Source organism: Diadema antillarum, unplaced genomic scaffold (assembly GCF_040938485.1).
Source record: "Diadema antillarum isolate AM-2024a unplaced genomic scaffold, OU_Dant_1.0 seq00002084_RagTag, whole genome shotgun sequence".
Lineage (NCBI taxonomy): Eukaryota > Metazoa > Echinodermata > Echinoidea > Diadematoida > Diadematidae > Diadema > Diadema antillarum.
The window spans coordinates 80933-153021 of NW_027272730.1; the positions used below are offsets into that span (position 1 = coordinate 80933).

The window sequence follows — 72089 nt, forward strand, 5'->3', positions numbered from 1 at the left end:
TTCATTGTTTGTATAAAATTGCATGCGCATTGCGTACTATATCCATGCACATGAAAAGTGATTTTAGATCAGCAGCAATTTTTTTTTTTGTACATGTATTATTTTTATACCCCCACCCACACATAGTGTGTATGGGGGTATTAAAGGTGCATAGTCCTGGTAGTGTAGAGGGCGCTGTTGATGATACTGCCGATCACTGTTAGCATTGATACGAAGATTACCGAAGTTGAGCTGTCATCAAGAGTAAAGCGCATAGGTGTTGCTATTAAGTAACGTTGCCTTCGTTGTCTTCTCTGCGCATCGCGCAGTCTGTAATAATGCGAGGGTGCGTGCATGTGCTTCTTATTATGACATTACAAAAGAAGTTTGCTAAAGCTGTCATCCCCCTCAGCCGAATCATGAGCCGAACTGTGATCGGACCACTGACTACAGTGAATCGGACTTCTTCAGACTCGGGCAAGTGGGCCACAGCGTAAGCGCTAAAGAGGAGTCGATAGCGTTGTCCGGCGTCACCGTCTCTAAAGGAGACTTGCGCCGTGCGCCCGCGTACACATTAGACTAAAACACCGGGACCTGAGGTCGGTTGGCCGGTCGGTCGGTCCGTCGGTCCATCCATTGCAAAATCTTGTGGATCAAACACCTCACTCATTTTTTGAGCAATTGACCCCAAATTTGGCATGTGTGACCGCTATCAAAGGTAGATGTGCAAGACACCTTTTTCGTTAGTATTACATTATGCATTGGCTGGGCATGGCAACGGCATATTTTGTAAAGAAAGCACTGTGGACCCTTGGTTGCCATTGCTTGATGGTTTATTTCTGCCCGCAGGCAATGCTTGAATGTAACTCACATAGTATACACAAATTGTCATGTTTGACAATAAACGCTAACAATATGTTTGAACACATAAGTTGGACTAAACAATATGCTCACTAAACAATGTTTGAGCACTAAACCATATGCTCATTGCTCACTCAATAATATGCTGTAATGATCAACATTTTATCTTTGGCTCACTGCTGATGACACGGCCAGTTAGATTTAAAACATCATCTATGGACGGGCATTTCAAGCTCAGCACTAATGTAACCATTTTGCACTTCTCATCAATGTTATCAAAACTACCATTAAAGGTAGAGCTTAAACCAGTTGGAGCATTTGAATAAATGAATAATTGTTGACACCATAGTAAAACGTATTTGTCTCGGTTTTGGGTTGTGTAGTCACTTGCTGGGCGATCGTACCTCGTCCCAGCACGCAATTACGCCAACGGGATGGTGCTAGCTTTTATTCTTTATGAAGTATAGGGGCCCAGAGAAGTTTAATGCCACCTTCATAACCTCGCACGATATTGCCGCTTACTGGCCAGCCCAGGTACCACCCAAAGTGCTCATGCAAATGAGCAAGCTGTCCAATCCGGCCCAACCTCCCACCATAATGCAAGCTGACGGGCTAGCCTAGGCACCCCACAAAGCAGAACACACACTGCTCAAGTAAATGAGCAAGCTGCCCAATCCAGCCCAACCTCCCTCCATAATGAAACTTAATGGGCTAGCCCAGCACCACAAGAGACAGAACAAACGACCAAACAGACAAACGCACGACATAACGACAAAAAATGCTCATGGAAATGAGCGGCTGCCCAATCCGGCCCAACCTCCCACCATTACATCAGCCAGCGGGCTAGCCCGGGTGCCCCATAAATGTGCTCATGGCAATGAGCAAGCTGCCCAATCCAGCCCAACCTCCCACCATAACGAAAGCTGACGGCTAGCCCGGGTACCACCAAGATGGACTGGCCATGGTACAACATAATACATTGTGACTTCGAACAAACCAACTGCCCCAACTTCTCACCCTGTATTAGAATATTGGCTGGCCATAGTGGCCTAATACAAGTAGCCGAAACATGAGCGAGTAGCACCATCCTGCCCGAAAACTTGGGCCCTGGCACTCAAGTGTAATGCACCTCTTTGCCAGTTGCTTAGGGTGGGATTTCACGGAGCACGCGAACGATTTGCGAAGGACGCGAATGACAAAATCCAACATTCGGAAAAGTTTTTCTCCGAATGTTTTCCGACAATGAAGCCGAAAACTATTCTTGCGCAATTTGTGCGAAGTTTCCACGACGTATGTGCGAATGTCGTGTGTATCATTGCTAAAGTACAGCATGTTACGTACACGAAGAACACGCGACGGAAATGCGAACACCGAAAAATTTTCAATAATCATGGGAGAAAATGTACCCAAGGAGAGGTGGAAGCTGTCTTGAGTTGAATTTTTTTCTTTCCTCTATTTCTCTTTTCTTTTTCTCTCATTTTTCTATTGTGTGCTTGCCTATCTTTTTTTCCTAGGACGTATCTCCCTAGTAAAGCATATGATCTTTTTTTTTTTTTTTTACAGTTCCTCCAACACATAATCTCTACACTTCAAATAAAATTGTACATACTTTAGATTAATTCTAACTGTATTCTGCGATTTTTTTTTTGTATATCAAACATTTCTTTCTCTTTGCTAGTCTTTAATTTCTTTTGTTACTATAGTTGTTAATAATTGTTTGATGTTTAGGTGTATGCTACGATTTTTATTTGTAGAAAACGTATAGGTCATACATCCCCCAAACGTGCGCTAAACGTTCGCGAGAATGTCTCAAAAGGTACGCGAACAGTTTGCGATTACGTCGTAAAATGATCGGAAAAACTTCGCAGATTTCGCGTAACATTCGCGAGACATTCTCCAAAGTTTCGGAGTCTGTTTGGGGTTTCACGAACATTTTGCGAACATCGCGCGTGTCTTGCGAAGGTCTTGCGCATATGACGAGGCTTTAAAGACACTTTCGAGAACAATTCACGAGCAAATCACGACCAAGTGTGCGGAAAAGGTTCGCAGAAAATTTCAAACTTTTTTGAAATTCTCGCCGAAGTAAAAACGACATTCGCGAACAATTGACGACGCTTCCGAACCCTCACGTTCGTTTGGCGATCTTTTGCAGACCAAAATGCGAATGCTGGATTTTGCCATTCGCGTCCTTCGCAAATCGTTCGCGTGCTCCGTGAAATCCCACCCTTACTAAGACACATCATATGATTTGCTTTATGCTGACATTATTATTCAACACATATTGCATAAGAATGCTCTCTATGCTTCCCAATGGGTTGGGTGGGGGGGGACTTAACACGTTGTTGCCTGGGGCAAAGTGCATCGAACAATGGCGGTACGCAGGCTAACGTGGCCCGGTTGCTATAGTAACTTTGCCGGGGGCCGAGCATATCATTAAAAATTGCCAATTTGGCGTATAAACGCCTTACAAATTGAATGAAACTGGAGGGATCCCCCTTGCCTCTCCCAAAATTTACTGATCAGCCTATTATGATCAGGTAATTTTGTAAAGAAAGCACTGTGGACCCTTGGTTGCCATTGCTTGATGGTTTATTTCTGCCCGCAGGCAATGCTTGAATGTAACTCACATAGTATACACAAATTGTCATGTTTGACAATAAACGCTAACAATATGTTTGAACACATAAGTTGGACTAAACAATATGCTCACTAAACAATGTTTGAGCACTAAACCATATGCTCATTGCTCACTCAATAATATGCTGTAATGATCAACATTTTATCTTTGGCTCACTGCTGATGACACGGCCAGTTAGATTTAAAACATCATCTATGGACGGGCATTTCAAGCTCAGCACTAATGTAACCATTTTGCACTTCTCATCAATGTTATCAAAACTACCATTAAAGGTAGAGCTTAAACCAGTTGGAGCATTTGAATAAATGAATAATTGTTGACACCATAGTAAAACGTATTTGTCTCGGTTTTGGGTTGTGTAGTCACTTGCTGGGCGATCGTACCTCGTCCCAGCACGCAATTACGCCAACGGCCGGGATGGTGCTAGCTTTTATTCTTTATGAAGTACAGGGGCCCAGAGAAGTTTAATGCCACCTTCCACCCAATTTTTTTTTTTTTTTTTTTTTTGCCTTCCTTAATGGGGCAGCTTTCCTTTATATTTAAATACCTTAACATCGTTACTATAATAAAGTATACAAATAATATATTAAAACCAACCATTGATTCCTAAACAATACGTTGAGGAGCACCAGTCTCTCTCTGGGCCACCATGCATTCAGTTTGTCCATTATTAAAGCCAAAATATAGTTCTGTTTTGAAAGGGTGAATTTTTTCTCCTCCTTTCTAAACTAAATGATCCACATTCCAAGTAAGTGTCCAGAACCAAAAAATAAAATTAAACACTTATAGTGACTTTAAATAACAGGGTTTGAATAATCACTAAATGGCCCCTAGAGGGAGCTCTGTATATCATCCTTTAGAAAGAATCTCGAGGTCCCCCCGAGATATTACATTTTATGAACCTTAAATAATCACATATTCACCGGACTATAAGAACTCACAAAAACTCTATACACTAGAACCAATTAGGGATTTTGTTTTTTTAAAAAAGTCCCTAAACTATGCTTTGGCTGTAAGTTATTCTACGAATAAAAATTGGGCTGAAAATTGCCACTGGTGGAACAGCGGTGATAGGGGCGAAAAAACCAGCAAGTTGCAATGGCGTTTATAGCTAATATTGTGTGTGTGTACTACGCTGGAAAAAATTCCCCTATGGCCCACTATACTGCGCTTGTGCGACCGAGTTTCCACTCCACCACTATGCCCCCAGTGGCAATGTCCCCAGGAAGGTTATCCTTTATCGGGTGTTTGATGTTCATGTAACAACGCCTTAAATATACAAACAGTGTATATAAAATTACGATATGATATGATGTAAATACAGTGGAAACTCGATATAACGAGATGGTCGGGACCGAGTCATTTTCCTCGTTATAGCCGATATCTCGTTATATCAGTAGGCATAAAAGAAGGCATAAAATAATGACATTAATTTGCACATGTGGGACTACCCATCATATTTCAATCAATACTGAAAACTTGATATTGTGTGTGAGGAATTACTCACCTTTATGGGTAAGAAGATGTTTTTTTGCCAAGGAAATCCAATATGAAGAATGTGTTTCTTATTAATTGTAGATGTTTGAATTTGTGAATTTATATAGCTTGCGATTGTATCAAGATCGTCTGTGGATTGGTATGTGGTTATCGTATGGGTTTGTGTTGTGTGGAAAGCTTGAATATGGTCTGCACAATGCTGTGTGTGTATGTGACACATTCTGTATGTACATTATGACTGCGTGTGTGTGAAGACGGGGAATTCCCTAAGTAGAAGGCCAATCACAGCATCAGATTGCCTCACACCTGCTAAACGTCATGATGATGTCATGTATGCATATGGCCGTCCCACCACTAGCTGCATGTATCAGTGTGCGTGCACACACACACTTCACACGTACAACATGCAGTGCTAGCTGGAGTGCATTGAAGAAAATGATTATGTGTGTACAAGACAGTTTTTTGGCGCATCAAGCTTTACACTCTCGGAAGATGATAGCACATACAGGCGAAGTAAAGCTTTACCGAAGGCATTTTGCTTTACCTCGCTATAGCAGGTTTGATTTACTATGTTTTTTCTTTGTTTGGAAGTCACAAAATTTATCTCGTTATAGCAGTTATTTCGTTATAGCCGATCTCGCTATAAGAGTAACATTTTACATAGACTTGTGTGGAAGGAAATTTGGGACCGAGAAAATTTCCTCGTTATAACCAATAATCTCGTTTGTAGCAGTGCTCGTTTATACCGAGTTTCCCCTGTATATCATGCATGCTTCAAGGCTGTATTGCCATGTAATTGTGGCATGACCGACTGTCCCAGGCGGCCCTGGCCCCTCTATTTGTGTATCATTCTCATAAGCAACTGCGTACTGAACGAGGGGGGGGGGGGCAGCGGTGTACCTTTGGTCTATCCCAGTCTGACTTTATTATTGGAATAGTGCTTTCTGGATTGCCAGGGCAAGGTCCGCAATTAGGATGTCTGATCCCTGGTCCGACAGGGTGGACGCCATCCCTGATAAACATTTGGTGATTGCTCCTGGCAATATTGTGCATGATGATTGAGGCGTTACCCATGCGCTTTGTCTGTCGTCTTGCGTAGTTGTTAAGCGATATGCGCACGCCTTCCAATGCATCTTGGTTAGTATGACCTGTTGGTCGCTTCCCATGGTAGACCAGGCGAGGGAGGATGGAAGACCACATGATAAGAGCTTGTGGCATCCTGGCTCTGAGTGTGCTGAGGGCTGTTCTGATTGCTGCCCTGCAGCTACATGCATCCATTTGGCCAATGTTGTTGGTTCCCAAGTGAAGCACCACTATTGATGGGGGAGCAGAATACCTCAGCCCGTTGTTCACCATCCTTTCCACATCCTTAAGTCTTGCGCCCCCTTGGCCATGCCACTGGATGGTGTATGGTGTGCCTAGCTGGAGCTGGCGTGTTGCTGCGGCCCTCTCCTTGGCTCTGCGCACGATGCTGTCACCCATTATCCAGATGTTAGGGTGCCCTGAAATGACAAAATAAGACAGCCGGCAGTATCTTGTGCTACACATAACATAATTGTTGTGTAATAGAGGGCCTATCTGTATATAAGTGCATATCATATCCCCAATGAATTATGCTACTGCTAAAGAGAGGATTATTATAATGATCTCATATTATGTGATTGACACCATCACTATTTAGCCTCTTATGGCTTATTACTGCTTTTTCTTCTTTTATTTTCTCTTCTTTGTTTGTTTGTTTTTTTTTTTCTTCTTCTTTTTTGCTTTGTTTGTTTGTTTGTTTTTTGTTTGTTTGTTTTTTTCTTTGTTGTTTTGTTTTGTTTGTTTGTTTGTTTTTGTTGTTGTTTTTTCTTTTTCTTTTCTTTTTTTTTTTTTGTTTTTTTTTTGTTTTTTTTTTTTTTGGTTTTTTTGTTCAACAGAATCCATTTTTCTTTTCTTTTCTTTCCTTCTCTTTTCTTTTGCTATTATTCTGGGCCTTGATCTCCTTAAAAGGAGTTGCTGCCAAATTTACCTTATGTACCTCCTGTACACATCAGTGCACCATCTCCCCATGGCCATAATTTGTTCCCCTGGTACCCCTTCCATGGCGGCTGTGGTTGCAGCTCCTATTCGAAATGAATGGGTGCCATAATGGCTTGGGTTTGCACCTATGCATGCCAACACTTTTCGCAAAACTGCACTGAATTGGTACCTGGTGAGTGGGGAACCACTTGTGTGGCAGAACAGTGGCCCTTTCATGGGGGGCCTCAGCTGTAAAAAGGCTGTCATGTTCGACACTGGGCATATCTCCTTGTTTTCATTTTCTCCTATTCTCAATGTGGTTGCTTGCCCATATTGGTCTGTTTTGGATTGTCTGATGCGTATTAACATGAATTGTCCTGGGGTTTGGGTTATCTGAATGTCATCTCTGATTAGTGCTTTGTCTGTAATCTCATGTTTCTGCTGGGCTGTGAACTCCCCCACGCGTAGGAACCCAAAGAAGGCTAGGAGAAATGCGGCCCTGAACATTATTGCTTCATACTGGGATTTGCACACCAGTCGTACTATGGGGATCATCCTTTTGAGTAGATCCTGTGTGATAGGCCTTCTATCATCTCCCTTCTTTTTGTCTCTCCTGCTCCCTTCCTGTAGTTTCTTTATTACAAAATGATCAGTGGGGTCTGCCCAGCCATGCATTTTATGCATGTATGACAGGGCTGCTACGTGAAGTGAGATGGTTGATGTCGCTTTACCTCTAATGGAGAGGAAAGCTATGAAGGAGATGATTTGTGTTGTAGGTGCTGGCCATGACAGGTCCAGGTGGTGATCTCTACGGAATTCCTGGAATGCGTTAACTGCCCTTTGGTATGCCCGGTGTGACCCTTCTGCCAATGCCTGTCCAAGCAGTCTGTGGGCTTCTTGAGCTAAATCTGCCATATCCCTGCTGGAACTGGAGTAGGGGTGTACCGCTGCCATTGGGGCCAGTTTCCTGAAGCGATCGACCTGGGATCGTGAGAGGGAGTCAGCAATGCCATTATCCTGGGTGGGGACATGGACTGCTTTGATTGAGATGTTTTTTACTAGGCATGTTACTACCAACTTTCTCAGAAGTGCCATTATTTGTGGGCATGGGGATGTTTGCTTATTGACCGCGTGTTTAACCGCCATGTTGTCTGTGTGTAACAGTATCCTTCTGTCTCTGAGTTCCTCTCCCCATACCATCATTGCAATCACGATGGGGATCATTTCTTTCCATGCTATGGATGTGGTCCTAATTATGTTCTGCGATGGCCATTTCCCATTGAACCATTTGCCATTGAGGTAGCCACCGTAGCCTATCTCCCCGCTTGCATCTGTGTAGAGGTCTATGTCCTCATCTGTCACCCATTCTTCTTGTGGGATAACAGACACCCCATTGTAACCTTCTAGAAATTCTAACCAAACTCCCAGGTCCTCATTTGCCCCTTCTGAAAGGACCACTTGCTTATCTCCTCTGGTCTGTCCTTTAGTCATATCTATTAGCCTCCGGAGAAAGACCCTGCCAGGGCGTACTGCCCTGCATATGAAGTTCAGCATGCCAACTATGGACTGAATTTCCTTAACTGTAGCCAATTTGGCTGACCGAGTCTTGTTGATTTTGCGTGTAATTACCTGGATCTTCTCCAGGGGAACCCGTACTTGCATTTTCACCGAATCTAGTTCTAGGCCCAGGAACGTCAGACATGTGGTGGGCCCTTCTGATTTCCCTTTCGCTAATGGGACTCCCAAATCGGTACAAACATCCCGCAGGGCCTGAATCATTTTGTAGCAGGGCACTCTTCCCTTCTGGGTTGAGCCTACACACAAAAAGTCATCAACATAATGAATGATGTTCTCACATTGGCTTTGCCTCCTTGCACAGTATTCAAGGAATGTGGAGAAGGTTTCAAAGTATGCTGGTGCACAGCGGACCCCCATTGGTAGACACTTATCAACATAATATTTCCCTTCGAATTTGACACCTAGTAGTTCAAAGTCGTCTGGGTGTATGGGTAGCAGGCGGAATGCAGACTCTATGTCTTCCTTTGCCATTTCCGCTCCCACGCCTGCTGAGGCTACCAGGTTGACTGCTGTATCAAACGTTGTATATGTTACTGCACAGGACTCGTCTGGAATAAAATCATTAATTGAGAAGCCCTCTGGATATGAGAGGTGATTAATCAGTCTAAATTTACCAGGGGGTTTTTTTGGGTACTAGACCAATTGGGCTGGATCTCAGGTTTTTTAGTGGTCTTGTACTAAATGGGCCCATATACCGTCCCAGTTTGACTTCATTTTCTATTTTCCTCAACGCTTCCTCTTTGTTGTTTTCTACCGATTTCAAGTTTGGCAGATCTACCGGCAGACGTGGACCTGTGTAGTTTAATCTGAATCCTTCACTAAAACCTGTGAGAATCATTCTTGCTGCTACTTTGTTTGGGTATTGGTTCAATAGTGGTTTCAGGTTGTCCAGTATGATGGGTGTTGGTGCTAGTGATCTCAAGTTCCCCACACGTGCATTATAACCGTTTTTGCTACTCGATTGATGAATTGGGGGTGACTCTCCAGTGTGATGTGTACTGTTATTCCCTGTGTCACAATAGAGTACTCTACTGGGATGGTTTGAGAGTTCCTGCATTGGATTGCTTGCCTGGGCACTGTGTTTTTTTGTGACCGTTTTTCCCACACTGCATACACTTGTGCATGTATCGACAGTACCTGCGGGTACATGTGCCGTTGTTGAAGTCATAGCAGTATTGTAGTGTGCGGGGGTTGGAGGGTCGAAAATTCCTATTGGGCTTTGCGAGGGGCTGGTATCGCCTCCTCTCTGTACCCCTGGTCTCTCGTGTAGATTGTGGTGGGTAATTGAACCCCCTTGTCATCCTAGGTGACCCCCCACTAACCACATGGAGTAGCCATAGCTCGCCATCCATTATTGCCCAAGAACCCCCCTTCCTGTGGAGGCGGGTGTCGAAATTCTTTGTCATAGTCCCTCCAACCAAGGCCATGGTAGCGGGAGGCAGCAGAGCGGATCAGATGGCAGTACTTGAGCAGATCGTGTGTGCTTGTGGGGTGTGCCTCAATGTATATGCTCATGTATACAAGAAATGCATTTGTCCATGCCTCGATGGAGAAAATCTTGTTTTTGGTAGGGGGAGTGACCGGCTTTAATACCCAGGTCCCATCTACTTGTGCTACTGTGAGGTTGGCCCGCTCTTGTTCTGCCATGTCCTGCATAACCTGGGTTGCATGGTCTTGGTTGTCTATCAACAAATTCAAATCAATGAATTCCCCCTTCCATATCTTTTCTCGGATGTTGTGGGGGATGGATGTGCCCAACCTGTCCCCAGCCGGGTGCAGGGGAGATTGGTGTTGGTGGTAGGTGTGACTGTGGATATGAGTACCCGTACTTGGCCTTTGAAGGTTTTGTGGCAGGCCCTGGGCCTGGGGCTCTGTGTGGTTGGGTTGTTCATTTTGTTGTTGATCAGGATTTGTGTCACCGGGTTGACTCCCGGCACATTGGCCAGGACTGGGTTGTGACCCTCTTTCCATATTTCCCAGGAGGAAATTCGCATTGGGTACTATGGAGGGGAAAGAGGAAGGGATTGTGGGGTTGGTAACAAATCTATTCGTCCCTTCCAACAATCTACCGTCTATTTCAGTGTGTTGCCTGTTTAGGTTGTTTGACTGATTGACTGGGGTTTGCTGTGAATCAAGCAGCATATGCATAGGAAACTCACCCGGTGTTCGTGGGTGCGGCGGTTGCTGGCCTGTCATTCCGATCGCCACGTCTGCCTGGGCCGCAGATGGCTCCCGTTGTGGTGCTGTCGTTTCAGCAGCCGCGCTTGTGCTGCCATTACGTCTACGTGTACGCGTACGAGGCAGGTTGACCTGTTGCTGATTGCCTGGCGCCTCTGCATCTGTGACAGTACTTTGAGCCCTTTTTCTGCTGGCCTTTGACGTCTGTTTGACTTTTTTGGGTGGTGGATCCTGTCCTTTGTCCCTTGTCTTCCTCTTTCCCATCTTTTGGTTGATAGACGATCTCACAAGTCGAGTTTTGGACCGTAAAATATTCCGAGAACTTAACACGTTGTTGCCTGGGGCAAAGTGCATCGAACAATGGCGGTACGCAGGCTAACGTGGCCCGGTTGCTATAGTAACTTTGCCGGGGGCCGAGCATATCATTAAAAATTGCCAATTTGGCGTATAAACGCCTTACAAATTGAATGAAACTGGAGGGATCCCCCTTGCCTCTCCCAAAATTTACTGATCAGCCTATTATGATCAGGTAATTTTCATAAAAACTTGTGGATCGAACTTATCTGTCATTTTTTGAGTAATTGACCCCAAATTTGGCATATGTGACCGCTATCAAAGGTAGATGTGCAAGACATCTTTTTCGTTTGTATTGCATTTTGTGTTGCCATGGCAATGGCAAATTTTATAAAAATCTTACAAAATGTTGTAGATCGAATTACTCTCTCATTTTTTGAGCAATTGACCCCAAATTTGGCATATGTGAGCCTTTTGCCCAGTCACAACTGAGGAAGATTGTGACGTACACACAGATCACAGTGTACAGCTGTATTGAAAGTTGAAACCAAAGACAGTAGATAACAAGATACGAAGGCGTGCGATAACAATGGACTTTGCCCTCAGAGTGTATGACTGAGATTAAACAACGCACACAGCCTGGGCTGTATGAGCGAGGCATGTTTTTTATTGGATGTGAGTCGAGTAGGAATTGCAAGCGAGCACATGGCTTTGCTTATGTAGGGGAGAAGAATGTTCGCGAAGGCATGTGCTTTGCAATGGCATGGATACTTATACACGGCGCTTTCGTGGCTATGCATGTACGTGTACTGGATGGACGGAGGTCAAAACACACCAATCCGAAGCTTGCTTTGTAAGTTTGTTGTAAACGACAACTGATACGGAATCTTTGAAATATTGTTGTGGTATTTTGGTATATTTTTTGTGTAAAATATTAACAAAATCGAAGATCGCTTGAAGAAAAATTGTCCCGTTTATCAGAGGTCCCCGCCCGATTATCCAGTGAAAATAACGTGCGTTGGAAATGTTTCTGGGAAGCGTATATCATTTAAGCGAGGATCCCGATTATCAGATGCCCGATTATGCGATGAATACTGTACTACGATCAATGTACTGTGTAGTTGTGCAGGGCGCCTTTTTTGTTTGTGAATTATACTGATAATACAAAAATATGTGGATTGATCTATAACTCCCTGAGTTTTTGAGTATTTGACTTGAATTTTGGCACATGTGACTACTACAGTATGTAGATGTGCGGAACACATCTGTCGATGTTGAACAATGGTTTCCATGGTAACAGCATATTTTGAATAAAATCATCCAAAAATATTGTGGATTCAGCTAACTCCCTCAGTCTTTGAGCATTTGGCTTTCATTTTGGCACATGTGACCACTAGGGTACGTAGATATGTGCAAACTTCATTTTTTGTCATTGTTGAACAATGCATTGCCATGGTAACAGCATATTCTGAATGAAAATCATACAAAAATACTGTGGATTAAGATATCTCCCTCAGTCTTTGAGCATTTTGCTTGAAATTTGGTACATGTGACTGCTATAGTACATAGATGTGCAAACTTAATCTTCTGTCATTGTTGAACAATGCGTTGCCATGGTAACTTTTTTTTCACTAAAAAGCATACAGAAATATTGTGAACTCAGCTTACACCCTCAGTCTTTGAGCATTTTGCTTGAATGTTGGCACATGTGACCACTGTGGTACATAGATGTGCAAATCTTTCGTCATTGTTGAACAATGCATTGCCATGGTAACAGCATTTTTCACTAAACAGCATATAAAAATATTGTGAATTCAGCTTACTCAGTCTTTTAGCATTTAGCTTGAAATTTGGCACATGGACCACAATGGTACGTAGATGTGCAAACTTACTCTTTCGTCATTGTTGAATAATGGGTTGCCATGGTAACAGCATATTTTGAATGAAAATCATGAAAAAATACTGTGCATTTAGTTAACTCTCAGTCTTTGAGCATTTGGCTTGAAATTTGGGACATGCAACTACTATTGTACAAAGATGTGCAAAGTTCATCTTTCGTCATTTTGTTGAACAATGCGTTGCCATGTTAACAGTATATTTTGAATGGAAATCATGAAAATTTGGAGTTCAGCTAACTCATTTTTTTTTTTTTAGCATTTGGCTTCAAATTTGGCACGTGTTACCACTACATGTATATTACCTAGCTGTGCAAAATTGATCTTTCATCATTGTTGGAAATGTGTTGCCATGGTAATAGCATATTTTGAATGAAAATCATGTGATAATGTGAATTCACCTAACTCCCTCAACTTTTGAGCATTTGACGTGAAATTTGGCACATGTGACAGCTATGATTATATATTGTAACTTATTGACAAATTGCCCTACATCGACGTAAATATGATTTTTATGATTATATAGTTTTGCAAACTTCATTTTTTCTAAATGTCAAACATTGTGTTGGTATGGTAACAGCATTTTTTAATGAAAATCGTAGAAATGGCTGATTTATTTACTTTACTCACTCAGGTTTTGAGCACTGGACTTGACATGGCACATGTGACTACCAGTGAGCAAACTATGCATTTATTCAATGTTGAACAATACATTGTCATGGTATTTATTTTCAATAAAGAGCAAAAGAAGTAATCATTGCTTGTCGAGCTAACTCCCTCAGTGTTAGGTGGGGTATTAATCACATTGAATGATAGTTCTAGTTATTGGTTATTTTTAATGTTACATTCCCAGAAGTCAACCATGTCAAAACTTCAGTGTTGGTTGAGTCATGTGCTTAAAGTAAACTTGCAAACATGTTAAAGAAATTTTCCAACATTTATTTATTTTCAGTATTTCAATATGACATTGTATTTAGAACTATTTCTTCATTCAATTTGATTGTAATTTCATGCAGCTTGGTTTTAAGAATGATTGCAGGCAATGATGACCATTCTGCTTGTGTGTTGCAATCATACAAAGTAATCTTGATGTCACATTTTCATTCAAATTGATTAATACAGTGGACTCCCGTTATAACAAAGTCCTCAGGACTGGCAGTTTTCTTTAGTTATATCAAAATTTTGTTATAACTGAACAAATAAACAATAAAAAACATAGAGCCGATGATTTTGCGATCTGGAATTTTATTTTGTTGTAACCGGAATTTCGTTATAACGGGAGTGCACTGTATACGGCTGTGCTGCCTGTGTATGATGTCTTCATGCTAAATTCAATAAATGCAATCCCTAAGAAGCTATCCAGTATAACACATTACAATGAGGACATGAAAATTAATACAGAAAAGCATATTTGCCTCAATGAGCGTGTTTCTACTGAGAGCACCTCACATCCCTGGCATCGCCACGAATTTTGTCCAACGCAGCACCTCGTATTTTACGACGTCGGGCTGTTTCTACTGAGCGATAAAATACGCGGTGATGCAAGGGTGACGTGCAAATGCGGCGATGCCGGAAGTCAAGTATTTTCAAGTCACAGATTGGGTTACGCGCGCACTGCCTGTTAATACGATCCGAACCCTGCCTGCTTTGCTACTGCGTTGGCTATTTTTTGATAAGCCATTTCTCTTCGTCTCCCCATCCAATATACCCCGAACTAACATACTCAATGGCGGATCCAGAGGGGGGCACAACCGGCGCACGCCCCCCCTTTATTTTTCGTAAAAAGCAAAATAAATAAAAAGAAAAACAATGAAATGAAACCCGGAAGTGGCACCAGAAATTAGTCACGCCCCCCTTTACAGAATTCCTGGATCCGCCCCTGCATACTGGTATCCTGCCACTGACTGATGAGAAATCTTTGGAGATCGAGGGTCCAGTTGAGATTTTCTCAGGGCTGCGACATACTAATGTGGTACTCTCGCGATTCGAGACAATATAAAATGAAATAACGCGGTGTAAAATCAAAGTAAGTGAAGAGGGCTTAGTAATGCAATAAGCTGTTAATCACGCGAACAATAGACAATGAATGCCACAATTCACATGTAACGTAACGTATAGGGCCTAAAACACGTGCACAAGCGAGTTGGTACAAACAAAACATGATCCGTCGCTGTGTGTACACACGTATTTTGTACACATGTGTCGAAGGAGTGTGTGCGATGAACCGATTGAAAAGCGCGGGGAGAAATTCTAGACGTCCGATACACCACGAATTTCGCTACCCGGTGTGTTTCTACTGAGAATCGTCCTTCGCGTCACCACGCATCGACCACCTCAATAGGTGGACGACGGAGCACCTCGCATCACCCGGCATCGGCCACTACCCGATCTGTTTCTACTGAGGAAAAATTCGAGGTGTCACCACGCATCGGCCGGTATCACCACACATCGGCTGGCATCACCTCGAATTTTCGTCGCTCAGTAGAAACACGCTCAAAATCAAAGGTTTGGATGCTTTCATCATGCATTTTTTGCAAAATTTTCTGTTTGGAATAGAGAGATTTGGAGTAAGAGAGAGAAAAGGGGGATGTGTCCATGTGTGCATGTGTGCATTTGTAGTTGTGTGTGTGTGTGTGTGTTTGTACATGCTTGTGCGTGTGTATGTATACATGACTTACAAAACATAAGAGAGAGAGAGAAAGAAAGAGATGTACAGGTATGAGAAAAAGAGGGTGACAGCAGAAGAGTGTATGACAGGGATGAGGGAAAATGAGAAACTTATGTATTTATTTGTCATGTTACTATTTCAAGTATTCTTGAAAAAAATTCAAGGAATATACTATTATCATAATGAGATATGAAGCTGTTGTAGTGGTGATTTCTTTCACAGAAAAAAAAATAAATATTTTCATTTTATTTTTCAAGATTACTACTTTAATTTCTAATTTCTAGGTCAGACAAAATTTACAATACATACCCCCCCCCCCATTCCCATTTACCAAGTGACTAAAATGGTTTGCAGCCATGTGTCAGCAAGTGAAAGCATGTCAAATAAACAAAAAGGACCCTTTTATAGGCGGGGGCGGAGTGACGTCACTTCCGCATAACGACGAACTCGCTGCCCTTAGTGCGATGAAAACAATAGCCGTCAAACGAGCGTGCAACAGAGCATGCAATAACGTCATACAATACACAGATTGCAATATATGGGACCGTTTATTAGCACACATATTTATTTATTTATTTATTTATATGTTTTATTTTTACAGGGTGGCTCCATCAGTGGGTTAAACACTGTTGTTCTTGGAGGCCCTGCATTCATGAACACGTACATAAACGGAGTTTACGTGTATGTGTACCTAGCCTGTCATGTGACATGTGCACGCACTCACATGATCACGTTACGTGGATCTACACTGGAGCTGTCAGTGCACGCTGTGTTACTATTGTCGCGTTTAACGCTGTTCATTTCACTGTTACTTACTGCTGAATCTAGTTCATTGTTTCAGTTAAAAGATGCTTTCATAGATTTTAAGATGTCTTTCGATTCCTGTGATAAACTTTCACGGGAAGCAAAGGAGAGATACGGAACTAAACTGCAGAGACTCCAACTCTCCCGTTTTCGACGGGAGATCTCCCGCCGAAAGCCCATTTTTGCACAATCTCCCGTTCTCCCGTTTGAGATTTGATTTCTCCCGCCCTGGCTCTGTGTCTCCCGGTGGAAAGGATTTCTTACTTATTTCTATCGTATGTTGAAAAAATAAGCCTTAGATAGCACCAGAGAACATCTAGAATCCTAGGAACTTCGCACTTCGCACACATCAACTTGGAGTCTCCCGTTTGCTAGGGGTTTCGGGCGGGAGAATCTCCAGATCAGAAGGTGCTTGGGGTTGGAGTCTCTGAAACTGTCCTCCATCGGCCTTGCAGTTTGTCCTTACCGTGTACCCGCAGACTCGTGGATCAATGACCCTACATCGTGGCCAGACATTCAATTCGCCAATGTGTACATGTACAAAGATTAGAATAGATGAGAATTTTCCAAAATATCTTGTTTACTTCTATATTTTACAGTATTTTTCTATTCCTATTCATTTTCATATTTTAATTTCCCCATCTCTTGTCATTCATTTCTTCTTCAATCAATAGGCCTTTAATGAATGATAAGATAACCAAACCATATTTTACTACGTCAACATATCGACACTAACTTTTAGCTTTCATCTCTTTTGCCCCAAAGTGGTTGCCTCTGACCTCCATGTCCCTCATGTTGGTTGCCGAGATGTTGAGATGCTGAGATGTTGGTGGGGTTTCCTTGCCTCTTATCCCTCCCCCTGCTTCTTCCACATTGTGCCAGATTATCTTCTCCATCTATAATAATAATAATAATAATAAATATCATTTATAAAGCGCTTATTACAACGTTTCTAAGCGCTATAAATCTATAGCCCGTGGTTTCCTTCAGTGCTTCTGTTATTTTCATCTTGACATTTTTAGTCCCTAATTCGCTAGACGGCGACCGCTCGATCTATTATCTTGGTTTTTTTCTGCGCTGTTGTCATTTTTGTCTCTATTATTTTTGTTCCCTAAATCGCTTGGCAGCGACCGCTCGATTAGGTCAGTGCCTTGGCGGTTCCTGCTCGGACACCGAGCGTATTTTGGGCAGCGAGTGAAAACTGGTCGGTTGCCGCTGAAATTTTAACTCCGCGTTAAAACCTCAGCGGCGACCGACCGATGCCCTAAAAATCAGAGGCGCCTGGTCGGTCACTGGTCGGTGACCAGTCGTTGTCCGACCGGTTTTGGCTAAAAACTCGCCGACCGGTCGCCGAGCAGGCTGATTTTGGGGGTTGTGACAGTAGCCTAAGCCACCCCTATGTACAAGTCTATGGAGAAGGTTTGATTGACTTGTATGCAGGAGTGGCTTCAATGGCGAATAGATATAGCGCCATTAGGAAGAATAGACCAGACGATCACAGACAGAGATGAGAGGGAAGTTGGTGGCTTTATTCGGCCATGATGGCACGAGAGGGCGACAATTCACAATCATGAACTTTCAACTAATACACACTTGTGTAGAGTAAAGCCCCAGTTCCACTATCACGATTTTGACCCCGATCTAGCAGATCGGGAGAGAGCGGCAAAAGCGTACGGGGATCGGAAGCATCGTAGCAGCAGCGTGTGGAGGTCGGGGTTGGAGCGGGCATTTTTTCAGATCGGGAAGAAATTTTGAACCGGTTCAAAATTTCTTCCGGACCTCCTGATCAAAATTGACATATTTTTAATTGTACGGCAAGCGGGAAGAGCACAGTGACAGCGTAAATGCAGCGGGAAGAGCATAGTGACGGCGTAAACGCAGCGTGATGAGCGCAACAAGGTCTTTCTGAGCGTAGTAACATCGGCACAAGAACCGGAAGTAATTTTAGCTGTAACTTTCGAAGAAGAAGAAGAGATGAAGAAAAAGAGAAGAAAGCAGCGAAGCAGCTACCCAAAAGGCGAAGAAAGAGAGACTGCACGTGATGCTGAAAGAGGAGGAAGAGGACATAGCAGAATTTTGAAGAATATGAAATCATCTACAGCTGGAGGAAGACGGACTATAAAAGCAAGGACATCAAGAAAAAACCTTGGAAAAATCAGCACGTCTTTGTTTATACAATGCATTGCTGCAAAAGAACCGTGAGTTGAGGAGCCTCTTCGAGGTCCACAGTATATTTCTTCGGTTCTGCATGCTAATAAGTTGACTGACTGCAGACCGACAGTCGAATCGGGGCACATCGGGGCACATCGGGCACTTTTCAGCTCTCTGAACAGGGTAACAGCGTGATAAGATCGTATAGATCGTTCAGAGCGTAGATACAGCGTGCATCGATCGGATAACATCGGCAACATCGCACTGACAGCAGCTACATCGTTCTAAAGCGTACCGGCAGCGGCAGAGATCGTAATGTCTCATTCCCGATCATCGTAGTAAGAGCATAGCAAGCACATGGTAGTCATAACTGCAGCGTACTTAGAGCGTTCTAACACCGTACTGTGTCCAGATCGGCTCAGGTTTTACCCGATCCTTCCCGACCTGAGAAAATTGTCAAATCATAGCGAAAACGGCATAGTGGAACGGGGGCTTTAATGAGTATTACTATTGTGATCACTGTGACTGTCTATCCTGTGGTATCCATCGAAGCCACCCCTGTGTACAAGTCTATGGCGAAGGTTCCATAGGTTTGTACACGGCGGTGGCTTCAATTGTGAATAAGTATAGTGATCAATGATTGTGCGCACGTCGTGACTGTTTTTCATCTGGTATCCATCTAAGTGGGTGCACGTCACGAGACCGACACCCACGAGTCATACAGCTCACAAGTAATACAGCCCATTAGTTTGACACTAAGCGAACAAGGTCCACAAGACTGACACATTGAAGTGAGGCAGTCCTCACGAATTTCAAACAAATATGTTGTTGTTAGTACCGGTACCTCCAATGAACTACTTTCACCAAAAACAAACTTTCAAATCATCAAATAAGCTCGTAAATTTTTATTGAAAAAGTGTGAATCTGCATGGTGAATATGCTAATGAGCAAGTCTTGGCGGAGAGTCAGACGTCACCGAGGCACAACTCTTCCCAGCCGTGTTCTGCTCGTCATGCGTACGCTCCCTAGTTATTTATAAATTCATGTTTACTATTCATTTTTATATCAATTATATGTATAAATAAGCTTGAAATATTTTGTTTGAAATAATAAAACTACATATTGTCACATTTTATGACGAAATCAGATATGATCATTTTGAACACTTAAATTGGTTTTCTGAGGCACGGCTGTCAACTTAGTGAGTTGGGCATCAATGACATTGCACCTTTTTGCAGGCTCTTACACGATTGCTTGCAGGAATTATTTTTAAAAAATCGTGTACAGAGACAGTGTTTGCTTTCCACGTGTATGAATTGGTGAAAGGTTATATTTTTTACTCTTCTTAATTATCATACTGTGAAAATTCTCAGGACTGCCTCCCTTTTAGCCCCGTGTTGTATCTGTCGAACTTGTGGGCTGTTTTTACCTATAATGTCGAACTCATGGGCTTTATTTGCCTAGCAAATGTGGGCTGTATAACACATGAACTGTATGACTCATGGACCTGTTTTCAATGTTGAACTCGTGGCTTCGATGGCGAGTAATTATAGTGTGTTTAATGCTGTTTTCCAGCGCTATTTCAGTGTATTAAACTGATTGATTGATACTGTAAACAATTTATTTCATTTTAGGAATAGGTACTGTAACTGTCTGAAAATGGCAGAGTGGTCTTGAAGAGGAGGAAAATGAAGGGTAGATGGAATTAATGTGTTGATTGCCTCCATTTCTAGAGGTGGACAGTTCGAACAGTCCACACTTTAAGATATCTTATGAATGGTTTTGGTAAACAGATTTTTACAGGAATAGGTCACTGTCTGAAAGTGTCAGAGTGGTCCTGAAGAGAAGGGAAATGAGGGGTAGATGGAATTTAACAGGTTAATTTAGTATGTGTGCGCTTTGAGCACTCTATAGGGTGGATTTAGTGCAATATAAATTCATATTATTATTAATAGCGGTGGACAGTTCTAACAGTCCACACCTGCATGAAAAGGCTAATCCGCGAACAGAGTTTAGAAATGCGGTGATAGTTGTTATCATATACCTCATGAGTAAGATTCGTATCACTGATTGGTCAAAAGAATGTCATGTGACAAGGTGTAGTCCCGTCTATCTTATCATATAAGTGATAGAAAGGCAAAACCCTCGTGATAGAAAGGCAAAACCCTCATGATAGTAAGTCAAAACCCTCGTGATACAATTTGTAAACCCTCCGCGACTTTTGTACACAGAACAAGTACACTAGACTTCGCGCGCGGTGTCCGCAACCCCTCCCCAAGGACGTTCACTACGCGCATCGTATACAACATAATGCACAATCATCGCACTAGCGCACAACAGGCATGTTTCAACATGGCATAGTGATCGAGCGCTCCTCCGTGATTTGACGTGAGTTGAATCAAAGATCGTATCGTTACACTTTGTCTTTAGGATTTCTTAGGATCCCGAATCAGAGACAAATCTCAGCATGTTGGAAATATCGAATTAAAACACGAGCGACGGGAAATTGGATGTATACTGTAATCTTCTACCAAGATTTTATGCAGGAGTTGGCCGAAGGCCATGTGACTTACCGTGAGTGAGTACCGTGCGTAAATTTACTGGGTGGTCTACGAAATGCACGAAAACCATGCAAGCGAGTGCTGTGGCCTGATTTTAGGGCTAGGCCTACCAGTTTTACTGCTTATTTGCCAAGCCCTATACTAGATCTTGGTTATGTCTTCAAAGATGAGGTATATAAAACAAATATCACGCCTCGGGGTGATAGAAGGGTCGGTATGAAAAGCACCTTGGGAATGATAATTTCCACCATCATCCTCATGAGCAGTCAATATTTGTATAATAACCACTGTTTCTGGTATATGACTGAATGATTGATTTATCTGGAAGAGAAATATTTGTAGATGACAATGGTCATTTACCTCCATGTAGATCCAAATAGATGGTAGCTTATTGTCATTTGCTGCATATAACCCCGCATGCAGTCATGAAGAAATAAAGTCCATACCCACCCCAACCGAACCCGGTACCTTGGCTCTGCCCTCGATCAGTCCATGCAAGTGTTAGTCTGAAAGGAAGGAATAATTTTCTAGGAAAAGCAATGAAAATTTGATCAAAATTGGGTGACAATAAAGAAGTTATGACATTTTGAAGTTTAGTTAATTTTTCTGGAAACAGTTCTTGAACAGCCAATATGAATATGCAAATAGTGAAGTCTTGATTGCATCTTTTTTTACAACTTGCCACATAGGTTGTACATAAATTGTTACATTTCCAGTTTATTATTCAAGCTCAAATTTGTCTGGGTCTCAAATCCTGATAGTATGTATAACTGATTATTACCTCCGCCAAGGGAGGAGGTTATGTTTTCTTTACCGTTGGTTTGTTAGTTTGTTAGTTAGTTTGTTTGTCCGTGTGCAAAATAACTCAAAAAGTTTTGCACGGATTTGGATGAAACTTGCAGGAAAGGTTAAGAGTGACACGAGGAACAGATGATTAAATTTTGGTAGTGATCCGGGAATTTGTATGGATTTTATGAAGATTTTTGATATTTTGCAGGTAGGGTCAATGAACTTGGGAGTTCAAGCTGCGCATTTTTTAGGTTTTCATGCGCGCACTAAAGTGCGTGCTCTAGTTTCTGCTGGGGCGAGGTGCGCTGCGCATCTGAGGGTTTATGACGTAACAAAGGCTTCTATATTGGGAAATCAGGCGATTTTTCAGTGGGTGGAAATCACTGATCTGAAGAGCAAGATCATCGATGGAAAGTAGCTGCGTGGTGGAGGTCTGCGCTCTCAGAGTGCTTTTCTAGTTATTCAAGTTATTCAACCAGGAATAACATTATATTTTACACTTTGATAAGAGAAACAATGAATGTTTGTCATTACTTTTATGCACTAGCAAAGAAAAATTGAGGGTTGATGACATCATCTCATCTGCATACATATACAGTTGAACCTCTCTTATCCGGACAAGTGGGGACCGGGGCTCATCCGGATAAGGGATTTGGCCGGATACGGGAGACTCAATGCTTTATACATGTACATATACATACACATGTACTGATGTAGCCCATTGTAGTACCACATGTAGTAATGTGTATACTGCAACCTTTTCATTGTTACACTCAGTAACAGACCCCCAAATAGAGGTTCATGTTTGCAAGAATGAAATAATTTTCTTTTATAAATTCTTGGGATGATTTACCTATTAATAGATGATTATTCAGAAATGTATCAAGTAGATCTTGAAAATAAACAGTACGAGTCGACGAAACTGCGCTTCAAAATTCGATCATCACGGCTCGGCAAAGTCGACTGTAGCTCAATCGCCATTGTTAGATGGTCTCCCTCTCTCTCTTTGTGTGTGTACTGTGTGTGAACAATTTTTGAGTGTTCAATATCATTCGTTGCTCAGCCAATGACTCGAAACAATGCATGTCTATCTAGTCATATCGACGGCTGTGTATGGACCTGTATGTGGCAATGCGATATGAGAGGACTCGAGCGCATAATCTGTCCATGTTCTTGCGATGATTTGGGGATATTTGGGGATGTTAAAATGTCTGAAGGTAAGCAATTTGGAAGGTAATTTGATGCAATGTATGTTAATCATGTTGGAAGTAATATGTCATTCATGTGTGTTTGTGTAGGAGTTCTCAAGGAGTTGGGAATCCCCCTTTCCTCCCGTAATTATTTTTTTAAAAATCACGGCAAGATTGCGTCCGTATAATAGAGAGATCCGGATAAAGGGAGGCCGGATAAGAGAGGTTCAACTGTAAATACAAACTGTATGAGAACTGTGCTGCAGAAATTGGTGAAACTTTACAATGTCATAATCTCCCTAATTTTTTTTTTCTCAATTTTGGTGAAATTTTCACTGTTATAGACATACTTGTAGGATTTTACTCTTTCTTGTAAGATTACCATAGATAACTGGACTTGTATTTGACTTTAAAAATCAACTTTCCCACAATTTCTCTGAGTTTTCTACCCTATTGGATGGACGAGCAGGTAGGCTTGAATGCTTGCGAGCTGCTGTGAGCTGGAGTCGTCCACTGTGTGACCTGTTCGAGAGTTCCTGCGAGCTAACTGCAGGTCGCAAGATTTTTTTGAACATGTCCAAAACCTTGCGAGCTCAAGCGAGCTGCTGCAAGCTGGTGAGATCTTTGGTCGCCTACTGTGTGACCTCACCGCAGGTCGCTCCAGCTCGCATCAGCTCACCACAGGCTCAGGTCGCACAGTGGGCATTTGGCTTTAGGATGACATTCTGTTTTTTCAGATCAATGTAACTTCTTACATTTTTGTTGCACTGGACATACAACAAGGAAAGTTGTAGAGAAAATGCCAAGCTTTGCTGTGATGACAAATCTATGATTATTTTTCTTTTAAATGACCAGTAGCTACTATATTATTGTAACGCGACTGGGCCATAGATCATTCGTGTTCACTCTTTTTTTTCTTTTTTCTTTTTTTTTTTGATATTTGTGTTCACTCTTGATCTCAATCCTTGCAGTCTGCACAGTTATGCATTTATGCCAGGGATCTCATGTCTTTGCATACATTGGCAGAAGAATCACTCATCGTCACTGTCAGATGTCACCACATTCATGAACTCTGAATTACTACAAGGAAATACACCAGTACAGACAAAATAATCAGATTGAAATGACACAAGTATTAGCACTTGCCTTTAATTCTGGAAAAGTTAATGGAGAGTTGTGGGCTACACAAACAATTCACAAGTCACTGCCATTCCCCACAGTCTTACAAAGCTGGCTGCCCTGAACTGAGACTCGCTCCCTACTCCTTTCCTGCCTCAGACATGGCTAAAAAGCAAGTACCTCTCTGTTCCATATTACATACAGATCTCTATACATAAACACGCGTGACTAACTGCACGCCCCATCCATATCGTCCACAAGGGACAAAGGTCAAGTGAAAATGGTCACATTCTGGAATACAGTCAACCTCGCCTAAGTCGAATCTATTGGGACCGGCGAAAACACTTCGACTTACGCGAAATTCGACTTCGCGGAAGTTGAATTTTTCTTCGACTTGTATTTCCAGACGAATTTTCATAATGCAGTGTCTTATTATGTTTTTAGTGGCCGTGAAATTACAGTAGACGGTGGTATTATGTTGTAATCAGTGTTTTTGTTTTGTTTACGTTTTAAAAAAGAATACTGGAGCTCAATTGGACTGTGATAATCGAAATGCGTTGCACGTAATTTCTGCAAAAGATCGCGAAACGAACGCGGGAGTTCGGGGCGCCGTTATTTGTTTGGGGATGTTTTTACTTCATTAGAATTTGAATTAGATACATATATATTTTTTTTTCAATGAACTTTTCCGCACAATGCGTCATGATCTGGTCGTGATTTGTTTTTTAAAATGTCTTTACTGTCTCGACATAATAGCGCTTGACCTTCGTCAGACGTGCGCGATGTTCGCAAAATCTTCGTGAAACCTCGAACAGACCCCAAAGCTTCTTCGGAGAATGTCTCGCGCATGTTTCGCGATGTTCTCCGATAAATTTTTACAATGCAGTGTCTTTTTATGTCTTCATTGGCAGTTGAAATACAGTAGACGGTAGCAATACGTATAGTATTTAGTGTTTTTGTTTTGTTTTGAGTTTTAAAAAATCGAGAAACTTAGTTATTGGACTGTAATAATCGAAATGCATTTCATGTACGTCAAAGGGATCATTTGACATTTTATTTAAGCATCTTCCGCAGCTGAATGTTATTGCTATTTATTTTCGAACGTAAAAGCAAACATCCGGCATTTATTTTATCATCGTACGGAGTTGAATGCTATTGTTATTCATTTCCGAACGTCAAAGCAAACATCAAACGTTAATTTCCACTGCACCATCGAATGCATCATTTCGAAATTTAAAAGCAAACTTTCGACAGTTATTTTAGCATCGTCTGAAGCAGAATATTACTGTTATTCACTTCGAAACATAAAAGCAATCATCTGACATTTATTTCAGCATCTTCCGGAGCCGAATGTAATTGCTATTTACTTTCGAAAGTAAAAACAAGCATCCGACATCTATTCTATTTAATCATGGTACAAATACGGTGTTGAATATTATTGTTATTCATCTCCGGACGGAGAAGTGACCATTCTACATTTATTTTAGCATCTTCCGGAGCTGAATGTTATTGCTATATATTTTCGAACGTAAAAGCAAACATCCCGCATTTATTTTATCATCATACGGAGTTGAATACTATTGTTATTCATTTCCGAACGTCAAAGCAAACATCAAGCGTTAATTTTACCATCGAACGCATCTAAATGTTACTGTTCTTCATTTCAAAATTTGAAAGCAAACATCCGACAGTTATTTTAGCATCGTATGGAGCAGAATATTACTGCTATTCATTTCCGAACGTAAAAGCAATCATCTGACATTTATTTCAGCATTTTCCGGAGCCGAATGTTATTGCTATATTTACTTTCGAAATTAAAAACAAGCATCCGACATTTATTAAATCATGGTACAAACGGAGTTGAATATTATTGTTATTCATCTCCAAATGTCAAAGTGACCATTCGACATTTACTTTAGCGTCTTCCTGAGCTGAATGTTATTGTTATTTACTTTCGAACGTAAAAGCAAACATCCGGCATTAATTTCATCATTGTACGGACTTGAATATTATCATTATTCATTTCCGAACGTCAAAGCAAACATTCGACATTCATTTCAGCATCTTTCGGAGCCAATTGTTATCCTTATTCATTTCCAAACGCAAAATCAAATATCTGACATTGATTTCAGCACCGTACGGAGCTTAATCTTACCGTTATTCATTTCCTAAAGTATGAGCAAAGATCCGACATTCATTTTAGTATCATACAGAGTCGAATATTATCGTTATTCATTTCCAAAATTAAAAAGCAAACATCTGACATTAAATTTAGCATCTTACGGAGCCGATTGTTACCGCTGTTCATTTCCAAAAGTAATGGCAAACATCCGACTTTTTTTCGCGGGCCACCAAAATCTTCATTTCTGAAATTTTGGTGGCTCCGGGTCACCGTTAGTGTCAAGCCCTGTATATACACTGTATTAGCCTGTTTGAAAACACATTAGTTTTTTAAATAAAAAAAGTCCCAAAATACACTTTAGATAACTCCCAATGCACGCGGAAATTATGTTTGAAACTTAAGATAATGTGTGGGGGAACCTAGGGGGAAAAAAAGATGCTTGTGAGCTTGTGGGGTAGCACTCACGGTCTGCACACACATACGCAACGGAGAAATGAAAGGGAAAGAAAGGTAAAAATTCTAACTCAAGACAGTTATCAATCTCCTTGAAAAAAATTCTCCAATGATTAATGAGAAAATTTGCGTGGTTGTATTTCCGTTGCGTGTTTTTCGTTTACGTAACTGGCTGTATTTTAGCAAAAGTATTCACGCGACATTTACACATAGGCCTACATCATGGGAACTTGGCATAAACTGTGCAAGAATGCGTGTTTTTGTTTTGTTTTGTTTTTTGCTTCATTTTCGGAACACATTCGGATAAAAACTTCCGAATGTTTGATTTTGCCATTCGCGTCCTTCGTAAATCGTTCGCATGCTCCGCAAAGTCTCACTGAGTTGCAGATGTTTGCGAGCGTGGCGAATAGGCACCTACTAGGGAATTTCAAAATTCTTCAACAGTTGCAATCAAATTCGTAAACAATTGCAGTCAAACTCGCACACTGTTTTTATTGTCGGAAGCGGTTTTTGTTGTCCCAAAGACGCTCGCAAACAGAGATTGGTGGCTTGTACCGGATTTTGAGGACCTTTTCTTCTTCCTTTTTCTCCCCAAACCCCGCTGCGCTGCCCCGCACATGGCTCGCCTCTACACTGGTACATGTGATTTATGTTCTCAGCTGGACATCAAGGATACAAGGGATATTAGGGTTAACTTGTATTCGACCCTTGGGAGTATTTTATTACAAAAGTAGTGTTTTTTCCTTCGTTTATTTATCGAAGAATGAAAGAATGCTTCACATTCCATGTTTGAATGACGTACGGGAAAAAAAAAAACTTCGACTTGTGCGATGAAAATCACATGTATTTACATAAAAATTTGGACCTCGAAAATTATCTTCGACTTAGGCGAAATTCGACTTGTAAAACTTCGACTTGTGCAAGATTATTTTAAAGAAATAAGTAAAGAGAAAATCGGGACTTTTCTGGAGCTTCGACTTTTCGACTTATGCGAGGTCGACTTAGGGGAGGTTGACTGTATTAACTCTTTGAAACAATTTTAGGATCAAAATGAAACTTTTTTCTATGAATACATGAATAAACATGTTTTGGGTTAAGCCATCAAACTTTCAAACATTTCATTTAAATTTTCTTGCCAACCATATGAAACTGGAATCTCACATTGTGAAGATGTATATTTGAGAAATAGCGTGATATAGCAAAGGCATACCAGTCACCATAGTAAAATTTCTAATGTTATGACTACAATCTTGTGATTTTATGTTACCAGTATTTAGATCTTGAGCTGCATTCTAATTTTTCTGGTTTTAGTAGTCAGTGAGTAGGCACTGAAGGTACTGTAGCTGCAATGTACTATGTCTTTTGTTTTTATATTGATATAGGTGTCGTGGGTAACTTCCAGGTGATTACACAGGAGCTCCATCCGTCTTTAGTATCAGTCATGCTGTTCAATGCTTGTGGGCGCTTCCTCCAGCGTGTTTTATCAACACAGCTGGTCCGCACCCATTCCAGTGTGCCCCAGCTTCAGGCATCTGTGACTTCTGACCAAGTGTTTGCCAGGGAGTCAAAATATGGTGCTCACAACTACCATCCTCTTCCTGTTGCATTGTCAAGGGCAAAAGGTATTTTGAAAAAGAAGTCCTGTCCATCCCTGTTTAAATGTAATGTTCGTATGCAGGAGTCACCTGAAAGTTAGGTGCATATGCCATGAAGTAACTAAGACTTTGTTTTTTAAAACACAACTGGAAAAAGGATTATGATCTATTAAGAAGTTGTTGCAAAAATGTACATTGAAGTGAAAGGTGAAGGGAGAGGTATATTGTTTCCCAGTTACATGGGGCCAAAAGTTCACATACCTGCTACACTTGAACATGAAAACAATTTTCCTCAAATATTGTAAAAGTGGATATTCTCGCACAGGTAATTATTTGCGTTACGCGGGGTAAGATGAATTTCGCTTGTTTTTAATTCTGTGGAATGGGGGCATCTAATTGCTGTATAACATGTGGCACACAAAAAATATTAACATGCTTTTATATTTAAGCTAGCTTCTGATTGCGCAAAATGTGTGAAAATTTCCACTTTTACAGTATTCACAACTTTTCCCATCCTGTCAGCTTTTATTTTCATTTTACAGACTAGTTCTTTTTCTGCAATATGGTAGTTGTACGTAATCAATCGAAAACACTTAATGGTATATGTGTGGTATATGAAAACGAATATTTGCAAATAATCAGGTGGTCAAAAGTTTCCTCAGGGCTGCACACTAACCCATCTTTGTAATACGCTCACCTGAGCGGAAGGCTCAAGTGAGCTCTTGTGATCGCTCTTTGTCCGGTGTGCATTTTGTGTAAACTTTTTACTTTTTCATCTTCTTCTTGAGAACCCCCTAGCCGATTTTCACCAAACTTGGTAAGTAGCATCCGTAGGGGATAGGATTTCAATTTGTTCAAATGGGCACTATGCTGTGGGCCCCTGGGGGACCCAAAATCCCAAAACTTAAGGAATCTTAAAAAATCTTCTTAGAACTCTAGAACCAGAAGTGATAGAGCCAAGTTAATACTATGAGTTAGTACATTGATGACTGTAGTTTCAAGTTTGTTCATGGCGGAATCAGGTCTACCCACCCCCTTGGGACCCAGGGAGGGGTCCTGATGGGGCCTAAATTGTCATGATTTTTTTTTTCTTGAAAATATTTTGGTAGCATGCCAGAGAGTTAAGATCTCAATTTGTTCAACAGGGCACCATATGCTCCCCTTGGAGGGAATATTTACATATGTACATGTGTATTATGGCATATCATGTACACATTGAAAATGCAGTGTACAAACATACTGTACTCTACATACAAAAGGGTGTCGTTATTTTGAATTTTGTGTACAGATACTACTGGTACATGTATATTGTACAATGTACAATACAATGTATGTACTAGGAATCTCCTTGGCAGTCTATACCAGGTAGTGAAGGAGAGGCAGCTACACACGTAGCTTTCACAGGCCCATTTGTATACCAGGGGTATGTTTCTGCCGGTCTGCGGAGAATTGGTGTGACTGCAGAGACGCTATGAAATTTATGACTGGCCCTTTTAGCGAGTTTCTGGTTGGTCTGTTAAGAAAATCACAGTAAAACTCAATAAAAGTACAAATATTGCCTGTCATTATACGTTGTTGTTTTCTCTTGATATAAAATCATTTCAGATTTGAAGTGATCATGCACTTACTAGAGTAGTTGGCCACCAAAATTAAATAAAATGATTAAAACACATCAGCATCTCAATCTCACGTTATGTGAGATGCATCACTTTACATAAAAACTAGGACACTCCATGACCGGAGACTCTGCCTGCATCTGTAGAAATAATCTAGCCAATCACAGAGCAACTTACAGAGACTCAGAAAACTTCTTTGATTCAAATTATGTTATTGAGAATGAGTTTAATTGGTCATTGCACCTCCCAGGGGAACGAGCCTCTCGCAAAAGAATAAATATTCAGACATATAAACGTCATGCAGCATCGTGATCGTCAGAGTGATGAACACATGTTTTGCATGTATTGCGCACTGATTTTGATACATGTACAGTCCAACCTGTCTGTAACGACCACCGAAGGGAGACGAAAAAAGTGGCCGTTATAGACAGGTGGCCGCTAGTAGACAGGTTATCCAACTTTGTGTGCATTGCCTACATGTATCATCGTTGTATAATACTTACATGTACATACAATGTGTATACATATGCATGTATGTGTTTCATGCATTGAACATTCAACAATGCCGGTGCTTATAAAATTGTTGCACAGTAGCATGTGTATAATGTACATTTGTGAAGAAAGCTTAACACTAGCGCATTATTATGACTGAATGACTAATGAATGCAGCTGGTGGCGATCAATGAACGTTGCCCAAGACTGACTGCCATGGCGTACAAAGCAAAAAAAACATGCTGAATTAACTGGCTCAGCTACGGCTCCATTGGGTCTGTGGCCGCTATAGCCGCGGGGAAACTAAATTTATGGCCGCTGGCCGTGTTACACAAGTGGCCACTATACACAGGGTCTTTAACACCTTAATGGGGGCTAATCTCGCGGGGGGGTGGGGGGGGGAGGGGATTTTTCAGTGGCCACTAAATACATGTGGTCCGCTATAGACAGGTGGCCGATAGGGCAGGTTTGACTGTAGTTGTTTACCTGCTCATACCTGTGTGCTTGTGTTGTGTGCCTGCAAGTGAATAGCTCACGCATGCTGTGTGCACTGGCAGCCTGTGCTGTGTGTAACTTAAGTGTTATTCTGAGTTGTCAGAATGCATCTTCCATTATCTCCTTTTTCATTCATTTGCTACTGTTGAACATTCAATTGAATATAGCCTATATATTTAGTGATAGAATGCTTTATCAAGTTTGCGATTGCATGGAACATTCGGCCACTTGACTTCTAAATAATAATGATAACAATAATAATCATAATACAAATAATAATAGTACTTTTTTGCATTCACTTTCATGAATTTGTCATTCAATTTGGTAAAAGAGTCAGTCACTTTCATATATAGTTATTCTATTTTGCACTTCGGTCTACAGATTTTAGCATTTACAATAGATCATTCAAACTGGAATGCTGTCGAGAGCATTCAAATTCACCACTGACATAGTAAGCGTCTTTTCCAGCATTCAAAATCGCACATCTGTAGGCATTCAGATTTGCATTGATGTTTACATTTGCTTTTGATACTCAATTTTCTTTTCCTAAAATATTTGAACAAGATTTTGGTAATGCAGAGTATACAATGCTGCAGCATCTTCTATATCATTACATCCTGCATTCAAAGAATCTATTGTTAGGATACTAAGATTATTCCAGCCATAGCGTATGACTTACAAATCACCCAACATACTAGTAGCACTTAGCAAAGCAAAATTTATAGCTAAATTGTTTTGTAAAGACATCACCATCCATTTCTCTAGATATGTGACAAATGTGTTACCTCCTTGACTATTAATACACAATGATGCAACTCAGTGATAAAAGGCAGTGTTACAACTCCACATGTGATTCATCATACTCTACACAATGCACCTACTTATACACTTTAGAAAGTCAACAGTCTTCACCTTGCTAGTCTATGTGGGCTCATCTAGTCCACCCAACATTCAGACTGCAGATACATCACTCAATTTCATCATCTAGACTTCTGTCTTCAACACTTTTTGTTCACTGACATTAGCTAGAGGTCATCCTCATCATCAGAAACCCCCGGCGGTGCAGTATTGCTGCAAGACTAGCCACTGCATTTACACATCCTGGTACTACATCCATCCTCTTTGCACCCACATGATACCATGTTCAGCAAGGAGTCAGGTGCAATGGGGATGTCAGACTCAACAGGCACAAGATTTCTATCATGCCATCGCCATCCCCATTCAGTTGGAGAGAGACTGTTACCCATCCATTCTTGGACAGTGAGGTATGTGCGATGTGAATGTTGCTTTGATGCAGCAGTTGTCGGAGGCAAACTCGCAAGGTTGAACGATGAGCTCAGGGAGCTGCGTCCTATCGCCCGTTTGTAAGCAATGTGCCGGAATTCATCTAGGGATTTCACCTTTTTGGCACCATACAGCTTCAGGATGAAGGCTTCCCCTGCTGTGTTTACCTCATCATGGGTGCTTTCCTTGTTGGTGAATGTATCCAGCATATCGTGTGCTCGCTTCTTGTGTACCATGTGGAAAGCTTTACGTTTGCCCTGCTGATAGATGGCAGATACCGTGTCGCAGCCTGTAACAGCATGCAGGAACATGATGTGGTCTTTGGTGTCTCCTAACGCATCCTGAATTTCGCGAATGCTGAAGACACTTACAGGATTGGTTGAGCATAATATGTACATATCTGTGGTTGAACTTGCCTGAGCTACTAACAGGACAAGAAGGTCTGTATCTGTTCTACCACAACAACTGGCAGTGCTTCTGAATTTGCTAGATCTAGCGCTGTTGTAACAATCAACGTGTCTGCATCTGCTTCTGCTTGTTTGACTTGCATGCCAGCCATCACCATTTTCTCATGAAGACTTTGGATTAGTCTTTTCTTGTTACTGTTTCCTAGGAATGCCGCTTGTGATGTAGTGGTTGGCATATCATCTGTAAAGATGATGTCACTAGATGTACACTTTTGCGCTCTCCTCCTCTGTTCAGCTGCCTTTGTTGAAACTTTGATTCCATAACCATCAAAGACTACAGTGGAGTGTGGTCCATAGTGTTTGGTAATGTAGTCAATGTAGGACTGACATACCTCTGAATAGATGGACTGCTGAGACCACACAACTGATTGCAGAAGATGACCACCATCCAAGACATAGATGCAATTCTCGGGTAGTTTGGATGCTTGAGTGAATGATTTCAGCAGAACACCCAAAGAACTCTTCACTGACTTTCGCATCAGTCCATCTTGGAAAAGTGAAGGAGGCTGAGGAGCAAGTTCGTATGCCAGGAAAGAGCTCATTTCAGAGCTGCTGTGTAGGACACATGTGATTCTATTGAATAGCAAACTTAGATTGACATCTACATTTTGTCCCCTGACTGTTACCATTTTCTCCTTTTCGCCGATTGTCCTTACTTTGTCAGTTCGATGAAGTTTCATGTTTGTGAAACTTTTACCCGACACTGCCGATGCTGCTCTTAGACCAATCTCAACAGCTTGCTCACAGTTTGCGGTAGAATCTGCCACAATTCCAGTTGATATCGAAACCAAATGGTCAGGTTCATAGCCTGCGAATGGTGGATGAACTCGCAGCCATCCTACAAACGCTTGGCGGTCCTTCATATCTTTAGACTGTGCACTCTGTCGCATGTCTTTATGTTGTTCTGATGTACCAGTGTGAACTCCAGTGAACTGCTCCAGTGCATCACAGATAGGAGCACAGCGAGGTAGCGCATGGACCCATTTGGTTAATGTACTATCACTGATGCCCCGACCATGTGTCATACCTCCAGATCCCTTGAAGGATCGCATCAGGAATTGTTCAATTGTCTGGTCAGAAAAGTTTCCACCCCAGCATGAATCCTGACGACGGATAGTGAAGTATCCCTGCTCTGCAAAAAGACTGCACTCCTCTTTCCCCATTGTTTTCTCCAAGCCTTCCATCTGTTGCATATACAACCTTGCAGATTTGGCATAAGGAAGATGTCCTGCAGCATGAAAGTATGGAATAATTTCCCTCACACAACTGAGATGAAGCTTCCAGTCTCCTGTTCTTTCTGCACGAATGAAGTGCTGCAGAAGAGCCACTTGACGAATGTACTGTACCCACAACTTTCCTGTTCTGCTCTGACTTTCAGCATGGCGTAGGAGATCTGAAATCACCTGTCATAACTGCTTCACACATTCATCCTCATCAACATCATTTGCAGTTTGGTTGTGGTTGAGAAGGTCCCTGTAGAGATTCTCTAGGGACCTGTGTCCACACTATCCAAGACACCAGGTTTCTCCATCAAGACAGTGATAAGGGCAGCTGAGCTCAGAATATGAGCACGCAAGGCAGGAGATAAAGCATGACCTGTTAACATGTTCATCACAGATCCGTTGGCATATGTCGTCTGCCACAGTTCCTCCAATCCACTACCTGACATCATGTGACCAATGCTCCCCAGATATGACATTAACAGATGAAACCCACCAAGACGTACTAACTATTCTGTCAAGATCTTGTGAAGAAGAAGCCTCTATCTCTGCAGCTTTGATGTATAAGGGCTGATCGAATGTGACTGTACACATGCGTAGCCCATACCTCTGACACAGCTGCTGTGCGAAACAAAGCGCAGTATAGATGGTGCTGGGATCTGAGGGCTGCATGTTGATGAATGGCAAAGTTTCTATGCGGGTCTGCTCATATCGCCCATCTTGCAGAGCTGTTTTCATGTATCCACTCCACAGAGGACAGGGTGCCAATTCCAAAACTTGGCCGACAACCCAGAGACAGTCTAATGCAGCTGCTGAGCAGAGGGACTGGATAGGATGGTCAAGATTCTCAAGGGGAGCAACGGTGACAGATTGCAGCCCAGGGCAAGATGGCTTCCTGTATGTCTTTACAGGAATAGATCCAAAGTTTGGTGTGAATTCCGATGATGGTAATTTCACTTTCCGTTTGACTTGTGAAGTTTCCTTTGTCCCAGATGGTGTTACGCAAGCAATGCCTCCCAAACTGTGAAACGTGTTGTGGCCCGATACAGCTAGTGGCTACATTAAAATCTGCATTGTCAAACACAAACTGCGTAAAACCATCTAGGGGATACGATGGTTCACTGGATATGAGAACATGTTCAAACCTCTGGACCTCACGATAATCATCCAAACAGCTCAGGCTGCTTAAAATGTCTATCAGCTCACGGGAAGCATACTTGCGATGGATGTACACAGCTATCCCGAGGAGGAGAGGTGATATGAAGGATCGTGGAAGGCATGCTGAGATTAATGCATGTGCTATTGATGTGGATTTCCGTTTTGAGACAGTGTGACTCTTACCATTCCCATCCAACACTGTGTAAGAAGCGTTTCAAAGAACTAGGGATTAATGTCTCCCCGTTGTTGGTTCCTTCTAGTGTTGTGTACTCATCACAATCATACACTTCCAACCTAATGTCATTCCGAATGATGGAGGCAGCCACATCTATGATACGATCATTTTTTGTCTTTCCATCAAACAGCTTATCGGTGTCCCATTTCTCATGGAGAATCTTGTCAGCTGAATCACGAAAACTAACTATGATTTCCTGTCCTCATGTGCTGGTCACAACTATGTCATCACCATAATGTTGCTCAAGTTTCTTCCTGAGATGTTTCAAGGTATAACCTTCATTTCCATCCAAATGCTTGGCCATTTGAATTGAAAGCTCCCGTAGCGAATACTGACACTCGTTGCTATCTTCAAGAAACTCGCAAAGTTTATCGAATGCTCTTTGTCGCAAGTTCCTTTTTGAACTTTCTTCTTTCTCTTTCGTTCGAAAAAACGAAACAGCGCATTAACGATGATACTTGGCTCCAGCTGCAATCAGGTCACAGTCTTCCTGTATGTGTTCTGATACATGAGTTCCCCAATCATCATTTCTTTCTCATGCTTTATTCAATACACTTTTTTTGAACTCCAAAGTTTCTACATTACTTACTGCCTGTCTTCTAGAAAGAGGGACCTTGCTATCCTGAAAAACAGACTCTGAACAGAATATGCAATGAGTTTTAAAGTCAAATTTGTCAGAAGTTCTTGACCGCAGCACAGGTACTTCATCATCTTCATCAGACGTAGACTTTCTTTTGACAGATGGTATCGAACTTTTTCGTGTGTATTGTTTGCGACAAAGTTCATGGATTCTCAGTGGCGTTGCCTTTTCAAATACGTCATGAAAACCATCTCCCGCTCCTAACTGGAAGACACAAGTGTCCTTCGACCCTTATCCCCAACAATACGAGTCTCAGATGACCTCTCTTTGCAGATTGCACAAGCTTCATCCATTATCTGCAATAACAATAAAAAACAAAATAAAGCAGAGTAAAGATTCAATCTAGGAATGGTTTAAGTACTTTAGTTCAGTAAGAATGATAAATTTGGAATCTAAGCTAACTTTTTTGTACAGTTTAATGTAAAAAAAAATACAGAAATAAACAAAAGATGCAACAATCTTTATTTCTTGAACCATTCTTATTGGAATACAGATTTCAAAAATAACATTTTGAAAATCACTTGTTGCTATCCTGGATTTGACAGAATTGTGGTACATGTCATATATATCTAATGACAACGAGACATGAAACTCGTCACTGAAGACGAGTTGGTGATACGCTGGGTTGATATTAGATACCGGTCATCCGTGATCGACAACGAAAAGAATGTCAATATGAAACGTTATCTGAAAAGAGTTAAACAATAATCAAAAACAAAAGTGTTATGCAAACATCGATCCCTCAAATGCGTGCATGCGAAACCGTTACTCTAACCACTCGGCCACGGAACATCCACGGAAAAGGCAAGACAAAAAACAATGTATAGATATAACAGGTTGAAAACGTCAATGCCCACTCAACAAACGTGGCCACGTGAACATGTATTGTATTGCTAGACGGCAATGAGGCCTTGTAACAACTAATGGCGCTATGCCATTTCTGGCAACTGGGGAAAAATACGTCCCGTAGACATAACACGTAAAATCGGCTATTTTTGATACCTTGCCTTTAATCACAATTTTCAGAGTGATGACGTCATCAAATCATAAAACACTGACATGGACTTGCAAGACAATTGTTCAAAGTACAACACCTCCGTCGTCATCATTACATATTCTATGATCGGTTTGACAAAGCCAGCCTGCAAAATTTTGCAGCAGTCGAAGCAATGTGGTCTCCAACACAAAACAAAGGGATATTGTGTGTGTGTGTGTATGTACAGGTGCGTTTATATACGAACGTGGTTTCTACATGGACGAATGTGTAATACACCATTGAAGAAAAAAAAGTAAAAGATACAAGTATTTTGTTTCGTGCTCTTATGAGGTTCGAACCCGTACGTGTGCAACCTCACGTCTCTGGTGACGTCGCCTTTAACCACTCGGCCATGTACGTCTTGACAAGAAAATATGAGGAACGTAAGCTTATGATTAAGTGAAAGATGATTCAGGAATCGTTTGGTCCACATTCCATTCTCATTTTCAGTTTTTAGCTGCAAAATTATCAACCTGATGAGGAGATTTGACAAAATAAAATGCATGATTACTGCAGTTTATTGTCTCAGTTACCACATACTTAAGTTTCAGAGGAAATGGAGCAAAATCAGCTGAGATAAAGGTGCTTAAACGTTGTCAAGTCAGTGCATGGTTTTAAAAGAAATCACCTCCAATAGACATAACACGTCAACTTGTCTGATTTTGAGTCTTTACCTTTAATCACAATTTGAAGTATGATGGTAAGTCTTCTCGAACTAAGAGTGTGGAACGTAAGCTTCTACGTGAAAGATGAATCATGACGATCACCCGTGACCGACACATCTTCAAAGGGATCAGTTATTAGAAGTGGAAGCCCTCGTGCCAAGCATATTGTCTCAGCAATTCCAAAGCAGTGATACCCTTACATTTAGGTATACCATAATTTCCCTCTGAAATCAATGGTATTATTCATGTACAATTGCTTGCCTTGTCCATAAACTTTGCTTTACAAACTTTCAGTGAAACGTGTCATAACATAATTCTGTAACTCCATTAGCAGTGATTGACTACATAAATAAAGATATATCAAATTGAACGCTTAGCGCGTATACTATGGGGGATTTTAGCCTGATGCTCTGTTCTTCATTGCTCAGATACCAAAAACACTCATCACCTACGGCTACGTATAGAGAAACAGCCATGACGAAAATAAGTTTTTCCTTTTCTTTGGCAGATAGACACACAACCCCTTTAAACACACTATAATTGACATGGAGGGACATGAAAAAGTTCATTACTACTACTGAACAGTGATGCCTTCTACTCATGTGGCACAAGATACCTCTTTTGCAACATAAAACCTGTCTACAATTCCGTTATTGGGTCTAACAATAACAACCTGGAATTTCAAAGAGATGAGCGGGATGCCATACACCTGGCCTAGAGTTAATTCATTCAGTTGCCATTCCTGCTCCAGTTGAGGTATATAAATTATTTTCCGACCTGTCTTGTGCAGTGTAACAGGAACAAACGTAATGAAAAGGAAAGAGAAAACGAAAGGTGGCAAGCGGGGCACTGTATACCAAGGGCAATTTACAACATTACGTATGATAAATGAAGCAAATACAATCTCCAGCCTCCGACAAAAAAAAAGGGGGAACTTGAGTGACTGTGTGTCGTGGGGTAGTATACTTGATAAGATAATACGATAAATGACATCGGAATAAAGCAGAAATGCCAAAAGAAAAACAAAGAAAGAGAGAGAAAAAAAATAATAGCGTCCTGCGGGTCTCGAACATCTCGTCCTAAGGTAGTGCATAATGACCATGCAGCGGGCTAAGCCACTATAAAGCCACACGGCTGTCCCGAAGATTGGATGTGAAATTCATAACTTTATATCATTTACAACATAAAAAGTTCATTACTACTACTAAACAGTGATGCCTTCCACTCATGTGGCACAAGATACCTCTATAGCAACATAAAACCTGTCTACAACTCCGTTATTGGGTCAAACAATAACAACCTCGAATTTCAAAGAGATGAGCGAGACGCCATACACCTGGACTAGAGTTAATCAATTCAGCTCCCATTCCTGCCAGTTATCTAAACGTACATGTTCCTACCTATTCTGTTACAATATAACAAGAACCAATGAAGTGAAAAGGAAAGAGCAAACGAAAGGTGGCAAGCGGGACACTGTAACAAGGGGCAATTTACAACATTAGGTGTAACAAGATTAATGAAGCAAACCCAATCTCCAAACTCCAATACAAAACAATTAAGGGAAATAGAGCAGCCGTGTTCACGGCTTATGTATACTTGATAAAATAATACGATAAATGACATCGGAGTAAAGTTGAACTGCCAAAAAAAAAGAAAAAGAAAGAAAGGGAAAAGTCCTGCGGGAGTCGAACTTCTCGCCTTACGGTATGGCGTTACGAACACCCAGCGCGCTAAGCGATTACGCCACACTGCTGTCATGAAGATCCTATGTGAAACTTAAATGTATAATAATGCTATCGTGAGTGTGCTGACTGAGATGGCGCTATTCAACTTCCCACAAGTGGCCGCGTGGATTCGACCAATATACAGTTGCAAAGAACTATCGGCAATCGTTCCGTACAGGTTGCATTCTCATTTTCAGTTTTTAACTACAAAATTGTCAAGCTGATGAGGAGATTTCAAAGAATAAAATGCATGATTACTGCAGCTTATTGTCTCAGCTACAACATACTAAAGTTTCAGAGGAAATGAAGCAAAATCAGCTGAGATAAAGGTGCTTAAACGTTGTCAAGTCAATGCATGGTTTAAAAAAAAATCACCTCCCATAGACATAACACGTAAACTTGTCCGATTTTGCGTCTTTACCTTTAATCACAATTTACGGTTTGATGACGTCATCAAATTTCAAAACCATGACATGGACTTAAAAGGCAAATGTTCAAAGTACAGCATATCTGAATTTGGGATAATATTGAGCTTAAACAACAGAGATACGAGCAAATGAATGTCAGAAACAGTACCTCAAAAAAATTAATTCCACTTTTTTTATTTCAGATGATATGATGACGTCATAATGGATTTCGGGAAATATTCATACTTGAAACGTTATTTCCAATTCATATGCTTTTGTAATATGCAATAAAAACATAGGGTCAACGGACGTTTTAAAGAGCTATGGCGAAATAAACAAAGACATGTTTTTCGCTATATTTTGACATAGACGCGGACACGAAATTTCAACTTTGACACCAGCGCATTCCTTTGTTATAGGTCAAAATTGATCGGAAATCAGTGGATATTGTTACTTGATGTATCAGGAATCCAAATCTGTCAAAAAAATTGCATTTTCATTTTGCTTACGCGCACTGCGCGCGAAAATGCGCGGACGGACCCTTACGCGCGGAACGCTTAAAATTGTCTGAAACTTCGAGATTTCCCATTGGAAAGTTGTTTTGAGCCTTTTAAAAGTTTGATGCGCACGTACGCGCGCGTAATGATGTCCTAGGTAATTAGCATTAAAAAGTAAGATAGTGCATGACCTGAACTTTATGTCCACCGAAAATGATACAGAAATGACCTTTCGTTATGAAGTTATGATCGATCATGTAACATGGTCCGAAAATCACAAAATGGCGCCTAGATGACGTCATAGATATGTTACTGTCATGAAAACCTTATTGTGGCTAGATTTTGTCATGAGACATGTTGACTGAAAATGTCATGTTATTCTGTAATGTCATTCTTGAGATATTGACGACACAAAATTGTCCAGAAAGAAAGAAGAATTAAAAAAAATAAAGAGAGATTTTGACAATCACAATAGGTGATACGCTGATAGCGTATCACCTAATTACAGTGTATAACAGAAGCTTTGGAACTCAAACATGAATTTGTTTGATATTGAATAGGAATGATTAATATGCTTATTCAGATTGTGCACCATGTGGCACTTACCGAACCTACCCATCACACTTTCAAGAACACTGTGACTGCTCAGACGTCTTCTTGCAGAGTGATTGTTTGCCTGTAAGGATCAAGTGATAATTAGATCATTAGTAATACATAGATATAATTCCTTGAGGAATACAGCCTGCTCAAGCATCAGCAGGGGTCTTGAAACGAAACAAGGTCAATTTAGCTTGATATGATATTTAACTATATGTCATACTACAGGTTTTCTCGGTTAAAGCGACTGCATTGATGATGGAGCCAATTTATTCAAAACTTTAAAAAAAAAGACACACATAAATCCTAAGCTCACATAATGCAATGATTCATTTAAAAATTTCATGCACTTATTTGGAACTTGGTTGCCTTTCACGAATATGAATGACTAACGTGGTTCCACTGCTGGCTTGAAATGAATTTAAATGCTCATTGCTGAAATGCATGCTCCTATCTGGAATTTGAGTGACGCTGATGAACATTTGAATGCTCGGATAGTGAATTTGAATGACCAGATTGGGAATTTGAAAGCTGATTCAGTGCTGCAAGCGTAAAATGCGCGAAACTGAATGCACGGAATATGAATATGAATGACAAAAGTGAAAAATTGACCAGGGAAACCTATTATATACTGTTGAGTTCACAGCTGTAATTTAACGTTTGACTGAACAATTATTGTTTCTTTCTAAAAGCATCAGGAATAAGCTTTTAGAAAACAAAGAATGATAAAACACTTTTTTGTTTGTAAAAACTCCTAAACGGAAGGTTAAGACCTGAAACTTCCCGAGTATTCTTTAAATATCAAAAGACATCTGCAGAAGAAATGTCAGAGATCTAGAGTGCTTGCAAATGAGAGCCTTTCAGAAGACAAAAAGTTGAGAAAACTATACATACATTTTAAATCATACTTGTGTGCTATTTATCATTGAAGGCACTGTTAAATGTTTTCGAATCTATAACTTTTGAGATGCATGGTCCCACATGCTTTCAGTTTCTCTGACATGGTGTAGAAACAAAGCCCAGACTAATTTGCACTTCAAAGTATAATTCATTGCTTTAAAATAGTAAAAATCTATGAATAATATTCGGGCACAAAATAATTGTTATGTTCATCACAAACACGCAAGAACAAGGCAAAGGAGAACTATGAAAGGTAAGAGTGATACTACTTGAATGAATGTAACTAATCAGGCATCGTTTCAAAATGTTCAATTACTAACCATGATTAGTAAACAATCAAATCATATACAGGGGCCCTACATGGATGAAGTTGTATGAAGTACAACGAAGGTAAGACTGCTCAGGCTTGCTGAGCTTTCTTTGGGTTCCATCAAACTGCAGCTCGTCACATACATGATCCTTGATGAGAGTGCCTGAGGGTGTGAAGATGAAGATATAAAATAGTACTCAGTGTTTAGCAAAATGTCTCTAAACATGTGTCATACATCATGATAGTGTCAAATTGCAATCAGTGACAAGACAAGATAAAACTGTTAATCTTTAAATCTCGAGATAATGATCGCGATTTGATTTCCCTTAAACAAGGGGAAAAGAGATGACATCCTACTACACATTCTACTTTGCTTTACAGTACAACCGAATCCAACTCCAACTTTCATCTCTTCAATGCTAATTTTTGCAATCATAAGATTCAGTGAGAAGTTAGTAATTCTTTACACAAAGAAGGTCAAACTTTGTATTTGATATCCCCAGTCTCATGGCCACACACCCAACCTCATCAACATTCACACACTTATGTACCTGTAACTCTCAGTGAGAGGTTAGCTTTATGCCTAAGTTTACATTGGTTTCCCGTAATGCAATAATGTATGGCAGTAGGCAGTAAATGAGTTGGGCCTACTGTATGGTTTGGTTCTATCATATTCATAGGTTCTAGACTCTATCCAGAAACTGTGTTCTATGAGAGCTAGTCTCTAATTTCTACATCATGCAGCTTTTAAAATTAAGACTTTATTAAACTACATTTACTCAATAGATGTAGACTAGACTGACTTCAAACTTAAGCCTAGGCACTAGATTACATGATGTAGGACTAGTAGTAGTACTTAGTAGTGGTAGGACTAACCCAAGAGCGATCCCACGACCCCGGAGCACTCCCATGACTACGAGAGTGCCCTGATGGCATTGTATGCTAGCCATGGAAGGGCTACCAATATGCTAGCAGTGCTATTAAAGTTGGTCAATGTCTACTTGCTTTAAAGACAGACAAGTGAAATCTTTATAGAAAATTAACAATTGGTGAAGCATTGTAGGATCAAGTACTAGACCTATGCAGAAATGTACGGGTATCGTAAGTTATAACTTTGGTAGGTCTAGCAGTTAGACACCCTACTTGTCTTCTTGATACATCATTTTGTTTTTATCACTCATCCTTTATTGGATGTAAACTGTCTACGAGTGTATTGCAGTCCAGCGTAGCCCAACTAGTACAAAGTCGGGCAGCAGCCGCAGTTAACTACAGTAGTACCAGTAGACTACTGTATGCTAGTAGAACAAGTTCACATCTGCAGAAGATCAAGGCATAGGCCTAGTCTTACTACGGGAAAATATTTATTGATGGAGAAATATTCTCCTGAATATTTTCTTTTTATGCCTCCGCCTGGTGCCGGAGGCATTATGTTTTCGGGTTGTCCGTCCGTCCTTCCGTCCGTCCGTAATGAATTTTGTGGACAGGGTAGCTATCAAAACCTTTTGAGGTATCCTAATGAAACTTGGCATGTATGTGTATTAGGGGGTGAAGTTGTGCCTATCAAATTGTGGGTGCACATGCTCAAGGTCAAAGGTCAAAAGGTCAAGGTCAAATACATAAAATTTCACTATTTCCATCATATCTATGCAATGCCTGAAGATATTATCTTGAAACTTAGTGTATACATGTATTACCCGATAAAGATTCTCTGGTGAAAGTTTGGGTCATGAGGTCAAAGGTCAAGTAAAATTATTAAAACTTCACCTTTTTTCTCTGTACCTTGGAAATTGTTCAAGGTATCTTCATGGAACATGGTATATATATATATGTACTGACTGGCAATGATTATCTAGACAATTTAGGGTTCATGGGGTCAAAGGTCAGGGGTCAAAGGTCAAGGGCAACACTTCAAAATTTTACTATATCCTTCATGTTTATGCAATGCCAGCAGGATTATTATATTTTTTTTTACACTAGGTGTATGTATAACCTAATAGAGATTCTCTGGAAAGTTTTTTTTTCTTTTGTTTTTGCCTCAAAGGTCAAAAGGTCAAAGATCAAGTGAAAGTGCTGAAATAAGTTTTTCCTCCCTATCTCGGAAGTGGCTCAAGTTATCTTGAAATGTACTACATATTTATGCATGTTATGCCTGACAGTGATTATCTTATGAATTTTAGGGTCAAAGGCCAGATGAAAATGGTAACAATTTACTATTCAATACAGAAATTGCACTTTTTCTCCATACCTTGAAAATTACTCAATACATAAACGTATGAATGGGTCAAAGTCAAGTTAAAGTCCGTAAATCCCAAACGGTACATGCTCTCCTATTCATCCAATTAAACCTAGGTCAAGGAAGGTGAACATTCAACACATTTGTGCAAACTTGTCATTTTAACATTTTGCCAATTTTGTGAAAATGTAATCACACATTGTCCACATGTACTATTTAGACCTATTAGGAGAATCATGCATTAAGGCGGAGGCATAACAGTCGCCATAGCGACATTTCTAGTTCAATCTTTGTCGATTACTATGGGCGTATCTATACAAAAGTGATCTATTTCTAAATTTGCTACTAGGTCTAACATTAGGCAAGCTACTCTGCTGTTGTTGGTGGAAAGATAATGTCTAGCACACACAGAACACTGTATGTGGGACAGTGAAATGAACTGTCACACTCACACACTTGGGCTTATCATTTTGTGTCAATGCACTGAATTGCATACTAAATGTACCTGGTACCTTAAATTTCATGCTTGATTATTACTTCAGTGAAATTTACAGGTTTAAGTGCTAATGCTACTTACCACAATGTGCAAATGATATTGCACTTCTTTCCATGCCAAGTTAGCTGTGTATGCTGCAGCAGCACTGAGCTGCCTGGGCTAGGCTGGGCCTGATGTGGCTACGTACCTAGGCTATGTGCTAGATGTCGCCCTCTTATGTGGACATCCAAAACTGTCTCAGTTTTTTTAAAGGCGCTTTGAAACCCATTTGCAGTGCAAGGTTATGTGGTTATAATTGTACTTTTTTTTTGTACTGTTTGTTAAAAATCTCATATTTTTTATTTTTACTTTCTTTATTGAAAATACTTGTAATCAAAATGTCATTGAATATCCGGAGTCAAAAGGTACTTCGGTTGCATTCCTCATGCCTTAATTTGGTATACCGGTACTAATTTTGTTGGGTCATTATTTTACTTGTGGTCATTTTGTATGGTTACCACGGTAACATGATACCCATATTTCCAGTAAAAATAGCTTTGAAATTTAATATTTCTCAACCATTTTCTGGTGATACAGTGACAGGTCAGCATCATGCCATGCATAGGCCTATTAATCTTGACCATCCTTTCACCCAAACTAATGAACATTTAGGATGTACACAGACATACTCCGAAAATGCTGCCTCGAAAAAAATGCGGTATGACCTTTAAACTTTCACAACTTTTGAAGTACCACGGGTACTCAACAATTGCTCCCCTGCTTTTCATATGATATTGAATACATCTGAAGACTTTTTTAAAGAAAATAAAATAAGATGTTTTCTTGTTCAACTTTGATTAATATGGAAATAAAGATAGTTGTAAATTCAATTTTCTGTGAAAAAAATATTTAAAAACAGAGTTTTTGGTAAAAATTGATAAGGAAAATCTCAAAATTTAGTCATATTCGGCATCAACATTTAGGAAAAATAATTCTCATTAATATGACATACTTCAAAAGATAATTGGACATTACAATCAAATTTTAAGTTAAAAAATAAAAATTTAATCAAAATGGCGGCCATTTTGGACGCCATCTTGTATTTTGAAGAAAGCTCAACTCGGATTTACGGGGAGTTTCAGTATGTTATTCTACACGATTTTCTGGACCTACCATGAAAAATTTAGCTTGTTCCCCAAAAAATCCAAACTTTGGCATATTTTGAGCTAATTGACTACTAACACCTGCTCTCTTAAACAATATTGCCATTGATCCAACTAAACCTACATGATACTTCAAGGAAAATGAACAATCACCACATTTGTGACAAATATTTCATTTTGATTTTGTGCCAATTATGTGAAACTAGCATCACACATTGTCAAGACGTACTATAGACTTAATGGGAGAATCATGCATCATGGCGGAGACATACCAGTTGCCATAGCAACATTTCTAGTTTTCTTTTTATGTCACTTTAGCCATTCCCTTTACATTTCGAAGTTGGGTTGTTCCTTCAAGCGTGCTTTGTATTTTTGTACCGTCAATTTGTCCATTTTGCTGCAGTATTTTGAGGGAAAATTTGTTCCCAGTCCCGTTCACTGTGCTGTGATATCAGTCATTTTCCCCAATCATTTTTATAACGCATTTGTCTTGCAACTGCAGCCACAGGAGTGTTGGTACTTTGTGTTTGTTGTTCATTTGCTGTGGTGTTTATGATTTTTGTCGTGTTTCTGACCACATCAAATGATTGATGACAATTTGCTGGTGTAAGAGACAATGGGCTGAGCAAACAATTCCTTCTTTCAATTCTTCTTTCCCCTCTCATACACAGCTCACTCTGATCTTTCCCCACCCTGCGATCCCTGGCCTGAAACAGACAATTTTGTGTATCATAAATGTTTACTTAGCCATGCAAAAGGATTAATACATCTCTGTGTGACTAAAATTGAATCAAATGTCCAAAGAAAAATACTAAGTAATCTCATATGCCTAGGCAGAGACAACTAGCACTAAATCCGTGCCTATTTTGCATGCTGGAACCATATGTTGGAGTTTTTGAGAGCTTCTTGACAGGACAATCATGACAATCTCAAAGCTGAAGCTTCTTACCATCTCACACTCAGCAAAACTGCATGTTAAAGGGAAGGGAAACCACAAGCTAGCAAGTCTTTTTTTTTTTCTTTTTTTTTTTTGGCTTCTAAATATTAGTTCCTGACCAATAAAGATGAAGAAACTAGGTACTTGCTGGTCCAACAGGGACACGTCAGACCTGTAGAAGAGATGGGTTACTGTAAAAGTGGATATTTTTGCGTGACTAATTGTTCGCTCTCAGCCGCATAAGATGAGTTTCACATGTTTTTAATTCCATGGAATCAAGACTTCAACCGCTGAAACATATGGCAAGCAAAAATACTTGTGTGCTTTTATTTTCACGCTAGTTTGTGGTTGCGCAAAATGTGCAAAAATTTCCACTTTTACAGTAGTGTGCAGCTCTGATTAGTGCCTGTCAGTTCAAGATGTTTTCATACATGTTGTTAAATTCATGGTCGAACAGTGATTTGCAGAATCCATGAAAATTAAACTCTTTACAAGAATAATGACTTATACGATAGTTGCTTTCATTTGTTTTTGTTTTGAGGCTTTGGTAGGACTTATTCAAACAAAATGATTAAATCAAAGCACTCTTCTTTATCTTTAGAGTCAAACATTATTTGTCCATCGTAAAATTACATGACAACAGCAAACTGTATATTTACTTTAGACTTTATCGATGACATTGCATTTTACTGATATATTTTTGTCATCCCTGAAATTTATTACAAATTAACTACCAAATACATTCTGTATTTTTTATACCCACCTAAGGCGTCTATGTCTGGGATGTGGAGGGTAAACGCTACTATGACTTCCTCAGTGCCTACAGTGCATGCAACCAAGGACATAACCATCCCAGCATCGTCAAAGCAATGCAGGAGCAAGCAGAAATCTTGACCCTGACATCTAGAGCTTTCTACAATGATGTTCTAGGAGAATATGAAGAATTCATTACGACCATGTTCGGTTATGACAAAGTGCTTCCCATGAACACAGGTTTGTGTTACTCAGGATAGGAGATCTTTTACCTTTATAGGAAATTGTTCTGGCTTTCTTTCTTCATCAATTTGAAAGGCAACTTCTTTAGAAGTTGCCATATGTGTGAATAAAATGGCAAGTTTATCAAATATGGTAACATTTGCTTTCAAATGTTTCTCTGTGTTATAATATTTCATAATCTGTTGTCGTTGGCCATCTTGCAGTCTGTCTTTTTCAAAGAGTTTTGTCATTTGCCAATGAGAAGTATTCATTACATTTACCAATGAGGTAGTTTGCATGCTTTATTCAATAAGATTGTTCATGGATGATGAAAGAGTATTTTACTAATTAGTTGAAGGTTTTAAAGTTTTTTGTTTTGACAGTCTTTCGATTTGCTGAAGGAGAATAACCAAAATAATCCATTGACAAAACTTGATTACCTTGATCAGTAACTTTGTTATTGCACTGGAGAGATAGTGACTACTTTAGGCGGGCATTCTTTCCTGGAACAGCACAAGAAAGAGCATACACATTGCATTCTTGTGAATGTAAGTTATATGCAAATGCTTTCCCATCAAGGTTATAGCTACAGTACAACCAACAGACAAGAGCACAGAATGAAATGCACTGTAGATGCAAGGGGAATATTTCATCATTGCTTGTGAATGTGACAGACCCAGGGGATAACGCAGTAATAAGGCTCCATTTAGAATGTGATATATCCTTTGGTCTGCTGTTAGGTGTTATTCGTATTTGTAACTTTAAAATGGTGAAAGGCTTTTTTTTTTTTGGTTTTTTGCAAGCAGTTGACTGTTATTTCTCCTTACTTGGCTAGTTCTGTCCATGCACTGGGCTGAATTCAGTGCTTTTAATCAATTATTTTTCTTTTCAGGTGTTGAAGGGGGTGAAACTGCATGCAAGTTGGCTCGCAAGTGGGGCTACAATGTGAAGGGAGTGCCCAAGAACCAGGCTAGGATTGTCTTTGCTGAGGGCAACTTCTGGGGACGTACCTTGGCAGCTGTGTCCAGCTCCACCGACCCAGACTGCTATGAGGGCTTTGGACCCTACATGCCTGGCTTTGATATTATTCCCTTTAATGACCTGGGTGCCCTTGAAGTAAGACTTGCTTATGAAGTGCAAAGATATATTTGCATATTCTTGGAAACAATTAATTGTTCGGTCACAGAATGATAATGGGGTCATGGTTGTGTTTGAAATCTATATAATTTTCATTTAATAATCTACATGTAATGACATAAAGCTTTTATAATTGCTTACCTTGCTCTGGGTCTGAAAGTATTATTTCCTCAATCTAATATTGTGGTTGTTTGCTTTGTTGCTGCCATGTGTTTTGTAGAATGCTGGCAACAACTGTCAGCTACCTTGCCATATTTCATTATACAGACAAGACAATCTTGGAGAGAGGAGAGCAGAAAGTGAAAAAAGATGCCCTTAAATATGCTATGAGACACAGCTTTCTGGTTGATATTATGGGTATTTTAAACTTCAGCTCCCGCCCTAATATGAATTTCTGTGTTCTCACTATTCCTGTAAATCACTGGCTGTTGGCAAGCCATTGTGTAATATTAGCACTACACATTTGTAATATTACCAAGCAGTCCCTCATTTAAGGATGCAAATAACAGTGTCAAGGACAAGGTAAGCATTGCAAGAGTGCATACTATTTTATTTTTTAGCTACATGTGTATGAATGTGTTTTTAACTGTGTGTTGCCTCTAATCACCATAAATTTCTCCATACAGTATGTGACCTGTTACAATCAGTTCATTCAGAAATTTAACAAAAGAGTGAAAATACTGTTTTGTATCAATTGAAAAGTTTGATTTAAAGCTTAAACATGACATATCATACAATATGTTTCAATGAATATGTCCTCAGGAAATAAATCAGAAAATGATGATACCAAACTGATATGATAGATAATGGAGAAGTATGCATTCAAAACGAAAGTGTTCTCAAGAAGGTACTAGGTGTTTCAAAAAACATTTCCCACTTTTGATTCTTAATAATTCAAAATTTATATATCAGATAACATTGTCATTGATATGAGTAATAGCTGAATAGTGTACAATTTGGTTGAAGGTGGTTTGAATATGAAAGCATAAATCAGTTTCATGTAATCCATGATTAATTTCACAGTTAGGTTCCAGATTTTGCTCTATTTTCAACTCTCTGTACAAAATTTCATTTTGCACAGGGGTCAATGGGTGTGTATGGGAGTGTGTGGTTAACACCCTGACAATGGTCCTGAACAATGGCCAGAGTTTGAATGCTTCATTATTTATTCATGAGAAATTCCACTATCACAACTAGTCTTTATTCAGCCTCTGGCAGTATCTGTGTAACAAACGCCTGCCGATACTGTCGTTGAGTCGTGACAGTGCTCTCCCTACTTATGAAAAAAGAAATTACAATGATTACCTTCTGTTCTATCGTAAACATGGTGACAGGAAGCAAAGAAAATCAATTAGAGTATACACTTGTGTATATGGAGCCTTAAATTAATCTACTGTGAAACAAATCGCCCCAATGATAAATGCTGCTGAACTCTTTACCAAAAATGATCTCTTTTTATCGAAAAAGCGAAAAATTTGTCAGACTATTTAATTAGTAGACAGTTGTATTAAAATTAGGAACTTTAGATAATTTATGCTTATTCATCTCCCAAATTTAGTGATATGTGAAGCAAAATTTCAAAATGATTGCCAGCTGGAATGAAATGAGGTGTTTGCAAGCACATGGAAACATGTGCTTACCTTTTCCATACGTGCATACATTTTACCCTTTACCGTGCATGAATTCAGACTAGCAGTGCCCAGGGCAATCCACATGAATTATTGATTAAGCATTCATGTGCCTGGGAGCGCGAGACTGACGCCTAGTCAACAGGTGGTTCAGGCATGTCCATTGTTAAGGGCCATTGTCAGCACACACTCGCATACACATCATTGGTTCCTGTGCAAAGTTCAATTTTTGTACAGAGGGTTAAAATTTGACCAAAATCTGAAACCTTACTTCAAAATCAATCTTAGATTTAATGAAACTTTTATGCTTTCACATTCAAATTACCTCCAACAAAATTGTACACCTTTCAGATATTACTCATATCAATGACAGTTTTGTCGGATGAATAGTTATTGAACTATTAATGATCAAAAGTGGGAAATGTTTTTTGAAACACTTAGTATGAGCAAAGTCCAGAGCAGTGAGGTTTAGCCAACTTGAGAGCACACAAGTGGACAGTGTGCCATCTCTAATACCCTCGTCACACCAAGCTAGTTCTCACTAGGTTATCCCAAGGAGGTGGAAGAGAGATGGAGAGTGCTCTTTGTGAAGCTACCATAGGATGGGATTAAAGGCATTATTTACCATTGGCAGATAAACAAAAATCCAGCTTTAGTGCTTCAATATTAGTTCTTAAAGGACAAGTTCACCTTCATAAACATAAGGATTGAGAGAATGTAGCAATATTAGTAGAACACATCAGTGAAAGTTTGAGGAAAATCGGACAATCCGTTCAAAAGTTATGATTTTTTGAAGTTTTTGTGCAGTAACCGCTGGATGAGGAGACTACTGCAGTGTACGATGTCACATGCGTACAACAATATAACGAAAATATAAAGAGAATTTCACAAAATTCCATCTTTTGAAAAAAGTACACATTCCCCTGACTCGTTACCGACAAATGTTATGGGTAATATTATTCCCCCTGCCTTTAGAAAGAGGCAAGTCAAGTGCTCTTTTATTATGCGAAAAAAGTGGAAATATGTTGAATCTTCTTTTACATTTCCTTTATACTGTTGTACGCATATGACTCACAAACTGTAGTAGTCTCCTCATCCAGCGGTTCCAACACAAAAATTTAAAAAATTCATAACTTTTGCATCGATTGTCCAATTTTCCTCAAACTTTCACTGATGTGTTCTACTAATATTGTTGCATTTTCTCAATCCTTATGTTTATGAAGGTGAACTTGTCCTTTAAATGTGAGTTAGGGATAGAAACAGTCAGTGTAAAAAAGTGATTCAGTATAACCAATGTTAAGTAATGTTAGATATTTTCTGAAAAAATGCTACAATTTAAAGCATCTCAGATGGAAGTTTGAAGGGGAAATCTCCAAATCTACGTCAGTCCCACAAGTGTGTTTTTGCATGTTTTCTCTGAGAAATGTGTTGAAGTTGGGACATCATGGCGAATTGACTCCGGCCCATGCAGCCCGTCTTCGATCTGGGAATGGTATTCAGGAAAGTAGCTCCAAGCTCCCTTCTGTAACTCCTAAACTGTGATGAATTTGGTAAATCATTGAAAATGTATAGCTCAGTGACCAAAATGTTATCACACACATACACCCTATCGTTATGTTAGAGCTGGTCTTAGGCGAATCATTTTTTTTTTTTTTTTTGATATAGAAATATCATGATTTCTTAAAATTGCTTGGTCTAATTTTATATATGACCCTGCATCACAAATCAAGAAAAAGTCACCAGACATGGATTTTTCGTTAGGGCAGAAGAGCAGACTCTAGGCTTTAAAATGATGTTTAACTCAATTCAAATAGACTCCCTTAATCTATCTAAATACTTGAAAGAAAGCACACACTCTGGAAAAGTGTGAACTGAAAAAGAGGCTCTGAAGTAAAGGGTCCATTCAAGCGCTTAATCTTTACCAAGCCGTGCTAGCTGTGCGATGAAATGGACAAAACACAGGATGTAAACCACAGGAGCAACAACAATGAAGGGATTATCAGATTAAGCTGAAATTGAGCATGTTCTATGAAGACATTCTGTCCATGATTAATGCCAACTTTCAAATCAGTAGCATTATCCTTTCAAAAGTTATTAGACTTGAAAGTGAAGAGTGTTCGAAGGATTTCAAGAAATGAAAAAGGGGCCTCTAAGACATACCTGATCATTCTACTTTCCCCCAAAAAAGGGTTGTAGAAAATCTGCTAAAAACTCACTTTCCCATTCATGTTATGATCCCAAACTCAAGAAAAATGAAGAAGAAGGAAAGCTCTTTCAGAAAATATGAAAAACTCAAGATTGACTCGGTTGACCCATTTCACCTTTCTTGAGTCCTCACGTAAAATCAAGGGGTGCAACTTTTTGTTGGTTGTGATGCATGGTCACATATTTTTCCTACGTATGCAAATGCTCTGAGCTCAATTGTATTAGAGTCTACATGTTTTCTTGATAATTCTTATTAGCTCACCTGAGCCGAAAAGCTCAAGTGAGCTATTGCGACCGCTCTTTGTGCGTCGTCTGTCGTATTTGTCTTCAAATAACAATGCGTTTTGCATTGCCTACTCAGTTACCCACCAGAAACTGAGTAGGACCCAGCGCTGCAAAATTTACGAGCGACGCAAGTGCCAACGTGAGTAATTGGATTAGGGGGGAAAACATTCCATCCTGGGGGTAAGGAGCTTGGTCAGGGTAGAATGTGTAACGTCGGCCTTTAATTTGTTCGCGAACAGTTACAATACATCTATCTCACTTGTACCCCCTCACAGTCAGGTCATATCAAGTTCAGATCAAGTAAATTTGCTGCTGTCAAGCAGTTCAAGCCCATCCGTAGTCAGCTTAAATCCATTCTTAGCTAAACACTAAGGCACCACAGAAAAACCTGATAGAGAGATATCTTCGTCGCGACGATGTCGCATTGTGCATGTTTGATGATTTGCATATGAACAGGCGTCACGTGCATATGAATAAGCAACCGTGCATATGAATACACATACTTTCTATTCATACCTTTGTTTATTCGTCCCGACGATAAGCGACGATAGAGAAAGGATTCCCTTTCACTAATCGTCGCTCTTCGTCCCGACTTACTAGCTATTTCCAAAGTTCGGCTTCTATTGTGCCTTGCGTTTCTTTTGTTAAAAACGTCGCATATCGTTCCCGACGAATCATTGTTCAACCGTCGGGAGACGTTCTGACTTTATGGCTTCGTTTCAATGCCGTTCGTGTTCAAGTTTATGTTTTGTTCAGCTTTACTTGTCACAGCATAAAGCCTGTTATCCGTGTGATCTAAAACGTCGCATATCGTCCCGACGAATTACCATTACTGTACCACCGAAATTCCGTCTCTGTTCCATCGTCGAGCAACGTCCAAAACGCGTGGCTACAGCTAATCCGCTGGGTGATATGATTCGCAATGCCGAGTACGATAATGAATGGGAAGTTTTGTGTTTTCACGAGAAAAAAAAAGTATTCTCGCTGCTATAGATAATTGTGAATAACAGGCTGACTTTCCGTCTTTTGTGCAAATGGTAGTTACGGCGATGTGAAAGGAGACTTGACCGCAGTCGATAGACATTGAATTTGTATTATCTTGTCTTTACGCGTAGGAAACACGGCGGAGAGATTTTGTCCGGTTTACAAACGAAAACTTGACCATCGTTGCAAAACTTATTTGATGGTCGCCGTTCGTTGTCAAACTCCGACAACTTCTGCCATATTTTTTGCTGTAGAATACATTGATTTTTTTTTTCGTTATTTGACACAACATTGAATCAAATATTTGTATTTTAACAACGTGTTTACCTATTTATTCTGTTGTGGCATTTACTTCAACTGGTCGTCGGCCTTCGCGTGGTTGTAATCATTGTTAACATTTATGTCGTCTTGTAAAATTTTAGAGCGGGCGGAGAGATTCTGTCCAGCGTTCAAACGGGAATTCGACTGCAGAACTTGTTTCAGCTGCCAATCCCTGCTGACTGTTCTCATTGTTTGTTATGCTAAAAAAGGGATATTGATTTCATGTTGTCAACATACCAAAAATGTCAGCTGCATTCGCCTTTTAACCTTACTGTAAAGGCGGGGTTTTTTTTTCACCCACTTTGCGCAACCAGAAACTAGCGCAAAAAGAAAATTATGCGAATGTTTTCACTTGCCATTATGTTTCAGGAGATGATGTCTTGGTTTCGGTAAAATACGAAACTCTCTTTCACGGCCAAGTGCGAAGAATTGGTCACTAAGATGGTTGATGGTAGCTACGACGACTTGTAAGGAAACTTGACTGTTATCGAATTAATTGTTAAGCTTCAGGTGGAGAGATTTTGTCCAACTTCCAAACGGGAACTAGACGAACATTCTTATACTTATTTCAGCTGGTTGTCTTTCTTTGTTAAACTCCGTTGACTTCTGTCATTTTTGTAGCTGCATGGAATACATTGATTTCTGTGTTCTTTGACACATCATTGAATCAAATCTGTGTATTTTAATACCAGGTTTATCTTTTTACTTTGTTGCGGCATTTACTTCAACTGGTCGTCGGCCTTCGTCATGGTTGCAATATAATTGTTAAAATTTATGTCGTCCTGTAAAATTTTAGAGCGGGAGGAGAGATTCCGTCCAGTTTTCGAACGGGAATTCGACTGAAGAACTTGTTTCAGCTGTCCATCCCGCTTTTGTCGATCCCTGTTAACTGTTCTTATTGTTTGTTATTCTTAGAAAAAGAGACAAAACAAAGAAAAAAATTGATTTCGTGTTGTCAACATACCATAGAATGTCATCTGCGTTCGCCTTTTAACTTTACTGTAAAGGCGGATTTTTTTTCGCCCACTTTCCGCAACCAGAAACTAGCACCAAAGGAAAATTATGCAAATGTTTTCACTTGCCATTATGTTTCGGGAGATGATGTCTTCGGGAACACACACACACACATACAAAATATACCACACACACAAACACACACACACACACACACACACACACACACACACACACACGGAACTCTTTTTTTCACGGCCGAGTGCGAAGAATTGGTCGCTATAAGCCCCTTTTACACTTTCACGGATTGCATCACGGATGACCACGGATCGTCAGTCCGGGATCATCGTATTATTTCCGGCATGACCGTGTTGACTTCGTGAAGTCATCCGACATTATCCTTGATCATCCGGCATGTCCGCCGAAAAAAAAAAAAATGAGCTTGCTTAATTTTTCATCCCGGACATCACGGATGGAAATCAATACTGAGGCTATACTTTTTTTACATGTTTAGATTAGTTTCGTTTTGATAGTAGCGGAATAGTGTGCAATGAAAGCCGACTTATGGATGTTATCATAATAAGTTATCGAGTCTTATACGATACACTGTTACCTGTAATCTTTAATTATAATTTTGCGATTTTCGTCTTTTACGTTAACTTTCAGTATATGTATTATATATCAAAATGGACATGCGCCATTTTAGATACTGAATAGAGTTATTCTGACTTTAGATATCAAATAGAGTTATTCTTGACAACGGTTTGTTACATTAAACATATTCAAAGTGCTTTTTTTCAGTACCATGCATTCTATCAAATGTCTAGTAAGTTTACAACTAAGAATTAGTATGCTTAGAATTGCACCATTGGCCCATTTTTATGCATGAGCCAAATTTCCCTCTTTTTTGTACGCGGTGGACACCTCAGTGTCTATATAGAATATGAGAATGATAGTTATTTCAGGCTAGAGGGGCGCATCAATTTTGAACTTTGTGTTTGAAAGGCTATTGTCATCTTAAAGACGACTAATGATGTCGCTCAAATCGACTGGAGCAAGCCCTCTTATGATTCATGCTCGGATCTATAAAGACTTTATGGTCTAGACATTCCCAGTAGTATACGCGAAAGAGACGGGACGAAAAGCATCGGTGGTACACAGGATGTGGTTGCTTAGGCGACGCTTTCTATTGTCGGGATGGGGATGAAGAAGGTTCTTTTATTATGTGAAACGTTAAGCGCGTGGTCATCTTAATCTCCTGAAAGTAGCTAGTACAATATAGGAGTCCATTCAAAAAGAAACTGCCGCGTACCATTGAATTGTATATCAGAGAGGCTTACAACCTGTTTCTTTTCTCGGACGAAACGCTAAAGCAGTCCTGCTTAGCGACGGCGTTCACGCTCCATCTCACGCACTACCATGAGAAGGAATAGCGATACCACGCATGATACATGAAAACATGTTTAAAAGGCGAGAAAACTAATGAAGTTTAAAGTTGACTTCTCCTTCCTCTTTCAATGAAAACAGAATAATTGAATAGATCTATTGAAGCGGATTGTCACTGCTGCGAACGATCGCCATAGCATCGTTAGTCTTGCGAGCAAATCGAAATCCTAATACTTTTATTTTTGCCTGATAATATGAGTAGTAACCCTTTAAAGGACTCGTAAATTCGACGTTTCAAACAGTATAGTAAAACAATAAAATGTATTTCAAAAACATTTGGATGCGTTGGGTGTTAGCATTTAATAGCATCCATCTGCATTTTATTTTCCGTCCGTATTGCACACAGAAACGCAAGCAAACATTATACTGTGAATACGCTGTAAAGCATCGTATCATTATTAAAAGTGTATTCATTCTTCTTTTATTTTCAGCCTGCTTGAAGTAGTAGTCAAACCATGTGATCAGTTAGGCAGCCTATGTATAAAGATAGTCGTTACTCAATATTCGTTTGATTTGTTACTGTGTGGTTACGATTACGAACGTTGGTTATGAGTCCGAAACACTCGTTCATATTGAACTACATTTATAAAGGTCAAAGCTGTTTCGATAGTATAGCTCGGTACGAGATCAAATCGCAATCGAAATCATCAGAATGCTATCATAGGCGGAAATTATAGCTGTGGAAAACTTGTATTAAATATAGGTCAATAAAGATTGCCATATCCAATCTCCGTAAAAAGTTTTGATTCATGCCATCCTCTGAGCATTTTGAGATATTTTGCTTGTGTTTTGATTATGTTACGATTTAGGTTTGAACTATGAAAATTGAAAGGTGTGGTTACCTCAACGATGTCGCAGTTCCATTAACCATGATGGGTAAAGGGAATTCATGACTTTATAAGACTAATCCTTGCTAAATTGAAGATCAATTCTTTAAACCATCACTTATGTCTTGTAAATAGATACGTCTGTAATCATAACCAAAATGCCTTAGGAGACAAAAATCATCAAACGTTTATAAGCGTCATCCGACAAATTTACAATTGACAATGCGAATGTATGATTGCCCCATTTGCATGTAGCTGTAAGCTATCTTTACGTTGAAGTTAACTTCCCTCCTTGAGAAAGAGAAAAAAAAAGTCGGGTTTTCGCTAGAGGTACTTATAAGGAAACGGTATAAAAACAATTATCAAGAGATAACCTATACAAACATGAAACAAACGCATATTCTGTTCGTTATATGCATGGATCTGTTTATTTGTTTGTTTGGTCATTATTTTAATGGCATTGATCTTGTTTTTTTTAATGGCATCGGTCTTGGTCGGGGGAAAGATAACAAAAAAAAAAATGTATCACTCTGTTATCAGATCAGGATGATTGCGAGAAGGGTGTACATGTATTCCCGCTTTTTATACCCCCGCCAAACGAAGTTTGAAGGGGGTATATAGGAATCAGTGGACGGTCGGGCGGTCGGGCGGTCGGTCGGGCGGTCGGGCGGTCGGGCGGTCGGGCGGTCGGTCCGTTGCAAATCTTGCGTCGTGAACTACTTCCTCAGTTTTCAACCGATTCCCGTAAAACTTGGCACAGATGTGTGCCTTGGGTTGTAGATGTGCAAGACGTATTTTTTGACAGTACCCAAAAGTACGTTGCCATGGTAACGGCATATTATGGGCAAAAATGGGTACAAATCTTGCGTCGCGAACTCCTCCCACAGTTTTTGATCAATTTTTATGAAATTAGGTACAGATGTTCATCTGAATATGTTAATGTGCAAGACACATATTTCCGCAGTGGCAAAAAGTGCGTTGCCATGGTAACGGCATGTTATTGGTAAAATATAGGGCAAAATGCTTCATGGCAAAACTACTTCATCAGTGTTCTTCCAATTCTCATGGAATTCATATTGAATGTTTGTCTTAGGATATAGGTCAGCATGACACATTTCTTGACAGTGACAAATAGTATGTTGCCATGGTAACAGCTCACATATTATGAGCCAAAATGATGGAAAATTTTGTGTTGCAAACTACTTCCTCAGTTTTTGCCCAATTTCCATGAAACTTGGTACAGATGTGTGCCTTTGGTTGTAGATGTGCAAGACGCATTTTTTGACAGTACCCGAAAGTACGTTGCCATGGTAACGGCATATTAATGGCAGAAGATCAAGGAAAGATCTTGCGGATTTAACTACTTCCTCAGTTTTTTGACCAAAGCTTATGAAATGTGGCACACACCTTGATCTTGGTGGGAAGATGTGGAAGACATATTTTTCGGACGTGTCGGAAGCTGCGTTGCCATGGTAACGGCATATAAATGGCAGAAGATCAAGGAAAGATCTTGTGGATTGAACTACTTCCTCTGTATTCGACTGAAGCTCATGAAATGTGGCACACACATTGGTCTTGGTGGGAAGATGTGCAAGACATATTTTTTGGACGTGTCGGAAGCTGCGTTGCCATGGTAACGGCATATTAATGGCGGAAGATCAAGGAAAGATCTTGTGGATTGAACTACTTCCTCAGTTTTTGACAAAAGCTTATGAAATGTGGCACACACAATAGTCTTGGTGGGAAGATGTGCAAGACATATTTTTCGGACGTGTCGGAAGCTGCGTTGCCATGGTAACGGCATTTAAATGGCAGAAGATCAAGGAAAGATCATTCCTTGGGTAAGACTGTCGTCACGGGGCGGGGGTATTAATCACCGTCAGTGATATTTCTAGTTTTATACAGGCAAACAATAAAAGCTCTGTATGCTATTATAAAAGCCTGAAGGCAAAAGGCAGTTTCAACGTTCAACTTATAGTAACCATAATAGGACATAAAGTAAGTTAGCGTCTCACTGACTGTGGTTCTTTTGTTTTGGCAAAACATGAACACAAAGGGGGTCTGAAATTTTTTTTGTACATAGTACTTGTAGCAGACATTTATGCAGATTCTCCAACAGCATCGCTCCATTACGTCACTTCCTGCTATCAATGGCGAAGAAAGGATGATGGCTGCTTGATTATCCATTCCTTGAGATTGCAGGAAGCTCACCTTTCTTGTGTGTGTGTTTCGTTGTGTGTGGTTCTGTGGTACTCAGTTACAAGGCGTGAAGGTCCGAGTCTTTTCATTCTGATTACACATTTCAATACAGGCAACTGATTCGAGTTTCGCAAAGCTGTTGAGGCAAATTCTTTGCACACTTGACCTCTGAACTGTCAGGTACACGTACTGCACGAAAAACATTCTTATTTAACAAACACATTTTGTGTAGCGACAAAGCTTTCTGTCATTTTCTCAAATAGGCCCTACTTCTAAAAGTGCTCAGATGAAGAGATTTCACAAAGAGAACACGAGTTGAAAATGGGCATCAGTTATTGTTCCGATTTCTCTCCCTGCCGGCAATAACTTATTCAATAAGTCTTTGGACTGGGAAAAGTACACATATATTCATTTGGCGAATTAGCGAATGAATTATTACACGAATTGTCTTTGCGAAAAGGAAATTAACCTTGTATATCTCCAAAGATAAACTTTGAACAGCCTGTCACATAGTAGGGAACAGCTGATTATTATCATTATTTGAATGAATTATCTATTGATGAAGCCAATAACCTTTGTAAATGTACACACGGAGAGCTGTCGTAAGTTCGCTATTTTGTGTTTTAGCTGTTATAAAATATCTCACATATATATATATATATATATATATATATACATTTATATATACACATATATATATATTATATATACATTTATATATACACATATCGTACTTTGTGTCTACACTTTTCAAACGCCATTGTGCGTCATGCCAATCACCACTTCATGAAATGTGGTGCGTGTATATCGCCGATCAGAGTCTTGCTCAGCTCATCAGTATTGCGCAATTCTAAAGCCCTCGCCGCCGCTGGCACGCTCTATGCCTTTTGTCTTCAATGGGGTCAAGAGCAATGCTCATTAGCATCTTATGCTCTACAACGGAAGCGGAGTCTCGATCGGGCCAGCCTTTTGTCAAGGCCCTCTCGCTGTATGGTGAAGAAAGCCCAAATGTAGCTGAGTGGGGTTGCGCGCTGGCGCGGTCGGCTGGGCTCGCTTCGCTCGCCCATTACAGCGAGAGGGCCTTGACAAAAGGCTACGATCGGGCAAGAACAATAGGTGCAAAGCGCACCGTAAAGTCGATGGTTGGAAAAAAAAAATTGTAACAGAAAAAAAAAATGTCTCAAAGCAACCGTGATTTGGGACACTTTTACAAATTTTTCACACTGAAATTTTCTGAACAGATAAATAAAACACCAAGGAATCATTATCCGTCATAAAATAACTTCCCTATTTGACCCGAGTAGTGCATCCCCTTCATCTCTGGCTCATTACAGGAAAACTCCACGTGCGACATAGTACTCATTGTGAGAGAGCGCCACACCGAATAGACGTCACCTAATAGGTTGCAGCGTGAAAAACTTAAACTTCTTTAGACGAGCATGGGATCATTTTCTTTCTTTATTTCTTTCTTTCTTTCTTTCTTTCTTTCTGTCTGTCTGTCTGTCTGTCTGTCTTTCTTCCTTTCTGTCTTTCTTTCTTCCTTTCTTTCTTTCTTTCTTTCTTTCTTTCTCTACATATGTAAAATAAAGAGAATATGTGCGGAATCAAACACAAAATCCTTACGTTTTGTTTTCCCGTTACCCGACTATTGCAATAATGTCGAAAGATAACTTTACAACGAGAAATGACAGTGTTTGAGACAGAAAAAAAAACAAAAAAAAAACGGGAAATAAAGATTTGTTGGATTTTTTTTTCATCACTGGGTAATACTGTTCCGTGGAATCTTTGGTTAGAGGGATTTAGCATTGCGTGCTGGCCAACGCGGCTCTAGCTGAAAGTCAGGGGATCGCGGTGATCGAACAGCAATTACTCGTTTACCTTCCTGTATATCAAAACATCCTTTGAACTACTGCGTATTGAAAGTAACGTGTAAAGGATGGAGAAAAAGACAGTTTGTTTTGAACAAAACAAGCACAAGTGTGATGATGGCACAATACCAATATACACACTGTCTCGAATAAAGAGAATTAGGCGCTAGTGCAGGGCCTATTTTCATACCCATGGGGACCAAAATGACGAGAACGCTAAATATAGAATTTCCGATCATCTTCGTAAATTTGAACCGAACCCATTATCGCGAATTACGGCAAATTGCATGACATCGATCAAAACAACTCGTGACTATATCTGTTCGATCTGAAATTGAAATTAGCCTCCTACACTGTTAAAAAGAAAAGGGTAAATCAACATTTAAAAGGGCTGAGGAGTGACAGCGTTTTTAAGGTAATGTTGCATTCACCCTATCTATCCAGCTGAATCCAACGTTAGATGTGCTAGCTGATACAGCTAGAAAAAGGGTGAATACAACATTTTGAAAACGCTGTCGCTCCTCGCCCCTTTTAAAACGCTGTTTTACCCTTTTCTTTTTAAGAGTGTAATGCTACGTGTTTTGGTTGAGCAACCGCCTCGACAGACCAACGGACATTATGCGCAATATGTAATCATACAGCCAACTTCACTTTCAGATTGTGTACGTGGCGGTCGTCGCAAAACGAATAACTTTGGAGCTGTATTTCTTTATTTATTTATCTATCTTTTTATGGCATTCAGTATACCTTCCATTCAATCCTAGATTGGAACTACTTTCTCGATGTTTTCCTCTCTATCTGTCTTTCGGTATATGCAATGCTGAATTTCGTGTAGGATATTTTCTGCTATTACTTTTCGAACAAGAATCCGCCTTAGGGCTGGGTTCCACTGCCGATCAAATCTGCATGTTATGATCTATAGTCCGACAGAGTGTTAAAAAATATCGTGTATAGGAGGAAGTCAAAACCAATTTCGATCAAGGTAGATCGATCACATCCAGATCGATTCCGATCGCGTCCTTGTCGAGAGAGATTTGATTGGCAGTGGGAATCCATCGTTTCCATACTTGACTTCATGTATAGTTGCTATTACAGGGCCTACAGTTCGGGACATAGAGTCAAACTTTTGTTTTATAGGCCTATACTGATGGTATTACGCGTGCATTGATACATAATAAAAGCATTTCCTTCCTTTGTACGTTAGCGTGGGGACGATTAGTGAAGTTCACCACGATAATAATGAAAGGCTTGACCGTCAAAAGAAAGATGACCCTTTCCCAGGAACAATGAAAGCAGTGTCCAGCTGTCTTGAAAGACACCATCCTGGCGGAACAATACAAGAAGAATCGAATAAGACACGCTGATTCAACAACACACACAACGAGACTCGTTTTAGACACAGCTCGCAGAGGATGCGCTCGCTTGTGAGTTGGGGTATCCCTCTTGCCAACTAGCTAAGAAATCATGTAAGCCATTTTAATAGTGTAAAATTTGTATAAATTTTACATACTAATTTTGGTGCAAACACCACACATCACGAACAGCTTCTTAGTGTAACTGATTAGGCCTATGATAACACAAGCAGTTGTATGGGCATGATAGTATTCGCGCTGTTACGTCACTGATAGGCAATCACGGGACGGATACACTGATTTGGTCTATCAACAAATATCAATTAGAAAAGCTATCTTTTTCGATTCTCTGATTAGATAGAATGATGTGGAATCGGGTTCTTTAGTGTGATCACTGTAAAGGTAAGATTATATGCCTAACTAAGACTTGACTCATTTCAAAAGAGCGCGTACCCTTATGTGATCCCCAAAATTCATAAAGAAAGGGGGAATGGAGTAGAGGATATAATAGGCTTTACCAAACATGCCAAATGGAGCAGCATCGCGCTGTCGACGATGCTTTTAACACATGTCCGAAATCATTAATTTTCCTTCAAAATATATGCAGCTGAGAGTGACCAATTTCACTAACATAAAAGTCTTAATCTCATTTCGTTCTGTCCCTTCTTTTTCATTAATAGAAACCATAATGATGAACAAGGATTCAAATCCTTAGGTTGTGGCATTTCTATTGCGTTTGACGGTTAAATTGCGGTATTGTGAAGGTTTCCAATTGACAGGACACATAATTCGCTGTAATTTAGATCAGCTGTAGAACGCGGGCATCCAATATTGATCATTATTTTAAGAAATATTTGTGAAAGATCGTGAAGATATCTTACGATACTCAAATTTACATAATCATACTACCAAATACCCAACGTCGAAGAGCTCTGCAAACTTCATAGTTGTGTTGATGATCTTAAGCGATGGTCTCGCGATAATCATTTGAAATTGAATTCTGATAAATCAGAATTGTCAGGCGGGCTAGTTTTCTCACAAAAATTTATCTCCCAGTCCGTCAGAGATCTAGGAGTTATGGTAGATAATCATCTGAACTTTAAAAAACAACAACAAACGAACAAATGAAATAACACACACATTAAGAACTCATGTCGTTCTGCTGCTTCAGGGGTATTTGTAAAAATACATTATTAATATCCATAAGTTATCGGAGCAGTCTTCCACCGAACGTCTAATTCACGCATTTGTTACTTCTCATCTTGACTACTGCAATTTCCTTCTTGTTGGTCTCCCTGCTTCGAGTATTGCATCAAATTCAAAATTCAAAATACAGCTGCAAGGCTTGTAACCCTGACAAAAACATCTGACCAAATTACTCCAGTTATCCAACCCCTCCACTGGCTCCCCATACATCAACGTATCACCTTTAAAATCATCCTTATTGTTTACAAGATAAATATTATGGATTAATCTTACCTCCCTTCCGCTCCTCCACTTCAGCCTGTTCTCTCTCTTCTCTCCAATTATCACGTGGTCCCGCACATACCCGCTATGGTGATATAGGACCTTTTCTGTATTTCCCCACCCCTTTGGAATAAACTCCCTCTCTATATTCGTATAGCTGAAAGTGTTGATATGTTCAAATCATTTTTGAAAACTTGTCTGCTTACTCAATCCTAATCTTGTTGTTGTTGTTGTTGTTGCTGTTATGTACATAATGCTGTATCTTAATTATACCTCAATATTTTTAATGTATTAATCGGGCATCCTTTCTCTTTATAAGATTATTGGTGCTGTTCGTTATTCCCGGGTTCGCTATTCCGAAGGGTCATTAATCTGAAACGCACAAATTTCCTATACCGAGGTTCGTTAATCCGAAGATGAAAACGGGTTTGTTAATCCGAACATTGCGTTATTCCGACGGTTCGTTATTCCGGAGATTCGTTAGATTGAAAATGAAATTCGGAATAACGAAGCTTCGGAAAAACGAATGTTCGGACTAAAGAGTCTTGTGAATAACGAACCTTCGGAATAATGAGCTGTTACCAAGATTATTGGGCATTGGCAGGTTGATGTGCGATGCGTTGTAATGTGCTGGATTGTAAGCAAAAGTAAATATGTTATTTTTTCTTAATTGATCAACTTCATGTACATTAAAGTGTAGAGAGTTATATACGCCTACGCATGATCATCTTGATCTCAGTGGCCTCAAAATATAATTTAGAAGACATCCCAGTGCAGCTGTAACAAATCTGTTAATCCAAAAATTACACGAAGGTTCGTCATTCAAAAAGGCGAATTATCTATCTATGCCGAAAAATAAACGTATGGCTCATCCTGCATGATTTAGAAAATGAAATAAAGTCTCATCCACAGTTACAAAATAAGGAGATGCTCTTGAAAATAAAACAAAATGACCGGATTTCACAGCACACTCACCCGAAAGAGGAATACGTATCACACACGAAACCGCTTTCATCAATATTGGAGCATTGTACTATACATGGTGAATGTATGCTTTGCGTAAATCCAGTTTCCGAACACAAAAGCTATACTCTTGATAGCTTAGTCAGGGGAGCACAATTGACTGAAAAAAAAATCATATCAATGAGATACTTCAACAGACTAAATAGAGAAATCACAGGCCTGCTTCTTAACTCTTTATGTGCCATGGTGGAAACACCATGTGTGCCCACTGGCGTAGCCAGGGGGGGGGGGCGATGGGGGCGATCGCCCCCCCTAAGATTTTGACCGGGGATTTGGGAGGCGGAAAAAAAATGCGTGTATACTGTATGCATGCACATGAAGCGGGTCTCCTTTGCAACCTTTCATCAAATAAGATATTTTTTTGAATATTTCACTCAAAGTGTGCACCAGATCGTTGAATTTCAATTCAAAATATGCAAAATCTCTCGTGCTTGGGAGGGGGTATCCCCCTCCCAAACCCTTCCCCTCTGTGCCTCTTTCCCTAGCTTAGTACACTTTTTAGATTTACAAAAAAATTATGAATAATTCTGAGTGCACAAGACTTATCACATACCTTCCAAAAACTCAAGGTTCCCTCATGTATAAGGGGAATTTCCCCTTTTAATCGACCCTTTCCTCCCTCAGTCCCCTCCCCCATCAGGTTTTTTTTTTTTTTTTTTTTGATTTCCCAAATGTTGATTCCATCAAATATGCGTATACGAGATATCTCAATTTCAACCTTAAAAGGGCAAAAGCTCCATCGGAAGGGAAAGGTGGAGATAACACTCGTCCACGCCTTCTCTCTGCTCACCCGCCCCTCCTCCCCCCCCCCCTTCCGCCATGCATAGAAGTAGACTGTGGCTATACCCAGATCGCTTTATTTCAATTCTAAAAACGTAAAAGCTCCGCGAGCGGGAGGCGGAATTCCCCTTCCCCTAAGCTCTACCTCACTAGACTTTATACACTGACACACAGATGGTGCACATTCGGAATAAGAGCTAAATTCCGTGATTTTAACACTTCGATGAAAAAGTATTGCACCAAAAATTTGCACCAGATCGCTGAATTTCAGGTCTGAAAACGCAAAATCCCCTTCGTGTGGGAGGGGATATGCCCCTATCTACAACCTCGTGTGCATGCTTTTTCTGTTTGATTGCTGAACAGACAGCGTTCATGATATTCAGTGTAAGAATTAATACAAGAAGTGTATTTAAATATAGGCAAATTGTTCAATGATAATCTACATCAAAATATACTGCAACCTTAAACAAGTGGGACTGTTTCAACTCGTTAAAACACGCAAAAGCATGCACCAAGTTGCACCATTTGCAACATCAAAATGCAAAAAGTTCTCACCGTGGGAGGGGGTACACCCCCTCCCACACCCTCCCCCTCCTCCTTCGCTCGCTCCGCTCGCTCGGGTTCAGTCGCGTTCATGATATTCAGTGAAAAGAATTAATACAAGAAGATTATTTTAATGATACCATTTTATAGGCAAATTGTTCAATGATAATCTACATCAAAATAAACTGCTACCTTACACTAATGTTACTGTTTCACGTCGATAAAACGCGCAAAAACATGCATCAAACTGCATCATTTGCAACATCAAAATGCAAAAAGTTCTCACCGTGGGAGGGGGGACACCCCCTCCCACACCCTCCCCTCTCCCTTCGCTCGCTCCGCTTGCTCGGGTTCAGTCGCGTTCATGATTTTCAGTGAAAAGAATTAATACAAGAAGTGTATTTAAATCATACCATATTATAGGCAAATTGTTCAATGATAATCTACATCAAAATATACTGCTGCCTTACACTAATGTTACTGTTTCACGTCGATAAAACGCGAAAAACATGCATCAAATTGCACCATTGCAACATCAAAATGCAAAAAGTTCTCACCGTGGGAGGGGGGACACCCCCTCCCACACCCTCCCCCTCCCCCTTCGCTCGCTCCGCTCGCTCGGGTTCAGTCGCGTTCATGATATTCAGTGAAAAGAATTAATACAAGAAGATTATTCAAATTGATACCATTTTATATGCAAATTGTTCAATAATAATCTACATCAAAATATACTGCTACCTTACACTAATGTTACTGTTTCACGTCGATAAAACGCGCAAAAACATGCATCAAACTGCATCATTTGCAACATCAAAATGCAAAAAGTTCTCACCGTGGGAGGGGGGACACCCCCTCTCACACCCTCCCCTCTCCCTTCGCTCGCTCCGCTTGCTCGGGTTCAGTCGCGTTCATGATATTCAGTGAAAAGAATTAATACAAGAAGTGTATTTAAATCATACCGTATTATAGGCAAATTGTTCAATGATAATCTACATCAAAATATACTGCAACCTTAAACAAGTGGGACTGTTTCAACTCGTTAAAACACGCAAAAACATGCATCAAGTTGCACCATTTGCAACATCAAAATGCAAAAAGTTCTCACCGTGGGAGGGGGTACACCCCCTCCCACACCCTCCCCCTCCTCCTTCGCTCGCTCCGCTCGCTCGGGTTCAGTCGCGTTCATGATATTCAGTGAAAAGAATTAATACAAGAAGATTATTTTAATGATACCATTGTATAGGCAAATTGTTCAATAATAATCTACATCAAAATAAACTGCTACCTTACACTAATGTTACTGTTTCACGTCGATAAAACGCGCAAAAACATGCATCAAACTGCATCATTTGCAACATCAAAATGCAAAAAGTTCTCACCGTGGGAGGGGGACACCCCCTCCCACACCCTCCCCTCCCCCCTCGCTCGCTCCGCTTGCTCGGGTTCAGTCGCGTTCATGATATTCAGTGAAAAGAATTAATACAAGAAGTATATTTGAATTATACCATTTTATAGGCAAATTGTTCAATAATAATCTACATCAAAATAAACTGCTACCTTAAACAAGTGGGACTGTTTCACGTCGATAAAACGCGCAAAAGCATGCATCAAATTGCACCATTTACAACATCAAAATGCAAAAAGTTCTCACCGTGGGAGGGGGGACACCCCCCTCCCACACCCTCCCCCCCTCGCTCGGGCTCGGGCGCTTCGCTCCCTCGCAGACTAACCGCCCCCCCCCCCCCCCCCTAAGATGAAATCCTGGCTACGCCGTTGTGTGTGCCACGTTATTCTGAGACACGAAGGTAGTCATGCTTTGAGAAAGAATTCTGTTTTTCCAATTTGTATAACTTCTACAAATTTCTGTTAAGATGGGCTTAATAGTAGGCAAAGTTAAAGAGGAATGCCAAGCTTTGTTTCGATATAAATTGTATGCCGACTCTATTTTCAATTTTTTTTAATGACCAGTTGCTACATTACTATAAAGACATGACTTTTGCATATTAAACCGTGACAGAAACATAGAATGTACGAGTAAATCTAGTTGGGAACATCGCTTGATAGTCGTTCACCACATAGAATGCAAGCCGTATACTGTTAGTATGAGAGGAACAAAAGCTCGAGAAACGCTTTCATTGTGCCGCGGGATTAGCAGTAATTAGCGGTTTATTGATCCGTCTTGGCGGCTTTGTTTGTTGAGCAGAATATGCGAAGTTGGCACGCCGTCGACTGAGTCGGAGGTGCGAACGTGGCACATAGAGAGTTAAAGAGTTAGTACAGTACTCTCCGCGTAATCGGGTATCGCTTAAACGGGTACTCCGTTTAATTGGGTAGTATTGTGAGAGTCAGTTCCAATGCACATTAAAATTACCTGATAATCGGGTTGCCTCTCCGCATAAACGGGTAAAATTTTCTTCTAATCTAATTTCTACCCACATTTTATCGCAGATATAACACTTTAAGAAATCATGCATGTCAAAATTTTCACGGCTAATCACATTTTCTGCTTAATTTGCAAAGACGACCTATCATTTTGGGAGTGATTAAGCATGCAAACACTTGTACACATACCGATTTGCCACACGAAAACGAACATTACAAATGTAGCTGGCACTCACAACTGCATAGGCAGACAGGAGTTGAACACATTTTTTGCGCTCCTGCCTTGCTCCGCAACAACTCACAATACGAGAAGTTTGCAACGAAAATCAGGCCATGCACCATCTGGCCAGCTCCATTTAATTTTGTTGTTCCCCAGTCACTTCTCGAAAAGTAACCCGACGTTCAACGTGACTTGTGCACGCAAAGAGACGTGTTCATTTCGGAAAACGTCTATAGTCAAACGACAAAGTGTTCTGAAGACATATTTGTCCATAAAAAGAGTGTAAATTATATTGCTCGTGACTGAGCAAGTGTAAGGTATTTATAATGTGCCGTGCAAGCACGGATGTTAAGCATATAGTGTAGGTGTTTGGTGCAGTATACAATGCATGTAAATACACATTCTGTGTGTCAATTGTGAATGAAAAGGGTTCTTCTGTTAATCGGGTACTCCGCTTAATCGGGTAAGAAACGCTCTGCCCGAGCCTACCCGATTATGCGGAGAGTACTGTATTGATATTATACACGATTTATTTAGTGCTCCACTGTGAATCGAGCGTAAAAATACAGTTTTGGTTATTGCTGAAAGCAAAACGGAAGAACACTTCGAATCGCAGCGTTTATGATTATATCATTATGCTTTACTTTAATGTAGCTTGTAAATACATGCATAGTACTTCCCGTGTCCGAGGCACTCGGATAGAGGTCATGAACTTCATGTCCAGTTTTATCATTTTTAGTATGTCAGTGTAGTTCATTCTTTTAATGCTAGATTTCATCAGCCCCCCCCCCCCCATGCTGAGTCTGATATATCAATACCCGCCTTCACGATGTGCAAAATAGCGCGTTACTGAACATGCTCCAATACTCGAGGTTTTTTTTCCCAACTTCTCAGACAAAAGAGCGTACACGCGAGGATTGTACACTTTTTGGTTCAGACGCTCTAGCCACCCTCGGAAAGTTGAGGGTTTTTTTTTTTTTTTTTTTTGCAACCGTTCACACGTACAGAAAATAACCCGCTAATTGCCAATTTATTTCTAATTTATTTATTTCTAATCTTTTGTCAGGGTAGTCCATTCACCAATCGATGAAACTATTGTTCTTGTGCCTCACAGTGGTGTGGAGAGCACGCTGTTGTTAATGATGAGAATAAAAGAACTCAATCAAGTTTCTAAACCCGACCGTTCAAGTACTGCAGGGGCAAATACCGCGCTCATTCAGAAATATCAGCAAGATTTCTGAGGTTATGCATCGCGCTACTGGTTCGCACTAATTTTCTGTTGTGTGTGTGTGTGTGTGTGTGTGTGTCCACATGTGCAAAAGACTGGAGTTTGCTAAAGGGTAACAAAAATTGAGTTCTGTAACATGCTAATTTGTGTACGTGTGAACCCCCTATTACAGGTATGTTGTAAGACTTTTGTTGGACTTTCCTACAAAAGGAGGTTTGATTCTAGCCTGCTCGCTTGCTGTGTTCTATCATTTATTTTGCAGTAACGTGTCTGTTTGTATTGCTGGTATGCCATACGGAATATTGTACCATGAATCCACCTTCCTGGGGACCGTTTCATGAAACTTTTTGTCAGTGATTTACACTGACAACTGTTAAAAGCTACTGAAATCCTTGCGTCTGATTGGCTGATGGCAAATTTGTCGGTGAAAACCTCCGACGAACTCGTTGATGAAACGGCCCCCCCCCCCCCCCGTTGATCTACTTTGCGATTCGTTTGCTTTGTATACGCCCTTGAACGGGTGGCGGTTTTTTTCCTCTCTGTCTCTCTCTCATGTCATGATGATGATAGTCGTGTATTGAATGTTATAGGATATGACTATAAAACTGATCTGAATAGCAATGGTGATGACAATTACTACTGCTGGCATAAGTGACAGCTAAATGAACAGATGTTTCCTTGTTCTGATTTCACCTCTCCCTCATTTCTCACTCTTGTTTGCCCCCTCCCATGAATGATAAAAAACAACAACAACAACAACAACCACAACAACAACAACAACAACAACAGACTTAACCGCACAACAAGTCAGATAAATGCGTGCTGGCAACCAGTAGACCTACGTGACACGTATCTTTTAGGTTGAAACTAACTTAATGGCCACGACAAATCATATCAGAGGAAATAATGGCAGAAGAAAAAAAAACTGACAACCTTTCTAGTGTAAATTTCTGCGAAAACAGGTGCCCCCCCCCAAAAAAAAAAAAAAAAATGCGCGCACTGCAACTATTTCAGGTTATAAGCAGTCTGTAAACCGACCGAACGGCATAATTCTATTAAAATGTCGCCTTATCTTGGCTTCTTTAACAGTAAAAAAACCACACATTGAACAGTATTGGTGTATTACACATTAATGTTAACACTAAAACAAAACAAAGGGGTTATTCGTCGCTTCATACTTACAATCAAATCACGTGTCAAAAAAAAATAATGATGATATAAAAAAGGTCCCGAATGCCGAAGAAAATATCGCTTTCCTAGATGCCGCTGCAACAAGCTGAAGTTTATAGTGTAAGAGCTATACCTACCCAATTACACAACAGTAGGCCTACATAATATCAT

The 72089-nt window shown here is 40.1% G+C and overlaps 1 protein-coding gene and 1 pseudogene across 1 annotated transcript; one reads left to right on the forward strand and one right to left on the reverse strand.

Moving 5' to 3' along the window:
- Nucleotides 1–5901: 5901 nt before the first annotated feature.
- Nucleotides 5902–6523, reverse strand: LOC139713870 (uncharacterized; annotated as a pseudogene).
- Nucleotides 6524–28205: 21682 nt separating this feature from the next.
- Nucleotides 28206–49628, forward strand: LOC139713869 (ornithine aminotransferase, mitochondrial-like). Its single transcript, XM_071625572.1, has 3 exons — nucleotides 28206–28400; nucleotides 47693–47917; nucleotides 48792–49628. Exons 1-3 carry the CDS (start codon nucleotides 28220–28222, stop codon nucleotides 49088–49090), a joined length of 705 nt encoding a protein of 234 aa, XP_071481673.1. The 5' UTR covers nucleotides 28206–28219; the 3' UTR covers nucleotides 49091–49628.
- The last annotated feature ends 22461 nt before the right edge of the window (nucleotides 49629–72089 follow it).

Excerpts from the sequence above, each read along its gene's own strand:
- LOC139713869 (XM_071625572.1), top strand. The coding sequence starts at position 28,220 with ATGCTGTTCAATGCTTGTGGGCGCTTCCTCCAGCGTGTTTTATCAACA. Across the intron at positions 28,401-47,692 it reads TGCATTGTCAAGGGCAAAAG|GCGTCTATGTCTGGGATGTG; the intron begins GTATTTTGAAAA and ends TACCCACCTAAG. Across the intron at positions 47,918-48,791 it reads AGTGCTTCCCATGAACACAG|GTGTTGAAGGGGGTGAAACT; the intron begins GTTTGTGTTACT and ends TTTTCTTTTCAG.